The sequence below is a fragment of the Arachis stenosperma genome, chromosome 7 (assembly GCF_014773155.1).
Source record: "Arachis stenosperma cultivar V10309 chromosome 7, arast.V10309.gnm1.PFL2, whole genome shotgun sequence".
In the NCBI taxonomy this organism is placed as follows: Eukaryota; Viridiplantae; Streptophyta; class Magnoliopsida; order Fabales; family Fabaceae; genus Arachis; species Arachis stenosperma.
Window position 1 is genome coordinate 82,674,163 of NC_080383.1, and position 72,089 is coordinate 82,746,251.

A 72,089-nucleotide genomic window follows, 5' to 3' on the forward strand; every position below is an offset into this window, starting at 1 on the left:
CTCAAGCTTATTCTTATTCTAAGATATTCGCTGCACTTCAACCTGATGGATGTGATGATCCGTGACACTCATCATCATCCATCCTTATGAACGCGTGTTTGACAACCACTTCCGTTCTACCTCAGAACGAACGAATATCTCTTGAATTTCTTAATCAGAATCTTCGTGGTATAAGCTAGAACCCTTTGGCGGTCATTCTTGAGAATCCGAAAAGTCTAAACCTTGTCTGTGGTATTCCGAGCAGGATTCAGGGATTGAATGACTGTGACGAGCTTCAAACTCACGATTGTTGGGCATGGTGACAGACGCAAACGAATCAATGGATTCTATTCTGACATGATCGAGAACTGACAGATGATTAGCTGTGCTGTGACAAGAGCATTTGGACCATTTTCACTGAGAGGATGGGATGTAGCCATTGACAACAGTGATGCCCTACATACAGCTTGCCATGGAAAGGAGTATGAAGGATTGAAGGAAGACAGTAGGAAAGCAGAGATTCAACAGGGAGAAAGCATCTCCATACACTTATCTGAAATTCCCACCAATGATTTACATAAGTAACTCTATCTTTATTTTATGCTTTATTTATTATTATTTTCGAAAACCATTATAATCATTTGAATCAGCCTAACTGAGATTTACAAGATGACCATAGCTTGCTTCATACCAACAATCTCCGTGGGATCGACCCTTACTCACGTAAGGTTTATTACTTGGACGACCCAGTGCACTTGCTGGTTAGTTGTGCGAAGTTGTGAAAAATGTGAGTGAACCATAGTAGTGTGTACCAAGTTTTTGGAGCCATTGCTAAAAATTGTTCAAGTTATGAAAAGAGTAAATCACAATTTTGCCTATCAAAGGGTATGGATAGTCATATTATAGATGTTGTGAACGAGTTACTTATATAGGTGCGTCTAAGCCTTATCTCGTTTATAGTGCAAACGAGATAAGTATGTGAGTGTAAACGAGATAATCCATGTCTCATATTCCGTGTACAAATGTGATACGTGTATCCCATAACAAATTTATTACTGTGTAAACGAGATAAAATATGTTACATAAATTGGTAAAAACGATTAAAATAACGTAAATAAAATATTTATTTTATTTAGAAAAAAAAACCAGGGTTAAAGAGCAATGAGAGTGACACTTGAGACACTCTAAAATATAGGCGCGTCTAAGTCTTATCTTGTTTATAGTGTGCAAATATGATACATGAATTTTGTGATGTGTCTTTTCGTTTACACTGTAAACAAGATAAATAATGCTGTACAAATCGATAAAAATGCTCTAAATTATCTATATTCATAGATAAATATTTATTTTATTTATTAAAAAAAATTCTTTGAAGCGTTAGTCTAGACCAAAAAAAGTACAAGTACAAGGTGAGTTGTACGTACATTCCACCTTTTAATCGAAAGTCGCAAGGAGTGTCACACTGGCACGTGTCTCATACTCCAATACCTTTGGGTTTGAGGTTGATCCAAAATGATCGAATCCAAAGTATAACAAATGCAGAATCTTCTCCCCAAAGCCATGTTGTAGTTTTATTTGTGCTGTGAAACTATTTCTTCAGACCCGCTTGCTACATTTCAAATTTCAAAAGCCTCCAACGGTCCAATTTTCTCATTAAGGAAAATTTGCAATTCTAAAACGAAATCAAAGCCAGTTTCAGAAAGAATAACCTTCCACTTTTTAATTTTTAGTCATCATCATCACCATCACCACATTCTAAAGCATAACTTCTTTTCTCTTTTCCTATGCTTTGTTTATTATTGCTGAATTCAAAATACAAAGAGTTTCGTTATCCTCTTTATCTATGGAGAATAATCAATGGCGTCTCTATGAAGATGACCCACTTCTTCTCACCGACGTTTCCTTCCAACAAGAAACTGAAACCTATTCCACTCACTGCTCCAACTGTAATAACTCTCTCTCTCTCTCTCTCTCTCTCTCTCTCTCTGTGTGTGTGTGTGTGTGTGTGTGTGTGTGTGTTCCGCTTTGATGTCATGCCTAGTTCTTAAATGGGTGGTTTATTGAAGGACCATTTTGGTTTGTTATGTGAATTCTTGTGTTTTCTTTTTGGGTTTTGGTGTAGACGTTGATTCACACGCATCGCTGAGCTCTGGTTTTTCAGCTATGGCTGCAGATCCCGAATCTTGTGGTGGAAGCCCAAGCTATGGTTCGGATTACTTTAAAAGTTGAATCTTTTTATGCTTTTGATGAACCCCATTTTGTTATTTTGATTTTTCAGTACTAATAATAGGTTTTTGAGTTCTTGGTGTAGGATTCCAAGGGAACAGTGGACGCTTTGAAAGGAATAGTGTAGAATTTGATGATCCAGTTGTGAGAACTGTTCTTGATGGTAAGAGGGTTTGCCTTCCTTGCACAATTTTGAAATTTTTAAAATTTATTTTGTTTTCTCTAGTTTAATTTTAATTTTTGTTCTTGAGTACCTAATAGAATTATGGGATGAATTTTTTTTTTTCCAGGTAGATCAATGTTGGGGTATTCTCTGACTTCACCAGATTTGGTGATATGTGCTGGATCACCAGAAATTGCTCGAATCAGCTATGGTGATTCCCCAGAGGTATTTTGTAACAAGAACTGCAAGAATTTGGAGTCATCCATGGAGCTTTCCCTAGAGAACGGAATCAATGGCTCTGAAGTTGACAATGGCCACAAGACCCCTACTGTTAAATTCTCTAACTTTTGTCAAACTTTTACACATGATGATGTGATTGTGTCCCCTGATGCTTCCTTTGAGCTTCTTCCACCGCCTTTGACAGCAGACGAGTCACCCCTAAACTACCCTCCAAGTGAGTTCAATTCTTGATAATTTGTAAAGGGATTCTGAATTTTGAAATTTCAACATAGGTGTTGATGGTTATACTCCATAATTTAATTTATCAATAATGTTTTGCTTTTGAATTCAGGAGAAAATGAAATGCTAGAAGATATTTGTGTGTCTCAGGATGCTGAGTTGGAATCCTCAGAAGTAGGTTTCTATACAAACTGACAATAAATTTCGAAACGAAAGCGGAAAGTAGATTGTTATGTGCTCTCAACTTTATTTTGTAGGATACCGAAAATATTGGGGTGGAAGAGAAGTATGAGAAGCTGAAAAAAGTGCTGGCGGAAACAAGGAGGGAGTTGAAAATGATTAGAAGGGAGAATGAGCAGAAGAGCAAGGAATGCCAAGAAGCTTGGAACTCCCTGAAAGAGCTACAGAATGAGCTCATGCGCAAGTCGATGCACGTAGGATCATTGGGTATGCACCTGCCTTTTTGCCGTCTGTTTTGTTTCTGCTTTTGTAGAATTGCTTCTATATATAATTATTTGGAATAATTTCTGGCTTCAATCTTTTTAATTTATGGAAAGTGATTTATGTCTGTTAAGAAAAATTTACATCCCCCATAATTGATTTTGGAAGACTGTATTTGATTCTGACCTGAACTAAAATTTGAATCAAACAGTGGAAGCGAAAATCCAAAATCAATTATGAGGTGACACAATTAATTCTATGAAGCATTAATTTTGTCAAATTTGATGTAGATAGAGATGATTTTGAAATAAAGTGATTTATGTTTTGGTAGCTCCTCTAAAAATGATTGTGAATTTTCATTTCCCCCTTAATAAAATTCTCGAGGCCATAATTATTTTGCTCTCTATAAACCAAAAAAAACTCTCAAAATTGATCTTTGGGGGTGAGAATCATAACCACCTGAAACTCAAAATTGATCTTCGTTTATGGATCAAATGATCTTGTTTTCTCTGCAGCATTTGCCATAGAGGGGCAAGTGAAAGAGAAAAGCAAGTGGTTTTCATCATTAAGAGACTTGATGAGGAAATTAAAGGTACATATCCTACCACATTTGAATGGCAACCAAATTCAAAAAGTAAAACTTTGTTTAACTTGTTAATTAATTTTCTGAGTAGATCATGAAAATGGAGCACATCAAGCTCTTAGAGGAAGCAGAGGCATACAGGAAATGTCAAGCAGAAATCAGCGAAATGGGGTTAATGATAAATGGCAAACGTAAGTAGACATTGATAAAATCTTTCAATCTTATATAGGGTGATAATTTGTCCTGCTGTCTCTTTTTATAGTCAATGAACAACAAGAATCTCATGAAGATCTCAAGTTCAAATATATCGAGGGGGAAAAGGAACGAAAAGAACTTTACAACAAGGTTTTGGAATTGAGAGGTAAGATCTTCATTTGCTCTTGTTTTCTTAGATTTGTATGTGATATGATAACACATACACAATTGTTCAACAACTGTTCTTGTTATTTGTTGCAGGAAACATACGAGTCTTTTGCAGGTGTAGGCCCCTTAACGCTGAAGAGTTAGCAGCAGGAGCCACAATGGCCATAGATTTTGAATCTGCGAAAGATGGTGAGCTAACTGTAATGTCAAATGGTGCTCCTAGAAAGACTTTTAAGTTTGATGCTGTCTTTGGCCCGCAAGCTGAACAAGGTAGTTAGCATCGATGCGTTAATTTCTTAGGATAGTTCTGATATAAAGACACTTGCTCATTTTTTACTGATTTTTATTGGTTTACTTTGTAGCTGATATCTTCGAAGACACGGCACCATTTGCAACCTCAGTTCTAGATGGATACAATGTTTGCATTTTTGCATATGGGCAGACTGGAACCGGAAAGACTTTCACAATGGAGGGCACTGAGGAGGCTCGTGGAGTTAATTTCAGGACTCTTGAGAAAATGTTTGACATAATCAGGGAGAGACAGACACACTACAGTTACGATGTATCAGTAAGTGTTTTAGAAGTGTACAATGAACAAATCAGAGATTTGCTGTTTTCAGGAAATCAGCCAGGAGCAACTGCTAGAAGGTATATTATATTTAACCATTTGATAAATTTCATGCGATGATCAGCCCAGAAACTTATCCCGATTTTATGAACAATGACTTGATTGTTAATAAAAAAGTTTATCAAATCGTAGATTGGAAATAAGGCAAGCCGGTGAAGGAATGCATCATGTTCCTGGGTTAGTTGAGGCTCATGTGAACAATATGAGTGAAGTCTGGGAAGTCCTGCAAACTGGTAGCAATGCAAGGGCTGTAAGCTCAACCAATGCGAATGAACACAGCAGTAGATCCCACTGGTCAGGTTCATTTTTTATTTAGGCTAAATAAGTTTTGTAGTTTTTGGTTTTCTTCCAACCTTGCCATTAACTTGTTCTTTCTCTTTACAGCATTCATTGTGTTATGGTTAAAGGGGAGAACTTGTTGAATGGGGAATGCACAAGAAGCAAGTTATGGCTGGTGGACTTAGCAGGAAGCGAGCGAGTGGCCAAGACAGATGTCCAAGGCGATCGACTGAAGGAGGCACAAAACATTAATAGGTCTTTGTCAGCACTTGGAGATGTCATATCTGCCCTTGCAACAAAAAGTCCGCATATCCCTTTCAGGTTATGAAAATAAAGATATATTATTAGCCCTTGTTCAAACACTGACATCAACTACCTTACTGAAGCTTTTATTGTTGTTTTCATGGTTCAGGAACTCGAAACTTACGCATTTGCTTCAAGACTCATTAGGTACTTATTATACATGTTCCTTTAGACTTGGTTCCTTTGCATTTATGATTGACTTTTATCCCGTGTATGTATGCAAATTTATTCTAAATTTTGACGAACTAGCTTGTTTTTCCAGGAGGGGATTCAAAGGCACTCATGTTCGTGCAAATTAGTCCTAATGAAAATGATTTGGGTGAGACAGTTTGCTCTCTGAACTTTGCTAGTCGAGTAAGGGGAATAGAACTCGGCCCTGCCAAAAAGCAGTTGGACACTGTTGAACTTCTTAGACACAAGCAGATGGTATGCTTGTTTGTAACTTTTGCAATGCTGTTGTAAGATTTCGCCGTTTTACTGTGACATTCTATTAAGTTTACTCTCCTTTGTGTTAAGGCTGAGAAAACCAAACAAGAGGCAAAGCTGAAGGAGTTCCAACTCAAGAAGATGGAGGAAACAATCCATGTATTAGAGTCCAAGATGAAAGAAAGAGATAATAAAAACAAGAGCCTCCAAGACAAAGTATCTTATTAGAACAGATTTTTAAACTTTTTATTTACATTGGTAGAATATAGCCTCTTTCACATTTAAACTTTTTCTTCTGAATTTTCTCTTAGCTTTGTATTTGTTTCTTTCTGGAAGGTCAAGGAACTGGAAGCACAACTTCTTATCGAAAGAAAACTGGCGCGACAGCATGTGGATTCGAAAATAGCTGAGCAGCACCAAATGAAGCAACAAGAAGAACCAAACAGTGCACTTCCGAGGCCATCGCTTGTGAATCGACCACTAAGTATCAACAAGAATTTCAATGATCCGGTGAGTGGTGGATGGTGCAAGGACCAAGTAAATTCTGCTAAACCACTCACGGAAAACAACTTCTTAAAGCCTCTAATACCCTTTTCCACAATAGAGAACTCCATCAAGTGTATTGATCATGCCGAAAAGGAAAACAACCCTGAGATGGCCGAGAAACTCCTACTGCCAAAACGGTCTGGAAGAGCTTCTATCTGCACAATGACACCACGTGTCCCTTCCGCCATTGCTGCAAGGCGTAACTCTCTCATTCCACTCCCAAGCATACCAAGCTTAACTCAGTTCCAATCGCCACTGCTACCTATCACCGCGAACCAAGCCACAGATCATAAAGATGTAAATAGAGAATTAGACACAAAGTTTGTGCTGGCAGAACAGACACAATGTGAGAGTCCTAAGGAAGTAAGAAGTGGAGTTAAGAAGATAGGTAGCATACTAAGAAGAAGCCTTCATAAGAAGATACAAGTGAAGTCTCCACAAATGAGAAGGGTTGGTGTAAATGTAGGGATGGAGAAGGTTAGAGTTTCCATTGGAACTAGAGGGAGATTGGGACAAAGGGTGCAAGTTGGAAGTGCTAGAAGAGGTAAGGAGATCCAACAAAAGAATAGCCAAAAGGAAAAGGAAAGAGGTTGGATATGATAAAACTGAATTGATCTTAGATTTTATTTTTTATTTTTATATATTTTATTGTGTGTGGATAGATAGAAGTGATTTCTTGTTTGATGGTCATCCTTCCTAGGAACATGAAGAATGACATATGTTTCATGAGGAAAATGGTAATTAGTACAAAACTCATTTTGAATTTTTTTTAAATGAAATGGGTTGTGGAGCAAGGAGTGTGAAAATCAATCTTGATGTGTATAATCTCTATTTAAATTTAAGATTCTGGTCATTATAATTCATTAATTCTTGGTAATTGCTGTTAAATGCATGATTCATCATTTTGCTATATTTTAAGGTCCTTTCTGAAAAATTTAGCACAACACTATGCATTGAATATTGTGAAATTGAGGTTGTGATAGAAATATAAGAAATATATTATGTGGGCTCAACTGCTTGTTTCATTTTGATCTTTCAAAAACTCCTTTTTTAACAATTATGTTCAATTTTTGTATATTATTCTGAGAAAAGTTCAAGGCCTAGCAGAATTTATTTTTTTTATTAGTATTTTTAGTCATTAACTCAATTTTTTTTAATTTAGCAATCTAATACATATTTAATCTATATTTTTAAATATTACTTAGTAATTATTGACAAAAAATAATATATAGAAGCGACCGTTTAAAATTTTAACTTTAGACATTATTGACAAGCCAAAATGCTGTGTTTATTTTATAAAATTAGAATTACCGACGAGTTACGCTGCCAGTAAATATAATGTGCATGAGAAATTAAAACTCATTTTTTTATTTTATTGAGACAAACTATCGATAATATCCATACTCATTTAAAAGGTCGCGAGTTCGAGTCTCTCTATTTTTGGTATAAAAAAAACTGTCGATAATATACTTTTACTAATAATAAAAATATTAAAATTTAAATGTCGTTAGCTACTACTTATGTGTTGGTAAAATATTTTTAACTTTAAAAAATTATTTTTAATTAATTAATTTTATCAATGACTAAATTGTCAATAATAAATTCAATAAATATAGAATATAAATTTTTTACAAAACTTTGTTGGTATCGAAAATTTGCTGGTCTTGGTAATGACGTGATGGGACTTTTAGATGACGGGAGTGGTACCTGTAAAGACATTCTAATATAAGTCAGAATGGATTTGAGAGGTATAGGTGAAGGTTAAAAATATGTGACGTACTTGAGGGAGCCTAGCTCCTTTTATATAATTTGGAAAAGCTTTCAAGTATACCAGTACATCGGTGTTTCAATAAATTTTAACTGTTGATTTTAATTATATATTATATTATTATATATATTTTTTATAATTAAGATTAACGGTTAAAAATCATTGAAACACTAGTGTATCATTACACTTAAGATTTTTTTTATAGTTTATATTATTATCTTATCTTGTTTGCTAAGATAAAGAAAGTATTTGAATTTGAATATTAGTTAAAAATTTAAATTTCTTGACCTAATTGGGCCGTGGTGAGGGTCTGATCTCGAAACATCGAGTCGTGATTCAGCCATTTGGAGAACTCTTGGACCGGATTCCGAACAAATTCTATTATCGACGACTAAGTTATCACAAACATATTTTTTAAATTTAAAAAGAATTAATTGAAGTGTAGTGATATTTTTAATGTATTATAATTCGTTTTGTATTATTTGTCGCTAATTAAATTACATAATGTATTTATTGACGACTTGACTATCGGATATATTTGTCGATAATTATTTTTAATATAATATATATTTAAATTAAAGTTTGTAAAAAGAAGTTTGCATACACTTTTAATTAAAAATAAATTAGTATTAATTAATTTATATTTAACCATTTTTATATCAAGATAATAATAGTGCTAATTGTCACTTATCATTATCAGTGGTGGAACTTGAAATAAAATTTTGAGGGGGCTACATAGAAGATAATTGTCAAAATGCTTTTGATATGGACTCCATTTAAGATAAGCTCGTCTAATTTCATTTCTCTGGTTTTGGTGATATTGCCAAATTTAAAGCCGTTTTCAGGGTCTTGTTCCAAAAAATTAAGGTCAAACTTATCAGATGTAACTTTCTGAACTCTTAAAAGTTGTATCTCACTTTTTTCGCGATTCATTAAAGTAGAAAAACTATCTACATGTGTTGATATTATAAAAATTATATGTTCTCCTTCTTAAATATTAGTCTTCCTCTTAAAAAATGCATCAATTCTTGAATTTTTCATTATTATTTTATAATAAAATTTGAATATATATCCTGTAGAATATGTAAAGAAGAAGTTAGAAGAACAAATATTAAAATTTATAATATTTATTGAATTTTTTTATCAATTTATACAAATACAATAATATTAATACTTATTGAATATTCAATTATTTTTTATCATATAAAAAATTAAATTAAATAAATAGTAAAATATAAAATAATATTAAATTAAATAAATAAAAATATCTAATTTTTTATATTTAAACTTAAAGGTAGAAAGAGTGTTGCTTATTAAATTTATTAGGTACTTTAAGTCATAGTAAAGTATTTAAACCAATTGAATTATTTTTTATCTTTTGAAAAAGTACTACTAATTTTTTTATAAAAAACTTGGGGGGCCGTGGCCCCCTTGTCTGAACTAAGCTCCACCACACCACTAATCATTATCATCGTATGTAAATACGTTAAGTTACTTGAGAAATTGAGAATACGTGAGATATATTAAGATATTTTTTCTTGTTAGAAACACGTTAAAATACAACTACCAAAATTGCAAAATATTGTTTCTGTTTTAATAAATATTGTTTCTATATTTATAAAAAATATCTATTATTTTTCACAGCGTCACAATTACTGTTTCCCGTCTACATTAAGTTTTTTCTGATCTGACGCGTACATTAAATTTTAAACACACACTATTATGCTGAGCTGTCCAGAAAAAACTTGCGGCCCACTCAAGTCTCCACACTATATAATTGGCACAAACTCCATCGCTAGATTCTGCAACAAACGAAAGAGCACATATTATAACCCCTTCCGTTTTCCATTATTCTTGAAAAAGCTTCATCAGTTCTCTCGAGCGTACCTGGTCTCTCTCTCCTCCTACATAATATGTACGTTTTCTTGATTTATTTGTGCAATTTTTTCTACCTTTTAGATTGGATGGATGATTCTGGCTAAAATTTTTATATATAGATAATTTTAATATAAACTACGAAATATTTGATTATCTCAGTATTTTTATATTATTATGGTGATGACGTTTTTTAATATTTTTTTAATTGTAAAAAATTGATGTTTTGTAATAAAAAATATTATTTTAATTATTAAAACATAAAAGATAAGTGACGTTTTGTAAATATCTATAGTAATATATAATAAGAAAGTATAGGGAGTTAATGGAGTATCTGTATAATAAAAATTTTGGGATGTTCCATTTAGTAGGATATCAAATGTTTCTTATTTCTGGTACCCGAATGATTATTCTAGATAGTATGAATGTATTGTGTTTGAAAAATTAATAGTATTTTATTTTTAATGTTCATTTTTTAACTCATATTGAACTAAATAAGTAACTCATTATTCACATTGCACAGTCATTCTAGCGAGATTCATATATAATACATAATTTGGTTCATTGTTGGAGATTTCACACCTAATAATCCAATATAAGAAAAGAAAAAGTTCGATTATTGTTAGTAAATTTAGATTTTTTTTTTCAAAAAATGACAATCTAATTTTTAGTAATATTTCTAAATGACACTCTCTTGTCTTTATACATATAATTATAATGATTATGAAAGACTATTTTAGTGCAACAAATTAAAATATATGTTATTTAGTTATGAAAAAAAAGCATACAAATTTTAAGAATACAAGATTAATTTTAGAAAAAGAGAAAAAAAATTATTTAGACATTTTATAAGAAAGTGTCCGTTTTATTTTTAATATATAATTAAAAATATTAAAAAATTATCAAAATTTATTATATTTTTAATTATCAGTTTACTATTAATATTTAAAAATATGAAATAAAATATATTATTAAATTATTAAATTAAAAGAATTGGTCTAATTGACTTAATAACTAAATAATGATAAAAAAAATAATAAACTCTAATGACTCTTTAACATTTTTCTGTATTTAAAATAAAGCGATTTTATAATTTTTACTTCTTTAATTTGTATCTAAAATGGTAAAACTTGTAAGATCGTTTTACTTTGCAGTTTCTTATATATAAGGTCAGTGTTACCAATTATCTCTCGACAACCAAAATACATGATCGGTTTGGAAATCGAGATCCCAACCCACTTCGATCCATTCACTGAGGCCAAAGAATTGGGTGGCGTAGGGGCAAAGGAATATATCCATATCCGCATCCAGCAGAGGAATGGGAAGAAGAAACTGACCACAGTGCAAGGCTTGAAAGAATTTGGCTTAGAGAAGATACTCAAAGATCTCAAGAAAGAGTTATGTTGCAATGGCAATGTGGTTCAAGACAAGGAGCATGGCAAGATAATCCAGCTTCAAGGTGACCATCGCAAGAGCGTTTCCCAATTGTTGGTTCAGGCTGGTCTTGTTATGAAGGATCAGATCAAGATTCATGGCTTTTGAATAACTTCAAATTCAGTTACATTTGAATATTCGAATAAGTTAGTACCTTAACATATTCGGAGAAATAAAAAGGTGGCTTAACAAATACAATAGTATATGTTAAGCAGCCGTTATGTACTACTTTTAGAACTTTGTGCGTTTACAGTGTTTAAGTGTGTGTTTGGATTGTGGTTGGTTAAACTGGAGTTTGAATAAAAGATTGATTTTGGGTAGAAGTCAGTTTGTGTCAATATGATTTATATTTGACAATTCTATACTAAAATTGATTTTGATAAAATAAATATTGTTTGGATAATATTAGTTAAAATCACTTTTAGATAAATAATTACTAAAAATGACATAACATTAAATTATAATGTTATTTTTTATATATATTTAATTTTTTTATTTTTTTATATGTTTTTATATAATATATTTTTAGTATTTTTTAGTACGCTATAATTTTTTACTATTATTATTATTTATAGTTAATTTTTTTGTTTAATTTATTTTATCTAATGGGATCAATAAATTATATTATAAAAAGATAATAATAAATATAATGCACAAAAATTACCATTATAAAAATATATAATGTCAAATAAAAATTAGTAAAAGTTATAAATAATAAATAATAGAAGAAAGAGCTCATGTAAAGAGAAATAATAAGAATTCTATAAATAATACAATAATATGTATAGAGGATAAAGTTGGTAAAAAAAAATAAAGATTAAATGTCAATGACTAAAAGCTAGTTAGTGCAACGCAGAAACTAAAAATTCTTGCTTCTTATAATCGTAGTTTTGTAATCAAAATTGCTTATGCGTTTATAGATAGAAAAATTAGCCAAACTTAAAATGGAAGCGTTCAAAAAGCTGTAACATACTTTTCTTTTTTAACATATTTGGCTGTATATGAATGTGTCCTTGTTGAATCTGAATACATGCATGGTGTTCGTATTTATTTATATTATTTTTTAATAAATATGAAAATAAATATTATTAAACAGTTTTTTATGTCACATCATCATGGATAAGTTGAATAATATTAATAATTAATATACTTATATTTTTTAAAAAGTTTGCAGGGCATGTTTAGAACAAATAAATAAGAAAAAAAAACTCATTATTGAGTATATACAACATAAGTTATTTTATTTAAATAAATACATATTGTTCATACCCTGGCCCAATGATAAGGGCCCAGGACCAACCGAAAGGCCTAATCCAACAGGATAAGCTTTACAAAACACCGACTTTCACATAAGAAGTCGGTGTCAACCACGACTTGGTATGAAGAGGTCGGATGTGAGATCCGCTGGCAGATAAATACTCATTCAAATGAGTAACCGCCCCTAAAATCTCTCTAACCGCCTCATGAAGCCATATCTTAACCTCCCCAAGATAATGGGGACGGTTACCACCCTAAAGATACGGCACTACACCAACGGTGGTTATTGGCTCACCTCTATAAATACACTGACATCCCCTCAGGTATCCCTAAGTCCAATACTCTCTAAGACCTGCTTACACCCTTGCTAACTTAGGCATCGGAGTGTCTTTGCAGGTACCACCCCCCATTCACACGCGAGCACAAGTCGGGCGGAGCCTCCCGAGTTGCGGACCCACCTGGAGTCCTCCTCCATCACTCACTTGGGCCGCCAAACGCCATCCATTGGACTAATCTCCGGTTACCTACCGTAACATTGGCGCCGTTGCCGGGGACCCGCGAGATCATCCCTCGATGGCAGAAAGATCCCATGAAGAAGGCCATGTCGAAACGGATTCTGAGCAAGAGAATCTAGACATGGGCAATGACAATGAAGACACAGCCCAACATCAAGACAATGATCAACACAGAGAGGGTACCTCCGGAGTAAAGAATCCGAAGGTAAATTCCTCAGATGGGCGTGAATCAGAAAAAGGCGGACCAGCTCACGTAGCTGAACTAATGGGATTAGTCCATAGCCGCCTGGAGCAATTGGAACAAGAACGGGAGAGACAAAAGGAAACCGAAAGGCACCTTAAAGAAGAGATGGAGCGGCGAAAAGAGTTAGAAAGAAAACTCTTGCAGCTAGAATCCTCTCTCAAGAACTCCCGCGATGAAGGAGAAGATCAACTCCCGGGCGGAGAAGATCCCTTCAGCGAGGACATAATGAGGGCAAAAGTTCCAAGGAACTTCAAAAGCCCTGATATGGACCTCTATGATGGAACCACGGATCCAAAGCATCATCTTAGCAACTTCAAAAGTTGGATGTATCTAGCTGATGCCTCCGACGCTACGAGATGCAAGGCTTTTCCGACCACTTTATCAAAAGCAGCGATGAAGTGGTTCGATAGCCTTCCCCCAAGATCCATCACCAGTTTTGAAGACCTCTCAAGAAAATTCTTGATGAGGTTCTCAATCCAAAAAGACAAGGTAAAACATGCACCGAGCCTCCTGGGGATAAAGCAGGAGGTCGGAGAGTCCCTACGAGCCTATATGGAAAGGTTCAATAAAGCATGTTTAGAAATCCAAGACCTGCCCACGGAGGCAGTAATAATGGGGTTAGTCAATGGACTTAGAGAAGGTCCCTTCTCACAGTCCATATCTAAAAGACACCCCGTTTCTCTAAGTGATGTACAAGAAAGGGCCGAGAAGTACATCAACATGGAAGAGAATGCCAAATTAAGAGACCTAAGTTCACGACCTGGACCTACTTCCTCCTCTAGGGAAAGAGAAAGGGAAGTCAGGAAGAAGGAAGAACCCGGTCTCGAAAGGCCCAGAAAGTATCACTCTTATACTCCTCTAAAGACTTCTATAGTGGATGTATACAGAGAGATCTGCAACACTGAAAGGCTGCCACCCCCAAGACCTATTAAAAACAAAAAAGGGGGAAGTCGCAGCGAGTATTGTGAGTACCATAAAATATATGGTCACTCCACCAACGACTGTTACGACCTCAAAAATGTGATAGAAAAGCTGGCTAGAGAAGGCCGGCTTGACAGATATCTCATGGAGAGGTCGGACATCCACGGAAAGAGAAAGCGGGATGACATGGACAGGAGAGATCCGCCACCACAAACCCCGGAGAGACATATCCACATGATCTCAGGAGGATTTGCGGGGGGGGGGGGGATCACCAAATCTTCTCGCAAGAGACATCTCAAAAGAGTCTATCAGGTCGGGGATGAGACACCCGACCTCCCCACTATCTCATTCACGAAAGAAGATGGGCAAGGGATAATCCCCGGGCATGATGACCCCGTGGTGATAACCATGATCCTAGCCAACGCCCATCTCCACAGAACCCTAGTAGACCAAGGAAGCTCGGCGGACATCCTTTTCAAGCCCACCTTCGACAAACTAGGGTTAGATGAAAAAGAGTTGAGAGCTTACCCCGACACCCTATACGGGTTGGGGGATACGCCAATAAAACCACTGGAATTTTTGCCCCTTCACACAACTTTCGGAAAAGGGGAAAAATCGAGGACTTTGAACATAGATTTCATAGTCATCGATGAAGGGTCAGCCTACAATGCCCTAATTGGCAGGACTACCCTTAATCGACTCGGAGCAGTGGTATCAACTCCTCATCTCTGCATGAAATTCCCGACTCCAGGAGGAATAGCAACGGTGAGAGGAGATCAAAAATTGGCAAGGAAGTGCTATAACGAAAGCCTAAATCTGAGAGGAAAGGGCAAAGAAGTCCACACCATAGAGCTGGGCGGCACAAGGACAAGAGAAGAGCTACGACCCCAGCCGGGTGGAAAAACCGAGGAAATACAAGTCGGTAAAGAGGAAGGGAAAACGACTTACATAGGAGCCAATCTAGGGGAAACCCTGAAACAAAGGTTGGGTGAACTCCTAAAAGCTAATTCCGACCTCTTCGCCTGGAAGGCTTCCGACATGCCCGGGATTGACCCCGAGCTCATGTCTCACAGGCTCTCGGTGTACCCAGGGTCCCGACCTGTACAGCAAAGAAGACGCAAGCTCGGCTCAGAGAGGGCCTCCATAGTAGAAGAGCAAGTACAGGCGCTCCTGGAAGCCGGCTTTATCAGAGAGGTCAAATACCCAACATGGCTAGCCAATGTAGTGCTAGTCAAAAAGCAAAACGGTAAATGGAGGATGTGCGTCGACTATACCGACCTGAATAAGGCCTGTCCTAAGGACCCTTATCCCTTACCAAGTATTGATACCCTTGTAGACTCCAGCTCAGGGTACCAATACCTATCATTCATGGACGCCTACTCGGGATATAACCAAATCCCGATGCATGAACCCGATCAAGAGAAAACATCGTTCATCACACCAAAAGCCAACTACTGCTACGTGGTCATGCCATTCGGATTGAAGAATGCAGGAGCTACGTACCAAAGGCTGATGAACAAAGTGTTTTCCCCCCACCTAGGGAGCCTAATGGAGGTATACGTCGACGACATGTTAGTAAAAACCAAGCAAGAAGTCGACCTCTTAACCGACCTCTCACAAGTTTTCGACACTATAAGGTTGCATGGGATGAGATTAAATCCCGCAAAATGCGCCTTTGCAGTAGAAGCAGGGAAATTTCTAGGCTTCATGCTAACACAAAGAGGGATTGAGGCCAATCCCGACAAGTGCAGAGCCATCCTAGAAATGAAGAGCCCGACTTGTTTAAGAGAGGTTCAACAGCTCAATGGCCGACTCGCAGCCCTCTCCAGATTTATGGCAGGATCGGCACTAAAATCCCTTCCATTATTCTCCCTGTTAAGGAAGGGATGCCAGTTTGAATGGACTCCGGAATGTGAGGAGGCGTTCCAAGAGTTCAAAAATTTCTTAAGCCAACCTCCTATCTTGACCCGACCAATACCGGGAAAAGACCTCGTCCTATACCTATCCGTCGCAAACAGGGCTGTCTCATCAGCCCTGATCACAGAAGACGAGGTCGGTCAACACCCGGTCTACTTTACCAGTAAGGTTCTACAAGGCCCTGAGCTAAGGTACCACAAACTAGAGAAGTTTGCTTATTCCTTAGTGATAGCCTCACGAAGGCTACGACCTTACTTTCAGGCTCATACAATAAAAGTCCGTACAAACCAACCCATGAAGCAAATCCTCCAAAAGACGGATGTCGCAGGGAGAATGGTTCAATGGGCGATAGAACTCTCCGAGTTCGATTTGAGATACGAAACTCGGACTGCAATTAAAGCCCAATGCCTCGCCGACTTCATCGCGGAATACGCAGGTGAACAAGAGGAAAAACCGACCACATGGGAACTCTATGTAGACGGATCCTCCAACAAGACAGGGAGCGGCGCAGGCATAATATTGGTAGATGAAAAAGGGACCCAGATAGAGGTCTCCTTAAAATTTGAATTTCCGGCTTCAAACAATCAGGCAGAATATGAAGCCTTGATTGCCGGATTAAAGTTAGCAGAAGAAGTTGGCGCTACAAAGGTGATGATCTACAGCGACTCACAAGTGGTGACTTCCCAAATAAGTGGAGAGTATCAGGCAAAAGACCCCAATATGAAGAAATACTTGGAAAAAACCTTGGAACACCTCGGGCACTTTGCGGAAACCGAGGTCAAGCACATAACTCGGGATCTAAATAGCAGAGCTGACGCCCTATCCAAGTTAGCAAGTACCAAACCCGGAGGGAACAATAAAAGCCTGATCCAGGAAACCCTCCAAGAGCCCTCGGTATCAAAAACAGAAGATCAACAAAAGGTACTTGAGGTAGTCGGCCTAAATCTCGGATGGATGAATCCCCTAGTCGAATACCTAAAATTCGACATCCTCCCCAAAGAGGAGAAAGAGGCTAAAAAGATCCGAAGGGAAGCACAACATTATACATTGGTGAGAAATGTCCTTTACAAAAGAGGGATATCAACACCATTGCTGAAGTGTGTACCGACCTCAAGAACCACCGAGGTGTTGGAGGAAGTACATAGTGGAATCTGCGGAAATCACCTCGGAGCAAGGTCACTAGCCAGAAAAGTGATCCGAGCAGGATTCTATTGGCCGACCTTGCAGAAAGATGCAACCGACTTTGTGAAAAAATGCCAACCATGTCAGATGCATGCAAATTTCCACGTGGCTCCCCCAGAAGAACTTATCAGTATAACTTCCCCTTGGCCTTTCGCAAAATGGGGAATGGATTTGTTAGGTCCTTTTCCCCAAGCACCAGGGCAAGTCAAATACTTGATCGTGGGAATAGATTACTTCACAAAGTGGGTAGAAGCAGAACCACTAGCTACTATCACCGCTCAAAGAAGTCGCAGGTTCCTCTACAAAAACATTATCACAAGGTATGGAATACCTTATTCCATCACCACAGATAATGGGACCCAGTTCACCGACGCCTCCTTCAGAGGTTTTGTAGCCAGTATGAAAATCAAACATCAATTCACCTCGGTAGAACACCCACAAGCCAACGGGCAAGCCGAGGCAGCCAACAAAGTCATACTGGCAGGACTAAAGAAGAGATTACAGGAGGCAAAGGGAGCTTGGGCTGACGAGCTCCCCCAAGTGCTATGGGCTTATAGGACGACCCCCCAATCCGCCACAGGAGAAAAACCCTTCCGGCTAGTCTACGGCGTAGAAGCCATGATTCCTATAGAAATCAGTGAGCAAAGCCCAAGGGTAATTCTCCATGATGAGGTCGGAAATGTACAGGGGCACAAAGAGGAGCTCGACTTGCTCCCCGAAGTCCGAGAGAACGCCCAGATAAAAGAAGCGGCATTAAAGCAAAGGATGACTACCAGATACAACAAGAAAGTCATTCGAAGAACATTCGCCGTAGATGACCTGGTCCTAATTAGAAACGACATTGGGGTCAACAAATCAGGAGATGGAAAGCTCGCCGCAAATTGGAAAGGGCCATACAAAATCAAGGAAGTATTAGGGAAAGGTTATTATAAAGTAACCGACCTGGATGGCACTGAGTTACCAAGGTCGTGGCATGCTTGTAATATGAAAAGGTACTACAGTTAGAAGCGAACCCTACTCCCTGATGTACTCTTTTCCCAGCTTCATGATTTTTTCCCAAAAAGGGTTTTTTCTGGAGAGGGGTTTTTAACGAGGCATCATAGTAGAGGCTAAGGAAAAATATACTGTCAAGACCCTTAGTAGCAAAAAGGTACCTTCCCGATTAATAAAGATCTTTTTTCATTCATAATATCTCTTATAATATCCTCCTTTATTTTTCTAAGTCTTTCTACGAAACGCGCCGACTTAAGCTCGATAAAGCGTGAAAATCCCATGAACCGACCTAGATGGTCGTCAGGATAAAACGACGAGGTACAAGTCGGTGTAAAGAGGTTATACAAGTCGGTCGTAAAAGCTCGGGAACCAACCCGACTCATAAGTCGGAAAGAGATCCCGAGTAGGGAAACTTGGAAAACTTTGATCCACAGATCGGAGTATAACACCGAGTAGAAGAAAAACGCATCGCAAAAATAACCTAAGTCATAAAAAACTCACTAAAGCAAAGTCGAGTATAAAGGATAACAAAGGAGATATGACAACCTGAAAAGTTTAAAGCTTGCATACAAGCCTTTCCACGAAAAAGGCTCGAAAAAATAATGCAAGATAGCAGAAGGTTTTTCGAAAAGATCAAACATATTTCAAAATAGAAAAGCATGTGCACGCGCAAAGTAACTTAAACCCTTATCCAAAAAAGGGCACCTACTTCGATTAGAAAACCCTTATCCAAAAAGGGCATTTATTTTGTTTAAAACCCTTATCCAAAAAAGGGCAACAAACAGAATATTTTGTTTACGGCCTTGAAAGGCCAGAAGCAAATTGTTCACAACCACCAGCAAATAAATAGAAGTTTAAAAAAGGGGGGACCCACAGGCCGGGCCCCCATATAGCCACAAAAATAAAAAAATCACTTCTTGGACGGAATAGAGGAATCACCACCACCAGGAGGAACATCACCAGGACCGGGAGGAGGAGCCAAAGAGGAAGTCGGAGCAAAGGTTGAAGAACTCGGTGGATCTGCGGAATGAGGAGGAGACTCTATAATCCTCTGCCCCCGAGTCTTTAGGTCTGACTCGGAAAGGACCTCGGGAGCAGGAGGATCAACGATGGCGCCATCAATCACCACTTTGTCAGGATGTAATGGAGAAAGATCCAAGTCGGGGGCTATAACCCTGACCTGCTCCAGGAAAATTCTCCAAGACTCCTCGGCGGCATCGGCGATGGAGTCCTCCAAGTCAGCATAGGCATTCCGAGAGTTCAACAAATCCTTCTTCACCTCCACCATATCTTTAAATAGGCTTTGGTAACTCTCCTGGGCTGCCTTCCTTAGGTTTACCTCCATAGTGCATTGGGCTCGCAGCTGGCTCTCCTTCCCCCGGAGGTCATCTCTCTCCTTCCTCAACTTATCCATCTCCTCCTTCAACTCCTTTTGATGTTTTTCAAATAAAAGAAGCCTCTCCTCTAGCTCCTCAACCTTTGAGGAAGTCCCCAAGGAGTTGAGAGGAGTCTTCTCAAACATGTCCAAAAGTTTGCCGCAAACTCCCGCCGTTCTAAAACTTTCTTCGGCCAGAGTGGCAAGGTGTTTCCGAACAGAAACATCATCCATGTTTATGAGAGGATAGATGTTCTTTCGAACGAATGCAAAAGCATCCGCCTTAACCCCACCTTCCCAAGAAGGGCCAGACTCTGAAGTCTTGTGCTTCTTCTTCTCTGGCTCGGAAAGTAATGGGACAGAAGGGAGTAGTCGAGTCAAACTTGAGGAGGAAGAGATGATAAGAGGTTGAGGGGGAGTACCCACATTTCTAGGAGGAGGAGGAGGAGGAGAGACGACCGCCTTGGAGCCCCCGGACCTGGCCCGGGACTTTGCCTTGGCGTCCTGCACCCGCTGGTAGGACTCTTGAGCATTTTTCTTTGCCATGTCTACAAAAGAAACAACCAAGTCACAAGTCGGTAAAATACAAGTCGGTAAAATACAAGTCGGTAAAATGCAACTCGGAAACAAGAAATGCATGCACTACCTATGCAAGATTGAACAAATACCGACGTCCCCTGGAGGATTTTCCTCGTATCCAAGTATGGGGCCCTCCCCCATGCTTCTCGGAAAAACCCCACAATGGCCGCCTCCACCTCGTCTAGGTCATCTAGACCGATCTTTTCACAAGGGGTGGCCGGCAGCCAATAAAGGGGAAAGCGAGGGGAGGAATGCTCGTCCAGAAAAAAGGGGTGGTGACCCTCTACGGCTTGGACCTTGAAGAAGAAATTTTTGAAGTCGTGGAAAGACTCGTCGAAAAGGGTGAAAATCCTCCGACCTTGAATAGCTCGGAAGGATACCCATTGTTGTCTGTTGTTTAGCCCACTAAAGGGCTTAGTCATATGGAAAAGATAGAAGAAGATTCTCAAGGAAGTCGGAAAGTCCAGAGCATGGCTTATAAACTGGTAAATCTTCAAAAAACCCCATGAATTAGGGTGGAGTTGAGTAGGGGCAACCTTACAGTGGTGCAAAACAGATACCTCGAAATCAGAGAAAGGAAGAAAAACACCCAAACGGGTGATCATACATTCATACATGAAGAAAAAATGAGGGGCCGCCTCATTAGCTCTCCCAAAACAGACCCGGTCTTCAAGACCCGGGATTATCAGCTCATATTTGGGCTCGTCCTCGTCCGAAGTACAGAGCCTGTAATGAGTACGAAGGTGGGTGATGAACTCAGCGTCAACCAACGGTTCCTCCCCAAGGACCGTATCGTCAACCCACTGAGAAAGAATGTCTACAGAGACCATTTTTTATAAAAAAGAAAGTGGCAGAAAACCTACAAAAAGGAAAAAGAAAAAGAAAATCAAAAAATACGGCCACTAAAGAAGAGAGATTCGAAACCAGAATCTACGGGTCAACCTACCTACTCGCAAAACATGCAAATCGCAAAACATGCAAACATAAAGCATGGCATGAATAAATCAAAACTAACCTTTATCCGAAAATGGAGGTTGGAGAAGAACAGAAGTCTTCGAATGCAAGGATGCAGTACGAACAAGATAAGGAAAAGTTCGAAAGATTACAGAAACGGAAAATGGAAAGAGAGGGAAAGAATTTATAAAAAAGGATAAGGGGCATAATGGTAAAAAGCGAGGCAGTCATTAATGAGACTGCACCGTTACCAAAGCCCTCAATCCCTAAATGATCCCTCAACGGACACGACGCTTGAATTGACGTAACTGTCAGAAATCAAAGGTCGCGAAAATCACGTCGGTTTCCAAGATCCGTATTCTCTCAAACAAGTCGACTACGAGCCCGAGTTGAATACTTGAACCCAAACTTTAAAGAAAATTTGGGCTCAAGTAGGGGCACTGTTCATACCCTGGCCCAATGATAAGGGCCCAGGACCAACCGAAAGGCCTAATCCAACAGGATAAGCCTTACAAAACACCGACTTTCACATAAGAAGTCGGTGTCAACCACGACTTGGTATGAAGAGGTCGGATGTGAGATCCGCTGGCAGATAAATACTCATTCAAATGAGTAACCGCCCCTAAAATCTCTCTAACCGCCTCATGAAGCCATATCTTAACCTTCCCAAGATAATGGGGACGGTTACCACCCTAAAGATACGGCACTACACCAACGGTGGTTATTGGCTCACCTCTATAAATACACTGACATCCCCTCAGGTATCCCTAAGTCCAATACTCTCTAAGACCTTCTTACACCCTTGCTAACTTAGGCATCGGAGTGTCTTTGCAGGTACCACCCCCCATTCACACGCGAGCACAAGTCGGGCGGAGCCTCCCGAGTTGCGGACCCACCTGGAGTCCTCCTCCATCACTCACTTGGGCCGCCAAACGCCATCCATTGGACTAATCTCCGGTTACCTACCGTAACACATATATTTTGGGATATTTTTTTAAATAAATAATTTAAATATTTTATCCACGAATACAAGTAATTTGTAGTATATTTATTAATTTTTATTTTTTTATATATTTTATTTACCGTGTAAACGAATTAAAATTGTCTATAACTCGTTTACACACTGTTTTATAGATTTTTAACAAATTTAAGTGGTTCGATAACGATCTGAGAGTGAGATTTACTTCTCTTATAAGTACCAATTTTCGAAAATGCATCAAAGATTCTTTTAACTAGTTAAAATAACAAAGAAAAATGTGAAAAAAAAAGAAAATAACTTTTCTTCGATAAAATCAAAGGACTTTGAATTTAAAAACAATATGTAAACATAAAGGAAAACAAAGAAAGCAACAACTTAGGAAAGAAAGTAAATTTACAAGAACAAGTAAATTTAACGTTTTAATTTTAGACATTATTGACAAGCCAAAATGCTGTGTTTATTTTATAAAATTAGAATTACCGACGAGTTATGCTGTGAGTACATATAATGTGGATGAAAAATTAAAACTCATTTTTTTATTTTATTGACGACAAGCTATCGATAATATCCATACTTATTTAAAAGGTTACGAGTTCGAATCTCTCTATTTTTTATATAAAAAAAACTGTCAATAATATACTTTTACTAATAATAAAAATATTAAAATTTAAATGTCGTTAGCTACTACTTATGTGTTGGTAAAATATTTTTAACTTTAAAAATTATTTTTAATTAATTAATTTTATCAATGACTAAATTGTCGATAATAAATTTAATAAATATAGAATATAAATTCTTTACAAAACTGTTGGTATCGGAAATTTGCTGGTATTGGTAATGACGTGATGAGACGTTTAGATGGCGGGAGTGGCACCTGCAAAGATACTCTAATGTTTAAATCAGAATGGATTTGAGAGATATAGGTGAAGGTTAAAAGTGTGTGACGTACTTGAGGGAGCTTAGCTCCCTTTATATAATTTGGGAAAGCTTTTAAGTATACCATTACACCGGTGTTTTAATAAATTTTAACCGTTGATTTTAATTATATATTATATTTATATATATATATTTTTTATAATTAAGATTAACGGTTAAAAATCACTTAAACATCAATGTATCACTACACTTAAGAATTTTTCTATAGTTTATATTATTATCTTATCTTGTTTGCTAAGATAAAGGAAGTATTTGAATTTAAATATTAGTTAGAAATTTAAAATCTCTTAACCTAATTGGGCCGTGATGAGGGTCTGATCTCAAAAAATCGAGTCATGATTCAGCCATTTGAAGAACTCTTGGATCGAATTCTGAACAAATTCTATTATCGACGACCAAGTTATCACTAACATATTTTTTAAATTTAATATTTTTAATGTATTATAATTCGTTTTGTATTATTTGTCGCTAATAAAATTACATCATGTATTTATTGACGATTTGACTGTCGGATATATTTGTTGATAATTATTTTTAATATAATATATATTTAAATTGAAGTTTGTAAAAAGAAGTTTGCATACACTTTTAATTAAAAATAAATTAGTATTAATTAATTTATATTTACCATTTTTATATCAAGATCAAGATAATAATAATGCTAATTGTCACTTATTGTCATCGTATATAAATACCGTTAAGTTACTTGAGAAATTGAGAATACGTGAGATATATTAAGATATTTTTTCTTGTTAGAAACACGTTAAAATACAACTACCAAAATTGCAAAATATTGTTTCTGTTTTAATAAATATTGTTTCTATATTTATAAAAAAATATCTATTATTTTTCACACGCTATTATGCTGAGCTGTCCAGAAAAAACTTGCGGCCCACTCAAGTCTCCACACTATATAATGGCACAAACTCCATCCCTAGATTCTGCAACAAACGAAAGAGCACATATTATAACCCCTTCCGTTTTCCATTATTCTTGAAAAAGCTTCATCAGTTCTCTCGAGCGTACCTGGTCTCTCTCTCCTCCTACATAATATGTACGTTTTCTTGATTTATTTGTGCAATTTTTCTACCTTTTAGATTGGATGGATGATTCTGGCTAAAATTTTTATATATAGATAATTTTAATATAAACTACGAAATATTTGATTATCTTAGTATTTTATATTATTATGGTGATGACGTTTTTTAATATTTTTTTTAATGGTAAAAAATTGATGTTTTATAATAAAAAATATTATTTTAATTATTAAAACATAAAAGATAAGTGACGTTTTGTAAATATCTATAGTAATATATAAAGAGAAAGTATAGGGAATTAATAGAGTATCTGTACAATGTGTATAATAAAGATTTTGGGATGTTCGATTCAGTAGGATATCAAATGTTTATTATTCCTGGTATCCGAATGGTTATTTTAGATAGTATGAGTGTATTGTGTTTAAAAAGTTAGTAATATTTTATCTTTAATATTTATTTTTTAATTCATATTAAGCTAAATAAATAACTCATTATACTATACAAATATTCAATTGACATTCTAACGAGATTCATATATAATACATAATTTAGTTAATTGTTGGAGATTTCACGCCTAATAATCTAATATAAGAAAAGAAAAAGTTGGATTATTGTTAGTAAATTTAAATTTTTTTTCCAGAAAATGACAATCTATTTTTAGTAATATTTCTAAATGACACTCTCTTGTCTTTATAGATATAATTATAATGATTTTGAAAGAGTAATTTAGTGCAACAAATTAAAATATATGTTATTTAGTTCTGAAAAAAAGAGCATACAAATTTTAAGAATACAAGGTTAATTTAAGAAAAAAAGAAAAAAAATTATTTAGACATTTGATAAGAAAGTGTCCGTTTTATTTTTATTATATAATTAAAAAATATTAAAAAATCATCAGAATTTATTATATTTTTAATTATCAGTTTATTATTAATATTTAAAAGTATAAAATAAAATATATTATTAAATTATTTTATAATTTTTACTTCTTTAATTTATATCTAGAATGGTAAAACTTGTAAGATCCTTTTACTTTGCAGTTTCTTATATATAAAGTCAGTGTTACCAATTATCTCTCGACAACCAAAATACATGATCGGTTCGGAAATCGAGATCGCAACCCATTTCGATCCATTCACTGAGGCCAAAGAATTGGGTGGCGTAGGGGCAAAGGAATATATCCATATCCGCATCCAGCAGAGGAATGGGAAGAAGAAACTGACCACAGTGCAAGGCTTGAAAGAATTGGGCTTAGAGAAGATACTCAAAGATCTCAAGAAAGAGTTATGTTGCAATGGCAACGTGGTTCAAGACAAGGAGCATGGCAAGATAATCCAGCTTCAAGGTGACCATCGCAAGAACGTTTCCCAATTGCTGGTTCAGGCTGGTCTTGTTATGAAGGATCAGATCAAGATTCATGGCTTTTGAATAACTTCAAATTCAGTTACATTTGAATATTCGAATTTATATTAAATTAAGTTAGTACCTTAATATATTCGGAAAAATAAAAAGGTGGCTTAGCAAATACAATAGTATATGACTATATGTTAAGCAACCGTTATGTACTACTTTTAGAACTTTGTGCGTTTACAGTGTTAAGTTTGATAAGTGGGATTGAAATGGGAATGATTTTTTTTTTATTATTAAAAACATTTGAGAGTATAAAATTTAATTTCTAATTTTTTATTATTTTTTTATATTTATTTTTGGTTTTATTTATAAAATTAATGATAAAAAATTATATTTTATTTTTTTAATTATTAAAAAAAATTGAAAGATCTGAAATAACTCAAATAAATGTATTTGGCTGTATATAAATGTGCCCTTGTTGAATCTGAATACATGCATGGTGTTCGTATTTATTTATATTATTTTTTAATAAATATGAAAATAAATATTATTAAACAGTTTTTTATGTCACATCATTATGGATAAGTTGAATAATATTAATAATTAATATACTTATATTTTTTAAAAAGTATACATGGCATGTTTAGAAATAAGGAAGAAAAAAAGACTCATTATTGAGTATATACAACATAAGTTACTTTATTTAAATAAATACATATATTTTGAGATATTTTTTTAAATAAATAATTTAAATATTTTATCCACGAATACAAGTAATTTATAGTATATTTATTAATTTTTATTTTTTTATATATTTTATTTATCGTGTAAACAAATTAAAATTGTCTATAATTCATTTACACGCTGTTTTATAGACTTTTAACAAATCTAGATGGTTCGATAATGATTTGAGAGTGAGATTTATTTCTCTTATAAGTACCAGTTTTTAAAAATGTATCAAAGGTTCTTTTAATTAGTTAAAATAACAAAGAAAAATGTGAAAAGAAAAAGAAAATAACTTTCCTTCGATAAAATTGAAGGACTTTGAATTTAAAAACAATACGTAAACATAAAGGAAAATAAAGAAAGCAACAACTTAGCAAAGAAAGTAAATTTACAAGAACAAGTAAATTTGCAAAGAAAATAAAATTATAAGGAATTTAAAAGAATTTAAAAGATATGGAAAGAATTTAAAAGCTAGACTTGGGTTGGTTGTCTAACTACCTCTTTGCTTGATCTTTAACAGCAAAAGAAAAAAGCATCAATCTGTAGACATTCTGGTCTACTCCTTCAGTTTATACTGTGTCAGCTAATTGCAGGAATTCTGCAAGGAATTCTATGGGCTCTTCTTGTGGAAGTCCATAAAACTGGCAGTTTTACTGCACTAAAATTATTAACTGTGGGTTAAGCTTAAAGTTATCTACTCCAATAGGAGGTATGCTAATGCTACATTAATAGAAGTCAGGAGTGGGGGCTATATAAGACCCCAAAATTCTTCTGAACTGTTTATTCCCATTGAGGTTCATGGTGAACTCTTCCTGTTCCTGTACACTCAGTGAAGAAATAAGAAAATAGGAAGAAGTGTGTCTCTATATCAGAATATAAAGCACTTCCAGTAAGATGTCTTGAGAAGACAAGAAGAATGGAGGTAGAGGGAGAGAGATGAAATTCAAATTTTTGAAATTAAAAACAAAAGGAAATTAAAATATTTTTTGTTTTTATTTTATTTAATTGTTAATTTTGAAAAGAAGAAAGAAAAATAAAAGAAAATTTAAGATAACTAATTAATTAAAAAGATTTGACAATTTTAAAGGTGGTTTTTGAAAAATAAAAGAGAGAGAAAGAAGTAGATGATTTTCGAAAATAGAAAAGAGAGAGAAAGAGGTAAGAATATTTGAAAAAGAAGAGAGAGAAATTAGTTAAGAAGTTTTGAAAAAGAGGAAAGAGAAAGAAGAGTAGAAAAGAGAATAAGATAAGATAAGTAAATAACTTATCAACAAGATTTGAAGGTAAAGTAAAAGATTTGATTTTGAAAATTAAATTTTTGAAATTTGAAATTTGAATTTAAAAAAAGTCAAAGAAAGATTAAGATTTGAAAGAATAAGTCAACAAGATAAGATAAGATTTGAAAAATTTTTGAAAAAGATTTGATTTTGAAAATTTTTTATTTTGAATTTTTAAAAAAGAATTGATTTTGAAATTTGAAATTAATTCAAGATAAGATAAAGATTTGAAATATTTAAATTTTAAAATTTGAATTTAAAATATGATAAGATTTAAAATTTAAAGATTTTGAAAATCAAATTTGAAAAGATAAGATTTGAAATTTGAATTTTGAAAAAGATTTGAAGATAAGATAAGATTTGATTTTAAAAATTTAAAGTTGGAAAGAGGAAGTCAAATAAAGACAGATAAAATTTGAAAGATTTGAAAAGATTTTATTTTAAAATTTGAAAATTGAATTTGAATTAAGATAAGATAAGATTTTGAATTTAAAAAAAGATAAGATAAAGATTTGAAAAGATAACAAAAAATTTGAATTTTGAATTTTTGAAATTTGAAAAATTAAAAAGATAAACACTAAAACACACCAACTTAAATTTTTTTGGAATTTAAAGACAAAATTTTTGAGATTTTGACAAAAAAAAAACACTAAAAGATACCAAACTTAAAATTTTTAAGATGAAATTAAGAAAAATACGAAGAATAATTTGATCACAATGAAGAACACTCAAGAACACTTTTCGAAAATTTAAGAAAAGAATAACACAAAGAGATACCAAACTAAAAAAATTTGCAATCAAACAAGAGAAATAACAAGAATAGTTTGAACATCAAGAAAGAAAATAAGGAATAATTTTCGAAAAACTAAGGAAAGAAAAACAGAGAAATATCAAAAAGACACCAAACTTAAAGATTGACACAAGATTCAAACAAAGGAAAAAGATAACTAAAGAAAAGAAAAGGTTTTGAAGAGTTTTTGAAAAGTTTTCTAAAAAGAAATTAAGAAACATAATTAAACAAGCAATAAAAACTTAAAAAGTACCTAATCTAAGCAACAAGATAATTTGATAGTTTGTCAAATCTAAACAATTCCCAACAACGGCACCAAAAACTTGGTGCATGAAATTAGCTCCGCAAAATTCGCACAAATAGACCGGCAAGTATACCGGGTCATTCAAGTAATACTTCAGGTGAGTGAGGGTCGATCCCATGGAGATTGTTGCTTTGAGCAAGCAGTAGTTACCTTGCAGATCTTAGTTAAGCTGATAGAAATTATAGTTGTCACGAGAAAAAGCATAAAACATAATGAATAAATAAAACGTTACTAGATAGATGAGAAATCAATGGTGATTGAACGGTTGAGGCTTCGAAGATACTTTGTCTTTCCCGATTAACTTTTCTTACCGTCTTCCTCAATAACTTTCTGATTCCTTCAATGGCAGCCATAAGTGATTAACTCATGTCCTCTCATCAAGTTAACATCATCTACTGCAGCAAACCACCATGTTGAGATGACTCATATCTTCTCATCAAGCCACCTCTAGGTTTCTCACTGTAGCAAAAGATGAATCTCTAAGTAATCCACTCTCCTTCACGATCCTACTCAAGGTGTCACAGATAAGGCAGATCTTTCGGATCAGAAAGTGCTGCTTCTCCTACTCTAGCCTTAACGCCACAGAGACCTTATGCACCCATATTCAATGGGATTTCATGTCACGTATCCAAAGTTGCTCAGATGCTCTATTGGAATCCGTAATGCGATTTCTAGCTTTATTTCAATGCTATCCGGGTCATGACTCGCACGGAACCCATGTAGAACAAGGCTTATTGTCACAGGTCACCCTCAATTCATCAGATGAAGAACGAGATTGCATAAGAGAATAGAATCAGAGATATTGAGATAGAACAGTAATATTATTGATCCATGAAACTCACCAAAGCTCCTAACCTTAACCTTAGGAGGTTAGTGGTTCATACTAAACAAAAGTGATGAATTCGAATGAGGGAGGAAGAAGATCCTAAACAAGGGTGATCTTCTCCTTTAAATACTAATCTACTAACTAAGAATTATAGAAATATAATAGACTAGACTTAGGAGTGCGAAAATCCACTTCTGGGGCCCACTTAGTGAGTGTTTGGGCTGAGCTAAGAGTGTCTCCCACGAGCTTGCTCCCTTTTGGGCGTCCAACGCCAGCTTTGGACTCCCTTTTGGGCGTTGGACGCCAGCTGCTCCCTTATGGGCATTCAACGCTAGGAATAGGGTAGGTGACTGGCGTTGAATGCCAGTTTTAGGCCTTCATTTCTAAAGTAAAATATGGACTATTATATATTTCGGAAAAGCCCTGGATGTTAGCTTTCCATAGCCGTTGAGAGCACCCTATTTGGATTTCTATATCTCTAAAAAAACTCCTTCAAGTGCCCGGAGGTCAGATTCTGACAGCATCTGCAGTGCTTTCTCTGTCTCTAAATCAGACTTTTGCTCAAGGTCCTCAATTTCAGCCAGAACATACCTGAAATCACCATAAAACACACAAACTCAAAGTAGAATACAAAAATATGAATTTATCACTAAAACCTATGAAAGCATAATAAAAATTAAACAAAACATAATGAAAACTATATGAAAATGATGCCAAAAGGCGTATAAAATATCCGCTCATTAGTGAATTTCATCAAAAGAAAGGTATCCAACATCAATCTACATGCTCCAATACACCCCAATAAAATGGCATTAGTGAAAGGAAGAATAAATATCTTCTTGAAGTAGCACATGCTATTATGTTTGAGGGTAATGTTCCAAAGTATTTATAGGGAGATATTGTCTTAATAGCCGCCTATCTCATAAATTGAATGTCCACGCGTGTGTTAAATTACTGTACACCGTTGAATACTTTGAAAAAGAATTTTTCAGCATGTGGGTTGCATTTTGACTTACCTTTAAAAGTATTTGGTTGTCCTCTATTTTTGCATACACCTTCATATCGAAGTAAACTTGATCTAAGGACAGAAAAATGCATTTTTATTGTCTATTCTCCAAGACAAAAGAGTTATAAATATTTCAATTCATATACAAAGAAATTTTATGTAAACATGGATGTTACTTTTTTTGGAACATGAAACCTTTTTTCATAAAAATTCTCTTTAGGGAGAGAGTCTAAGAGAAGAAATGTTTTTGCATGAACCTTTACCCACTCCTATCTTACATATTGAGGATACAACTTTCACTGATCAAGAAAATTTTGAAACAATTACAAAAAAATGTGGAAACCAATTCTAAAATTGTGCCAAAATTAGTTGGAACCCAAACATGAAAAGAAATACCACAATCAGAAAAGGAGTTTTGATGTTATGTTCGAAAATATCCCAAGACAACTAGAGACCAACCCATCATCTCTGCACCAATCCAATCTAAAAACCCGGAAGACGGTCCAACTATAGTACTTCAGGAACTTTCAGGTAAATCTGAAATTGCCACTTCTAATAATAACTTGCCAATAAACCTTAGGAAAGAAACCAGAATCTGCACCAAAAAAGTACTCAAAATCAGCACCAACCATCCTATTTTCAATTATGTCTCTTATCAAAATCTCTCTCAAAATCATCGAGCATTTACTTCTAAAATTACAAATTTGTTTGAGTCTAGGAACATAAAAGAAGTACTAGATTATCCCAACTGAAAAGTAGTAATTTAGAAGAGTGGCATGCACTCAAGAAGAAAGAAACCTGGGAGATTGTAGACCTACCACAGGATAAAATATTGGTTGACTGCAAGTGAATTTTCACCATCAATTGCAAGGTTGATGGAAGCATAAATAGGTATAAGGTTAGGTTAGTAGTTAAGAAATTTACACAAACCTATGGAGTAAACTATCAAGAGAGCTTTGCTCTAGTTGCAAAACTCAACTCTGTTAGAATTTTCTTATCTCTTACTGCAAATTACAATTGGCATTTACATCAATTGGATGTAAAAAATGCTTTCATGAATGGAGAGCTAGAGGAAGAGGTATTTATGAAACTTTCACTTGGATTTGAGTAGGGAGGAATAAAGTGTGCAAATTAAAGAAGTCTCTTTATGGATTGAAACAATCTCCAAGAGTTTGGTTTGAACGACTTGGAATGGCGGTGAAAGGACTTGGTTATACTCAAAGTCAAGTTGACTATACAATTTTCTATAAACATTCAATAGCTAATAAAACTGCTATCTTAATTGTATATGTGGATGACATTATTCTGAGAGGTGATGATATCTTGGAGCTAAAAGATTTGAAGGAGAAGCTTGCCAAAGCATTTGAAATCAAAGAACTTGGCTCATTAAAATACTTTCTTGGAATTGAATTTGCATGGTCTAAGGAAGGCATTTTTATCAACCAACAAAAATACGTCCTAGATCTTTTAATTTAAAAGAGACAGGATTACTTATTGTAAAGTTGCTGAAACACCTATAGAGCCCAACTTAAAATTGAAGCCAGCTGAACCAGAAAATGTAATGGACAAAGGAAGATATCAGCGGTTAGTGGAGAGACTAATCTATTTATCCTATACACACCTGGATATAGCCTTTACTATGAGCATGGTAAGTAGAAGGGGTCGCTTGGGAAAGGGTTACTGTACAAAAACTATAGACATCCTTAAGTAGAAGTCTATACAAATACAAATTGGGCTGGAAACGTCATGGATAGAAGGTCAATATTTGAGTATTGTACTTTTGTTGGAAGAAACCTGGTTAGTTGGAGGAGTAAAAAACAAAGTGTTGTGGCACGAAGTAATGCAAAAGCTGAGTTTAGAGCAGTGGCTCATAGAATATGTGAAGCACTATGGGTAGAGAAAATCCTACAAGAACTAAAGGTTCTTATTTCTCCACCAATAAGATTGTATTGTGAGAACAAATCTGTAATTTCTATTGTCCAAAATCCACTTCTTCATGATAGAACTAAACATGTTAAAGTTGACAAGCATTTTATAAAAAAAAAAGATTGAGAGAAGACAAATTTGTATCTCATATGTTCCAACCACGGAACAATTAGCAGATGTTCTAACTAAAGAATTACCTAAGAAGACCTTTGCTAACATAATAAGCAAGCTGTCAATGAAAGATATCTTCAAGCGAAATTGAGGGAGAGTGTTGACTAAATCAAGTCAAAATCAAATTCTTAATTTCTTTCATGAATCTCTGTAAATAGAATTAATTATAATATTTTTTCTTTTTTAGTTTAGCTTAATTTTAGGAATTTTATGATTAGATTTTTTTAGACTAATATTTTTCTATTTTCTAAAAAAAATGATTTTTTGTATATTTGATAACATAATATTTAAACACTTTAAGTATTAATATAAGAATTAAATTTAAATATTAATTAATGTAAAAAATTATATTAAATTTTTTAATTTTAAAAAATAAATTAATTTTAAATTAAAATTTTTTTTTAAATACTTTTAAAAAAATCTTAATTTCAAAAATTATAAATACACTTTTTTAATTTAATAAATACAAAACAAAATATTTTGTGCTTTTTACTTCTTCAAAAATATTTTTTCAAACAAAGCCTTTAACTTTTGAAACCATAAAACAACAATAACTTGAAACATGCACCATTAACGAATCATTAACTGTACCAGATGATGTACCATTTTACTTTGAAAAAAAGAGCTAAAACGTCCAAATGAAATGTATATGGTAGACAACATTGACAGATGTAATGTTGCAGTTATCTTCTTTTCCTGCTTTAGGGTTTGATGTTTATATAAGCTAGGTTGCAATGATCAATTATTGCATACAATTATTGATTCTTCTCTAATATATTATTATAAAGGAGCGTTAGAAGTCAGCAATTTTTGTGTTTTGTAATTATTAATTAATTATTAATAATATTTTTAATGGTATAAAATTATATTTTCATAAAAGATCACTCACTTTTCTTTAATAATTAAGTAGTACTGGTCATAAAATACAAAAGTTTGCAGACTTTTTTTTTTTAAATAAGTTCAAAGTCAACCCATATGATAGTAAAAAATAATAACTTTCACACACAGTATATAATGGAGCACTAGAACACATCAGTGGCAAAAATTACAATAAAAGAAAACACTTAATATTACAATAAAAGAAAATACTAGTAGACCATACAAGGTACATTATTTCAATAGACATTCTAACATAAAATAATCACATCATTTTGAATAATACTAATTAATGAGACAGCATTTTAGTTCTTCTCAACCAAGTTTTCTTTGTAAGGAATGGGTTGAACAATTAATGATAGAACACGATTCTTCATTTGAGAATCTTGAATAGTGTGTCCATCTCCATGGTTATACATGCACATTGCCATTCTGGCCAGGTTCACAGCCATGCCAACAAAGATTTGAGGCAAAGAAGAATTATGAGCTTCCTTATTTAGTTTCTTCCATGATAAGGACAACATGGATTTTATATGTTCTTTGGCATTTTTTTCGGAAGCTCTGGTTTCATTCATGTAGCACTGAATTAACTTCAGAGTATCACCATTTTCACTTTCACGCTAAAAAATTAACAAAAGAAATAAATATTACAATAAAATAATAATAAAAATGAAACAAATATAAGAAAGTTTTGTAAAAAATTTTATTAAGTGTTTATAATTTTTTATAATTTAACTCAATTTTTAATTGAACCTCTACAGTTTTTTTTAACAAATTTTAGAAAGTTTTTAGTTAAGTACTAATTCATATGCACCATTACAAAATGTCACTATAAATATAATATTTTATTCTGGTTTGAAATTTCTTCATGATATTACAGGTGATGAATGAAAATAGAAATTTAAGTAAAATATTTTATCATTGGTAAGAGTTTTATTTAAAATTTTAAATTATATGAATCTATTTAAAAATTGAGTAAAATTATACTAAATAATATATAATATATTATGTGCACTCCCGAAATAATTAAGCCTTAGAATAAATAACAAGAATGAAGAGATTTTGGAAATTACTTCATATGTTCCAAGATCATTAACAAGGCGTGAAATGGTTGATGAAAACCGAATCATGTCACAATATTCTTGAATGCAAGGTAGTTCTTCTCTTTTGAATGAGTGTGGAACCAAAAAATAAGTATGTACAAGCATAACCGGCATGCCTATGGAGATCCATCCGTTCTCCACATACTTCTCAAACCCTGGATTATACGCACTATGGAACCACTTTGCTTCTATAAGATAGCTTTTACATATATCTGTCCACTGAAAATTTGACAAGCACAATAATAATCTCTTCAATAGGGAATAAAAGTAAAATTGTAAAATAATAAATAGTAAAGTTCTAAATAATTAAATCAAACAAACAAATACTTTCTTACCGATTTCTTTAGGTATGGAGCAATATAGAAACCGTTCATTTTTAGGAATTCAAAAGCCAAATCATTGACAAAGTTATAGAGCGAAAGAAAGCATAGCTGCATGTATTCTGGAAGAGTATCAATGATCTTTGGATCCCATCTAGAATCAAAGTAGCGTCATCAATATTGTGAACAAAAGGGGTTTTTAATTTATTAGTCTTTAATATTGGAAGTGATTTTTTTTATGTTACTAAACAACAGTCACTCAGTTTTTCAAATACAATATCAAATTAAATTTTATTGTTATACATTAATGTTTTTTTATATATATTATAGAAAACTTTAGTATCTTGTTCTTTATGATTATGATATAATAATATAATATAAGAAATGGCTTCTGTTTGTTTTTAAGGTTTCGAAACAACTATTGATTTGTAATATATTTTATATGAATATACATATGTCAATTATTGACAAATAAATATGTATTCAATTTAAAGTAATTATATAATTAAATAGATTATCTCTTAATATGTTATTCAAGTAATTTGATGGAAAAAACATATACACTAAAATGAATAATTTTTGTGTTATCACAGCTAACATCCATTTGTAACTTTTTTTTTTAATCTTTTCAAATCTTTGTTGCTTACAAATTTGTTCAATTAAGTTATTACAAGAATATACCCAAGTCTATTCTTTTATTTAACTTTTTTAACCTCAGAAATTTAATTACAAAAGTTGTTAAAGTACAAATACTTGTTTACAAGCTTTTGAAGCATAAGGACTTATTTACTAAATTTAGTGAAATTATAAAATCTTTTATATTTTTGAAACCTATTATCTAAAATTAATGTTTTAAAATTTAAAGAATTAATAAAAACACAATTATAATTTAAGGACCATATAATATTTTGTTAGAAGAAAAAAAAAATTACAATTAAGTAAATAGGAGTAAGTTTTAGTTACTGACCTATCAACTGCTTCCGTGAAAAGTTCTAGCTCTTCTAAAGTTCCGTACACATCATAGATGTCATCAATTGTGGTTATTAAGCAATTGACTTTTGTTAAATTCCTTCTGAAAAATTCAATATGTGGCTCTGAATTCATTGCCAAAGGCCAAAGGAAGTTCTCTACCAACCTATCTCTAGCAAAGTTCAACTTCTCTAGAAGGTCTTGTTTTTTCCACCAACTTAAAAGAAGGAGAAAGAAAAAGCAACAAAATCATTTAGCATTTGAACACAAAAAAAAAAAAAGGAACAAAACAATTGCATATGCTTTTGATTGCACTAATTAATGGAAAAACCCCTAGAGCATGCAGGGGTATGCTCTGCCTTTAATAATAGAACCGGCATAAAATGATATTCTTTAGGTAACTTTGGTTATATTGATTAAGTAGAAATGGATCCTCTTCATTTTTTATTCCATTAGAGAGAATAAAATGTGATTTCTCACTTTTAATTCTATAAGTGGAACCAGAAATTAATAAGAGAGAAAATAATGAATGGACACTATCCAATTTTTTTTCTATTAGAGAGGATCTACTCCCTGATTAAGTTTGACTTACAGTTTAGTAGTTTTCTTTTTAATATGCCCATAATTATTAGTAAAAAGATTTATTGCATCAAGAGAGTAAATTAGCATGGTTAATTTTTATTTTTGACAGTATTGATTGCTTTTTTAGTAGTTTGAGTGTTTTGATTTTGGACAGAAAAAAATAAAGTTAAAACAAGTTAAGAATCTATTTTGTTTGGTTAAAAAATTAGTTAGAAAATATAAATATTTATTTTTGACTTTATGAATTCTTAAAATAAAAAATATTAAAAAAATATAAATCACACATATGTTAGATGTAAAATTAAATAGACTAACATTGTTACTTCAACTTTTTCTCTTCATTTCCCTTCAAAACTTAATATATTCACTCTAAATGCAAGAGAGTTTAAATGAAAATCAAACACTTTTTAAAAAATAATAAAATAAAATATGACTATCTGTATATAAAATTAGTTTTAGAAGTTGGCAAAACATTTCTATAATTGAAAAGATAATTTTAAAAACTTAGATCGATTCACCATTATTATTACAACCTCGACGATGATCATCTTACTAGGTCTAATATAATTAATTAAGTCAACAAATAATCTTTCAAGCAAAATTACCTTGATGCATGCTTAATTTAGTGATTCTAAACATATATATAATAATATAAAAATGGCTGGCGTATCACCTTGACCCATGCTTGAGGTCTTCTTGATGGATGGTTTGAAGAATGTTGAAATCCAATTTAGCAAACTCAAGTAAAGAAGGGTTCATTGTATTCCTTGTTTCATAAGCATGAATGAACCATTGTGCCTCCCATCGTGGAGCCCTCCAATGCAATGGAATCTCCAAAGAATGATCAATTAGGAGTGATAAGTAGTTCCCTTCACTCTTATTTCTGAATGAATATTTTTCAAGAATTTTCGAAGTGAAATCTCTTGCTTCATCCAATATAGTTTCACCCTCCCATGAATAAAATGAGGCTTCATATAGTGATAATATTCCTTCAATATCAACTGACTGAGATATCTTAAAATTATCCCTTTCATCTAGAAAGTCAACAAAAACATCTACAACAAAAATAATATACAACACATCAATTGCTTAATGAGAATATATAGCTTTTATATACTGAGAGCATCAAATAATTTTCCACATATTGTTAATGACGAGAAATTAAAATAAATAAATAAATAAATAAATAATCTGGGTGAATTTTTATCATCTGATCTGATTATTTAGTATAAATAATTATTTAAAATATTTTTTAATTTTAATTGACTATATTAAATATAAAATTATTCATGTGCATTTATTTGTGTAGTTTATTTTTTTTGGATAAATAATTTTAAGATAGACTCACTAAATTAGAAACATAATTCTAGCTAGTTTACTTTTTTTTTTTTGTTTCAATCTCAACTAAATATTCCTAAGTAGTATATGAAGCATGTCATAAGAAGGTGAAAAACCTGTTGATATATCATAACCATTATCCCTTAAGATCCTGAATTCGAGTGCTGTGGCATGCAGAGTCTTCTTTTTTTGGGAGTAATCTATGTTATGGATACTGTCCAATATGTTCCTTATTTCACTCTTGAAAAGATAAGCCACTCCAAGCCTTTGCAACACATCAATAAGATCAAGCTGGTCAACATGATTTTCAACTTTGAAAAGCATCTTTCTTACTTCTTCCTTCAAAACATGGTGTTGCTTGAGGTATGTTTCCTCCTGCTCATTAGTTAAAGAGTTTTGTTATTTATATACCTAAGAGTAATTATGTGTGTCTAATAATCTGTTGAGACATGTTGTAATTTTTTGTTTGTTCTTGCTGATAATACCGAAAAAAGTGAGATCAGATAAGTTAAGGGTGTGGGGTTGGTGTTATATCCATTCATATGTCATATTTTTTCATGTGGTTTTGTGTTTCTTATATACACTTTTTTGCCTTTTATAGTCGATTAGTTATATATATATATATATATATATATATATATATATAGTATACAAGTGTTTCTTTCAATTCTCCATAAACAAAAGAGCAAACACAAAAACACAAAAGGAAATAAGGAACTGAATGTTAGAGTAAACGCTAAAACAAACAAAACTCAATAATAATAAAGCAGCAAGTTTCCAAAATATAAGCAGGGCACTAAATTGATAAAGATAAAGATTTAAACTTCAATCGAAATTTAACCTTGATTGAATTGAGTATAATAAAATAATATATTTATGTATAAAATATATAATTTTAAAATTAATTTTATAATTTATTATTTTAAATTGATTAACCGTGCAGTAAAAATTACATTCATTCGATTGGTTAACTTATATTTTGAATTTCAAACGATTTTCGGTTAATCTGCAATATAATCTCAGCTAGGATTTAAATTCAATGTACTTTTTAAACAAAGCATACATATATACCACTCAACCAAGTCTTGGAATGAAAATAAAATGTTTTTCTTAATTTAGTTATTATTTGCATTAGTCTTGTTGTGGCAACAATTTAAAATTTTGGACAATGAGAATTTGAATAATATGGTCCAAAAGTAAAGGTCCAACTCTCCGAGAGAGACAACATTTGGGATCGAGTTGGGGTTGACTGATCCGATAATTGACTTGACTTGGAGCACATGCACAAGGATATTAGACCGGTTTTAATTTTAGTTTGGTTCGGATGGTAAAAAAAATCGAATCAAATCGAACTGCAATTTTAATAAATGACCAGATCAAACCAAACCAAACTACACTGCAAATGCGAATGCGAATGCTCCTACTATGCATGTTTCAATCTCACTTCACATATTTTTAAGCAAGTGAACTCATAAAGTTTGCACTGTATGTATATGTAAAAGTTCAATCTCTGAACAAATTAACCTCCTCATCCTATATAAATACTTTCGAGTAAGTATGAGTAATTTTATAATTCATGCTCACCTACTTTATTTTTCACTTGAGCATTGAAGTCTTACCGACATAGCTATACCTAGTCGAACCTAAAGTATAATACTCTTTGAATTTTCCATTATCCAAAGTCTATGTTCACTAAAGTTTGCTAACAAGGATGCCTAAGAAATTTACGAAGAATGATCTACAATAATATGATGGAAGTATCGAAGCATACCTTATATTCACTATTGAGTGACTGGATATACTCATGAGGCCAAATAGAAGGTTCGTATTTAGCAACAATTTGACGATCTGTTGTTTGATTTTTACTACTCTTATTATTGTTATCATTAGAAACTAAATTCAATGCATTGCATTGAATTGAGCAGGGGGAATTTAAGGTCCTAATTATTGTTGCTGGAAATGATGAATTTTTCCCCAGAGGAAGGAGCACTTTGGTGAATGTTGATGATGTGATTATTGAAGCAAGTTTTGGCAGATCCATCTAGACTATGATGACAGAGGAAAAAGAGAAAAGAGGGAGCGGGTATTCCAAGGATTATGTTTTGTTCATTGGCAACATAATGATCTTACCCTTTATATAGGCGAGGAGCCATAGTTGTGTAAGTCAGATCAGACTGGCCGGTTAGACCAGAAATCTAACAAATTAATGGTCCGATAAGTTCGGATTAAAAACGATCTTCTGAAATTAAATAAAAAACATCAGGTGTGTGACTGTGACTTGGAACTTCTTTCAACTGGACACTGTACGCTTCCAATGAGCCAGCAATAATTTTTTCCCATCGGATGAGCACAAAGCCAATATTTTCTTTAGCATTTTTTTCTTTCAAAATATTTACTGCTTTTTTTTAAAAAAAAATCTTAATTCGGTATATATCTGTTACAGTTTAACGTAGTATTTGTTAAGTATTTCTTTTGCTTTGCTTTTTATATAAAGTTAAATATAATAAAATAATGAAACAATTGCACTATAACTGAATTATTTAATATGGATAATGAATATTTTTATTAATTTAGAGTTTTAATTAGTTTAAAGATAATAAAAGAACGACAACTATTATGAAGTAAAAAATGATTTCTTGGTTCGAACTAGCCGACTTCAAAGTGAAATTTTTCACGTGTTAATTTAATTATTTTTATTATTTTTCACATGTTTGATATAAAGTATATCAATATGAAAAAGTGGATCCTGTGTTTTAATTTGAGGAAGTAGTTGCTCATATTCTATCCCAAAATATAAAATCAGGTTTAATAAGTAAAAGGGTCCATTTAAAAAGGGTAGTTATTTTTTGTCTGTCTAATTTATTGAATGTGTGTTTGAATTATTGTTTTTAAACGAAAGTTTCTATATAATTGATTTTGTAAAATTGATTTTTATGAGAAGTAAATTTGTATTAATGTGATTTTTGTTTGACAAACTTTATATTAAACTTGATTATAGTAAAATAAATGTTATTTGAATTATACTATTCAAAATTATTTTTAGATGAAAAATTAATAAAAGAGACATCAATTTAAATATTTTTTTATATACATGCAAAATCAGAACACTAACAAAAATAATACAAAAAATATTTATCATATAGATAAAATAAATATAATAAAAAATAAAAATATCAAAGAGAGTACTATAAATTTTATAATGTCAAACAAAAAAAAATATTTTATAATTTTTTTAGTATTGTCAGTGCTCTTTAATTTAATATTATTTTGGACTATAAATTTTCATTATTTATGACTCTATTGTTATTTATAATTAGTTTTTTATTTATTTTGTCCTTTTTTACAGGATCATAATTTATAGGTTAAATTACACAGTTGGTCCCTATATTTTTAGTGAAATTACAAATTGGTCCCTACACTTTAAAAGTTTGTAATTGGGTCCCTAAAGAGAATTAAAATTTGCAATTTAGTCCCCGCCGTTCAAAAAAAGTTTGATTTAACAGAATATTCTCAGAATATTCTCTATTTTGAACATGTGAGCTGCACATGTTTGACAACAGGGACCAAATTGTAATTTTAGTGAAAGTATAGGGACCAACCGTGTAATTTACCATTTGAAGTTACCAAAAACTCCCTAGGCTATCTGAACCTACCTCGTCCCTCCTCAACTCTCTCACTCTCACTTTCTCACTTTATAAAATGACATCCCAACCCCATCGCTCTCTATCTCTCACCTCGGTTCACCGTCGCTATGCCGAATCCACCGCATTTGTGCTCACAAGTCAAGTATTGCCTCCTTCTTCCATCTCACCTCTCTCATACGACAACTTTTTCTTTTCTTCCAATCCTGATGACTTGCATCATCTACCCCTTTATCTTACCTAAAAGGACCATAAAAAGAACACAAATGTGACACGCCAATTCAAGTGCCACTTGAACACCAAGGCGTGCCATGCCAGTTCAAGTGCACAGGAAAGAGGAGTAAGAAGAGAAGGCCTGGGCGTGCCACTTGGGTTCGAAGGTGTGGCACGCCAGGCTAACCATTGTGTAAAGAAGACCCTGGGCGTGCCACTTGGATTCGAAGGCGTGGCACGCCAGGAATGTCAATACAAGGGGCGTGCCACTTAAGAAGCTGGGTGTTCCCCTTATTCTTATCTTCCACATTCTTTATAACTTTATTTACATTCTGCTATTTTCTATCCCCATTTATAATTCAGTCATTTATAATTCTGAGAATATTCTGTTAAATCAAACATTTTTTGAACGGCGGAGACTAAATTGCAAATTGTAATTCTCTTTAGCGACCCAATTACAAACTTTTAAAGTGTAGGGACCAATTTGTAATTTCACTAAAAGTATAGGGACCACCTGTGTAATTTAACCTAATTTATATTATACAAAATTTTGATAATAAACGTAGTATATAATAATTACAATTACAAATTTTATAAAATTAAAATAAAAAATAAAAAATTAATACAAAACAAAAATAGAGTACATCAAAGGATAGAAAAAAATCATACATATAAGAAATAATAAAAATTTCATAAAACCAATAACATATATTATATGAACAAAAGAAATTCAATAAAAGATAAATAAAATCAAATAAAAAATAAAAAAATTTCATACAGAACATAAATAAAATACAGTAAAGGATAGAAAATGAAGGGTAGGATCGGTAAAAAAAAATTCATCTAATTTTTCAAGTATAATCAGCCACCATAAACGTAAAACGCAGAAGTTACAAATTTTAGCTTCTCCTGAATATGCGTTAAGAGCTAGAATCATTTCTTTGTTCAGAGGGATAAAAGTTGCCAAACATAAAAGTGAAACTTAAAAGAGACTCAAACGTACTTCTCTCTTTCCCAACGCGTTTGTCAAATACATCCCTAAGAGGTTGGGCGTGACGAAAGAAGTTCAGCCCCACTTCTACAAATAAGTAACTACCTTTCTAAATATCTCCTACTATCTCTATTCTATCTAGAGAAAATATCCCAACAAACTCTCAAGATAAAGGGAACGGTTATCCATCAATAAAGGTGGAACTACTCAAAATCTACTTAAAACCCTTGCTAACTTAAGCATCATAGTCTTTTGCAAGTACCACACCTACCTCCTTACGAAGAACTCTGATGGCGGCACCTCGGCATCAGAACAAGTTGGACGCTGCCTCAAAAGGAGTTTGGACCTCACGTTCAGATCCAAATCACCATTTCAGGTAACTCCGAAACATTAGCACCGAAACAGAGGGTGGTCTTCTTCAGCTCCTTCAGTAAGGCCGCGCAGAGCCCGGCCATCCGAACTCCTCCGCGAGCCATAACCTGGAGGTGAGATTCAATAGCAACATCATCCTTGCTTATGAAACTATGAGAAATAATGTGCTTCTCACTCAAAGCCAAAGCATCAAAACCTTGTTTATAGATGGCCAAGCTCGATGTCTTGTGTTTTTTAGAGGTCGGGTCGGGATTTGAAGGAGGTGGATGGTTTGCTTGCTTTGGGGGACGATTTGCTTGTTGTTCTGAGGAGGAGGGAATTAACCGAAGGCCGAGGTCGAGTGTAATCTTCACAAAAACAGTAGCACCCGAGTCCGACTTAGAAGGCAAAGCCACCTCTCCAAACTCTTATAGCTGGAGATTGCGAGCAACGACACTCTTCTTCGCAGTTTGTAAATTTTTCATTGCGGCCATCTTGGGAGCCATTTTTTCTACATCACATCATGGAATCAAAAACAAAGTCAGGCATGAAATATATAATTAACAAAACCTCACAAAAATAGAAAGAAGACTACCTAAGTCAGATTGGAGTTGGCTGGGGTTCCTAAAAATCTTTTTAGTATTCAAATAAGGAGCACGACACCAACATTCCTAGAACAGGTCAACTACGCTCTTCTTGAGATCATCTAAATTGTTCACATTGTACTTAACTATTATCGGTTTTTCCTCCTAGTACAAAGAAAATCAAGATTTGTTGTTTTTATCAAAAAAGAAAGGTCAGGTATTATCAATAGCTTGGATTTTGAAGAAATAATTCTTAAAATCATGAAATGACTCATCAAAAATAGCAAACACCTTCCTCCTTCAAAGCTCCATAACTTTTGATCCGGAACTCCGATTGACGAGCCGTTTGCGGCCACGCGAAGCTCTTGACGAGCTCTTCCTTTCTGTCTAAGTTTTTCTGGTAAAAACTCGAAATTCCATCCCCAGTTTCTAGCCCTAGACTCCGCATATTTTTATGTTTGGTTTTTGAGTAGATTTTGTAGTTTTGGTTGTTTATGTGATCTCTAGTAGCGAGTAATTGTTAGATTTTACTCCTACTCACATTAGATAAGGTAAGGTTCTACTAAATCCTTTTGTTTAGTTATTTTGTGTATCTTAGGTTTTGATTTGGTATATATGTATTGTTAGTTTGAGTTTTGGTGTTTGTTGGAGTTGGTTGAGGCTTTGGAACAAGTTTGGTGGCTTTATTTTGGTGTTTGGTGCATTTAGGAATCGGCCAAGGTATGATTTCAGTTTTCTTTATGTAATATGTAATGTTTATTGACACTTAGGCTAGTTGACCCTACGATAGAATTGAATGTTGTTGGTGTATGAACAATTATATGTGAATTGATGTTAATTTTTGGTAGTATTGGATTATTGTGGTTGATGATGATTATTGGAAATTGTTGGTGTTATTGAGTATTGATGATTGGTGTTGTTGATGAGGATTGATAAATGAAGTGGTGGTGTTGTGTGGAATGAATCCAAATGCAAGTAATAATGATTATATGATTTGATGAGGTTGTTGGTATTTAATGATTGATGATGAATATTGATGTTGTTAGTATTTAATGATTATGAAGGTTGATGAGGAATGTGTGACTTATTGTTGTTGATGAGGAATTGATGATTATTGAGATTGATGAGGATTTGTAGTGATTGTTCATATTGTTGATGGTTGATATTGATTATGAGTTTTATGATGGTTGTTGATGTTGAGAAAATTGAGGATGAGTGTTGATGTTTGTTACGGATGTTGAGAGTTGTTGATATTGTTGACGATTATTGATGAGTTGGGTTGATTATGGAAAATGATGGTGTTGGTGTATGATGTGGAAATTGGGTAATGATAATTTTTTAGGATTGTTAATGGTTGATGGGGTTTGTTGATGTTAATAAGGTTAATGGAAAGTGGAAAATGTGAATTTGGTTGGATTTGAAATTATTAATTTGGTTTAGAAGGTTGTGTGATTGAGAAAATGGTTGAAGTAGTGTTTGGTATGAATTTTAGGTTATTTTGGTATGGTTGAAATGTGATTGATTTGGTATTGGATTGATGTTTGGTTTTAAATTGAGTTTTTGAGATTTTGGGTAAAAATGGATTTTTGGTGAACTTTGATGGATCATAACTTAAGCCTCAAAGCTTGAAATTACATTAAACTTGTTTTAATTTAAAGATGGCTTTGAGAGCTTTAAATTGATAAAAAGCTTGAAAATTTTGAATTTTTGTAGAGGAAATTATGATCATTCAAAGTTTGGTGTTGAAATCTGAAATTCTGCAGAGTTGCAGAGTTTTATGATTTCTGGTATGTGCGTACGCACAGCCTTGTGCACACGCACACACCAATGGAGTTTTACAACCTGTGCGTACACACAGCCTTGTGCGCACGCACAAGTCGGAAAGGGTCATCTGTTAGGGCGCACGCACAGCTTGTGCGAGTGAACAGGCTTGTAAACTTTAGTACCTATGTGTACGCACACCGCGGTGCACATGCACACTTTCAAAATCTTCTTGGGCATGCGCACGCACACCCCTGTGCGGATGCACATGCCCTGTTTCACAAATTTAAACTTTGTTTTCAACTATTTCACCTTTCCAACAAGGTGGTAAGCTTCTATAACACCATTATAAGGCTTTTGGGCTTAATTTTGAGTATGGGAATATGGGAAATAAGCTAAGGGTTTTAGTTGATGATTATTTTAAAAAGTTAGCAGAAGGAGGTCTAGGTTTCTGGTATAGGAAGGATGAGTGTGGTTGAGAGAGAAGGAAGAGTAGTGAACTTGGTGAGTATTGAAAATGAATTGAGAAACTGAGGAACTAATGAGTTCGAAATGGAATTAAGAACTGATGATGGTTATTATGAGCTTGATGTTTATTGAGGTAAAGCGTGCTAGGAACTATATCCTTGAAATGTTGAAAATGGATAATTGAAAGAGATGTGAGATGAGAAATGGTAATGATTGGTGATGATTTGGGGTTGTTGATGGATTTGTTGAATGTGGAAAGTGTGCCAAGCAATATATCCTTGGGATGATGATCTTGTTGAATGATGAGAGTATGCCAGGCACTATATCCTTGAGTTAAGTATGATGATGGGCAGGGTATTATGTCCCTGGAATTGATGTACGATTGATAATCTTTTCTGCTGCAAAAGTGTGTCAGGCGCTATATCCTTGGGTTACGCATGCAAGTGTGCCCGACACTATATCTGTGGGTGAATAGAGTGTGCCCGACACTATATTCGTGGGTGTGGCAGAAAAGCGACATCCGAAAGGATGTGTTGGGTTGGCATTTATGGACCAACAAGTGATATCACAAGCCAATAGGGCAGGAATTCATCATATGCATCTTTTATGTGCTTGTTTGCTTTGATTACGTGAGTTTGCCTATTTAATCATATGCATCTTTCCTCGTATATTTCTGTTTTACTTTTGTCGTAGTATTCTCTCACCTTTTGTATATTTGACTTTATAGCCTTAGAGGCTTATTTGAGAGATAAGTTCTATAAGTTGTATAGCCTTAAAGGCTTATTTGAGAGATTTTAAGAATGTGTCAATTAGACCTCTGAATCTGATGTTATGTTTGTTGGAATGCAAGGAGGTGAGGGTTGACAACAGCCGCTATCCTTTCTTCGTCTTTACACAAGACTCTGCCAAATTTGCCCAAAATTTGCCTAAAATCATAAAAATACCACAAAAACTCAAAGTAGCATCCAAAAGTAAATTTTGCACTAAAACATAGTAAAACTTAATAATTCTAACTAAAAATAATGTAAAAACAACTAGAAAAAGGGTATAAGATGCTCACGCATCAGAGTCTGAGGAGGAGACTTCACCCAGATCCCAGCATCATAGACAACTGAAAGATGTTGATAGTAATCTCAATGCTATCAAGATGCATGGTGCACGAAATTGTGATCAATACTTTTACACAAACAATCCCCGGTAATGGCTCCAAAGACTTGGTGCTCAATACCATGGCATAAACACAACTTCGCACAACTAACCAGCAAGTGCACTGGGTCTTCCAAGTAATAAACCTTACGTGAGTAAGGGTCGATCCCACGGAGATTGTTGCTATGAAGCAAGCTATGGTCACCTTGTAAATCTCAGTTAGGCAGACTCAAATGGGTATAGTGATAAACGAATAAAGCATAAAGATAAAGATAGAGGTACTTATGTATATCATTGGTAAGAGCTTCAGATAATCGTATGAAGATGCCTTCCCTTCCGTCTCTCTGCTTTCCTACAGTCTTCATCCAATCCTTCTTACTCCTTTCCATGGCAAGCTCATGTAGGGTTTCACCGTTGTCAGTGGCTACCTCCCATCCTCTCAGTGAAAATGTTCCCATGCTCTGTCACAGCATATGGCTAATCAGCTGTCGGTTCTCGGTCAGGCCGGAATAAAATCCATCGATTCTTTTGCGTCTGTCACTAACGCCCCGCCTGCTAGGAGTTTGAAGCACGTCACAGTCATTCAATCATTGAATCCTACTCAGAATACCACAGACAAGGTTAGACCTTCCGGATTCTCTTGAATGCCGCCATCAGTTCTCGCCTATACCACGAAGATTCTGATCTCACGGAATGGCTGGCTCGTTTGTCAGGCGAGCACTCGGTTGTCAGGCGATCAACCATGCATCGTGTTATCAGGAATCCAAGAGATAAACACTAGGGCCTTGATTGCTTGTAGAACAAGAGTGGTTGTCAGTCACTTTGTTCATGAGTGAGAATGATGATGAGTGTCACGGATCATCACCTTCATCAAGTTGAAGAACAAGTGATATCTTGGACAAAGAACAAGCGGAATTGAATAGAAGAACAATAGTAATTGCATTAATACTCGAGGTACAGCAGAGCTCCACACCTTAATCTATGGTGTGTAGAAACTCCACCGTTGAAAATACATAAGAACAGGGTCTAGGCATGGCCAAATGGCCAGCCTCCCAAATGATCTAAGATAGCATGAAACTCAAAGATAACCAAGATGTCAAATACAATAGTAAAAGGTCCTACTTATAGAAAACTAGTAGCCTAAGGTGTACAAAGATGAGTAAATGACATAAAAATCCACTTCCGGGCCCACTTGGTGTGTGCTTGGGCTGAGCAATGAAGCATTTTCGTGTAGAGACTCTCCTTGGAGTTAAACGCCAGCTTTTATGCTAGTTTGGGCGTTTAACTCCCATTTAGGTGCCAGTTCCGGCGTTTAACGCTGGAATTTCTTGAGGTGACTTTGAACGCCGGTTTGGGCCATCAAATCTTGGGCAAAGTATGGACTATCATATATTGCTGGAAAGCCCAGGATGTCTACTTTCCAACGCCGTTGAGAGCGCGCCAATTGGGCTTCTGTAGCTCCAGAAAATCCACTTCGAGTGCAGGGAGGTCAGAATCCAACAGCATCTGCAGTCCTTTTGAGTCTCTGGATCAGATTTTTGCTCAGATCCCTCAATTTCAGCCAGAAAATACCTGAAATCACAGAAAAACACACAAACTCATAGTAAAGTCCAGAAAAGTGAATTTTAATTAAAAACTAATAAAAATATACTAAAAACTATCTAGATCATACTAAAAACATACTAAAAACAATGCCAAAAAGCGTACAAATTATCCGCTCATCACAACACCAAACTTAAATTGTTGCTTGTCCCCAAGCAACTGAAGATCAAATAAGATAAAAAGAAGAGAATATGCAATGAACTCCAAAAACATCTATGAAGATCAGTATTAATTAGATGAGCGGGGCTTTTAGCTTTTTGCCTCTGAATAGTTTTGGCATCTCACTTTATCCTTTGGAACTCAGAATGATTGGCCTCTTTAGGAACTCAGAATCCAGATAGTGTTATTGATTCTCCTAGTTAAGTATGATGATTCTTGAACACAGCTACTTATTGAGTCTTGGCCGTGGCCCAAAGCACTCTGTCTTCCAGTATTACCACCGGATACATACATGCCACAGACACATAATTGGGTGAACCTTTTCAGATTGTGACTCAGCTTTGCTAAAGTCCCCAATTAGAGGTGTCCAGGGTTCTTAAGCACACTCTTATTGCCTTGGATCACAACTTTATTTTTTTTTCTTTTTCTCTTCTCTTTTTTTTTTTCGTTTGCTTCCTCTTTTTTTTTTGTATTCACTGCTTTTTCTTGCTTCAAGAATCATTTTTATGATTTTTCAGATCCTCAGTAACATGTCTCCTTTTTCATCATTCTTTCAAGAGCCAACATTCATGAACCACAAATTCAAAAGACATATGCACTGTTCAAGCATACATTCAGAGAACAAAATTGTTGCCACCACATCAAAATAATTAAACTGTTATAAAATTCAAAATTCATGCAATTCTTTTCTTTTTCAATTAAGAACAATTCTTAAGAAAGGTGATGGATTCATAGGACATTCATAACTTTAAGGCATAGACACTAAGACACTAATGATCACAAGACACAAACATAGATAACCATAAGCATAGAATTCGAAAAACAGAAATTTAAAGAACAAGGAGATTAAAGAACGGGTCCACCTTAGTGATGGCGGCTTGTTCTTCCTCTTGAAGGTCTTATGGAGTGCTTGAGCTCTTCAATGTCTCTTCCTTGTCTTTGTTGCTCCTCTCTCATGATTCTTTGATCTTCTCTAATTTCATGGAGGAGAATGGAGTGTTCTTGGTGCTCCACCCTTAGTTGTCCCATGTTGGAACTCAATTCTCCTAGGGAGGTGTTTACTTGCTCCCAATAGTCTTGTGGAGGAAAGTGCATCCCTTGAGGTATCTCAGGGATCTCATGATGAGAGGGGTCTCTTGTTTGCTCCATCCTTTTCTTGGTGATGGGCTTGTCCTCATCAATAAGGGCGTCTCCCTCTATGTCAACTCCCACTGAATAACAGAGGTGACAAATGAGGTGAGGAAAGGCTAGCCTTGCCAAGGTGGAAGACTTGTCCGCCACTTTATAGAGTTCTTGGGCTATAACCTCATGAACTTCCACTTCTTCTCCAATCATGATGCTATGAATCATGATGGCCCGGTCTAGAGTAACTTCGGACCGGTTGCTAGTGGGAATGATTGAGCGTTGGATAAACTCCAACCATCCTCTAGCCATGGGTTTGAGGTCATGCCTTCTCAATTGAACCGGCTTGCCTCTAGAATCTCTCTTCCATTGTGCGCCCTCTTCACATATGACTGTGAGGACTTGGTCCAACCTTTGATCAAAGTTGACCCTTCTAGTGTAAGGATGTTCATCTCCTTGCATCATGGGCAAGTTGAATGCTAACCTTACATTTTCCGGACTAAAATCCAAGTATTTCCCCCGAACCATAGTAAGATAATTCTTCGGATCCGGGTTCACACTTTGATCATGGTTCTTGGTGATCCATGCATTGGCATAGAACTCTTGAACCATCAAGATTCTGACTTGTTGAATGGGGTTGGTAAGCACTTCCCAACCTCTTCTTCGAATCTCATGGCGGATCTCCGGATATTCACCCTTTTTGAGTGAAAAGGGGACCTCGGGGATCACCTTCTTCAAGGCCACAACTTCATAGAAGTGGTCTTGATGCACCCTTGAGATGAATCTATCCATCTCCCATGACTCGGAAGTGGAAGCTTTTGCCTTCCCTTTCCTCTTTCTAGAGGTTTCTCCGGCCTTGGATGCCATAAATAGTTATGGAAAAACGAAAAAGCAACGCTTTTACCACACCAAACTTAAAAGGTTTGCTCGTCCTCGAGCAAAAGAAGAAAGAAGAGAGTAGAAGAAGAAGAAATGAGGAAGAAGGGATGGCTTTGTATTCGGCCAAAGAGGAGGAGAAGTGGTGTTTAGGTTGTGTGAAAATGAAGGGGTGAAGAAGGGTTTATATAGGAGAGGGGGGAGATGGGGTTCGGCCATTATGGGGGGGGTTTGGGAGGGAAAGTGGTTTGAATTTGAAGGGTGAGGTTGGTGGGATTTTATGAAGGATGGATGTGAGTGGTGAAGAGAAAGATGGGATTTGATAGGTGAAGGGTTTTTGGGGAAGAGGTATTGAGGTGATTGGTGAATGGGTGAAGAAAAGAGAGAGTGGTGGGGTTGGTGGGAATCCTGTGGGGTCCACAGATCCTGTGGTGTCAAGGAAAAGTCATCCCTGCACCAAATGGCATTCAAAATCACGTTTTGGGCCATTTCTGGCGTTAAACGCCGGGCTGGTGCCCATTCCTGGCGTTTAACGCCAGGTTCTTGCCCTTTTCTGGCGTTTAACGCCAGTCTGGTGCCCCTTTCTGGCGTTAAACGCCCAGAATGGTGCCAGACTGGGCGTTAAACGCCCAACTGCTAGCCTCACTGGCGTTTAAACACCAGTGAATTCTTCCTCCAGGGTGTGCTGTTTTTCTTCCTGTTTTTCATTCTGTTTTTGCTTTTTCAATGGATTTTGTGACTTCTTATGATCATCAACCTACAAAAAACATAAAATAACAAAGAGAAATATATAAAATATAATCATTGGGTTGCCTCCCAACAAGCGCTTCTTTAATGTCAGTAGCTTGACAGAGGGCTCTCATGGAGCCTCACAGATACTCAGAGCAATGTTGGAACCTCCCAACACCAAACTTAGAGTTTGAATGTGGGGGTTCAACACCAAACTTAGAGTTTGGTTGTGGCCTCCCAACACCAAACTTTGAGTTTGACTGTGGGGGCTCTGTTTGTCTCTGATTCGAGAGAAGCTCTTCATGCTTCTTCTCCATGGTGACAGAGGGATATCTTTGAGCTTTAAACACAAAGGATTCTTCATTCACTTGAATGATCAGTTCACCTCCATCAACATCAATCACAGCCTTTGCTGTGGCTAGGAAGGGTCTGCCAAGGATGATGGATTCATCCATGCACCTCCCAGTCTCTAGGACTATGAAATCAGTAGGGATGTAATGGTCTTTAATTTTTACCAAAACATTCTCTACAAGTCCATGAGCTTGTTTTCTTGAGTTGTCTGCCATCTCTAGTGAGATTCTTGCAGCTTGCACCTCAAAGATCCCTAGCTTCTCCATTACAGAGAGAGGCATGAGGTTTACACTTGACCCTAAGTCACACAGAGCCTTCTTGAAGGTCATGGTGCCTATGGTACAAGGTATTGAAAACTTCCCAGGATCTTGTTTCTTTTGAGGTAATTTCTGCCTAGACAAGTCATCAAGTTCTTTGGTGAGCAAAGGGGGTTCATCCTCCCAAGTCTCATTTCCAAATAACTTGTCATTTAGCTTCATGATTGCTCCAAGGTATTTAGCAACTTGCTCTTCAGTGACATACTCATCCTCTTCAGAGGAAGAATACTCATCAGAGCTCATGAAAGGCAGAAGTAAGTCCAATGGAATCTTTATGGTCTCATTTTGAGCCTCAGATTCCCATGGTTCCTCATTAGGGAACTCTGTGGAGGTCAGTGCACGCCCATTGAGGCCTTCCTCAGTGGCGTTCACTTCTTCTCTTTCCTCTCCAGATTCGGCCATGTTTATGGCTTTGCACTCTCCTTTTGGATTTTCTTCTGTATTGCTTGGAAGAGTACTTGGAGGGAGTTCAGTAACTTTCTTGCTCAGCTGTCCCACTTGTGCTTCCAAATTCCTAATGGAAGACCTTGTTTCAGGCATGAAACTTTGAGTGGTTTTGATTAGATCAGAGACCATGGTTGCTAAGTCAGAGGGGTTCTGCTTAGAATTCTCTGTCTGTTGCTGAGAAGATGATGGAAAAGGTTTGCTATTGCTAAACCTGTTTCTTCCACCATTGTTGTTGTTGAAACCTTGTTGAGGTCTCTCTTGATTCTTCCATGAGAAATTTGGGTGATTTCTCCATGAAGGATTATAGGTGTTTCCATAGGGTTCTCCTAGGTAATTCACCTCTTCCATTGAAGGGTTCTCAGGATCATAAGCTTCTTCTTCAGATGAAGCATCCTTAGTACTGCTTGGTGCATTTTGCATTCCAGCAGACTTTGAGAAATCAAATTGACTTGTTGAGTCAATATCTTGTTCTGAGCCAGTATGGCATTCAGAGTGTCAATCTCAAGAACTCCTTTCTTCTGACTAGTCCCATTGTTCACAGGATTTCTTTCAGAAGTGTACATGAATTGGTTATTTGCAACCATTTCAATTAGCTCTTGAGCTTCTGTAGGCATCTTCTTCAGATGAAGAGATCCTCCAGCAGAGCTATCCAAAGACATCTTGGACAGTTCAGAGAGACCATCATAGAAAATACCTATGATGCTCCATTCAGAAAGCATGTCAGATGGACATTTTCTGATTAATTGTTTGTATCTTTCCCAAGCTTCATAGAGGGATTCTCCATCCTTCTGTCTGAAGGTTTGGACTTCCACTCTAAGCTTACTCCATTTTTGAGGTGGAAAGAACTTTGCCAAGAAGGCATTGACTAGCTTTTTCCAAGAGTCCAGGCTATCTTTAGGTTGTGAGTCCAACCATATTCTAGCTCTGTCTCTTACAGCAAAAGGGAATAGCATCAGTCTGTAGACCTCAGGGTCAACCCCATTAGTCTTGACTGTGTCACAGATTTGCAAGAACTCAGCTAAAAACTGATGAGGATCTTCCATTGGAAATCCATGGAACTTGCAATTCTGTTGTATTAGAGAAACTAATTGAGGCTTAAGCTCAAAGTTGTTTGCTCCAATGGCAGGGATAGAGATGCTTCTCCCATAGAAGTCGGGAGTAGGTGCAGTAAAGTCACCCAGCACCTTCCTTGCATTGTTGGCATTGTTGTTGTTTTCGGCTGCCATGGGTTCTTCTTCTTTGAAGAATTCGGTCAGGTCCTCTACAGAGAGTTGTGCCTTAGCTTCTCTTAGCTTTCGCTTCAAGGTCCTTTCAGGTTCAGGGTCAGCTTCAACAAGAATGCCTTTGTCTCTGCTCCTGCTCATATGAAAGAGAAGAGAACAAGAAAATGTGGAATCCTCTATGTCACAGTTATAGAGATTCCTTGAGGTGTCAGAGGAAAAGAAAAATAGAAGAAGGAGGTAGAAGAATTCGAACTTGATTAGATAGAGTTCGAATTGTGCATTTAGAAGGAGTAGTACTCCATAAATAGAAGGATGTGGGAGGAAGAGAAGAGAATTTTCGAAAATTAATTAAAAAGATGTCAAAAACATTTTGAAAAATTGATTGATAATTTTCGAAAATTCAAAGTGGAAAAGAAATCAAGTGATTTTTGAAAAAGATTTTGAAATTAGAAGTTAAAAAGATTTGATTGAAAACTTATTTTGAAAAAGATGTGATTAAAAAGATATGATTGAAAAGATTTGATTTGAAAACAATTTTAAAAGATATGTTTTGAAAACAATTTTTAAAAGATTTGATTTTGAAAAAAATTAATGACTTGCCTAACAAGAAAAGATATGATTCAAACATTAAACCTTCCTCAACAGAAAAGGCAACATACTTGAGATGTTCAATCAAATCATTAATTGTTAGTAAGTATCTTTGAAAAAGGAAAGAAATTGATTTTGAAAACATTTGATTGAAAAGATATGATTTGAAAAAGATTTGATTTTGAAAAACTTTGAAAACTTGAAAAAAATTTGATTTGAAAAACAAAATCTTCCCCCTTGTGCCATCCTGGCGTTAAATGCCCAGAATGGTATCCATTCTGGCGTTTAACGCCCAAAATGCTACCTTTTTGGGCGTTAAACGCCCAACCAGGTACCCTGGCTGGCATTTAAACGCCAGTTTGTCCTTCTTCACTGGGCGTTTTGAACGCCCAGCTTTTTCTGTATAATTCCTCTGCAGTATGTTCTGAATCTTCAATTCTTTGTATTATTGACTTGAAAAGACACAAATTAAAAATATTTTTGGATTTTTTAATAATCAAAATGCAACAAGAATCAAATAACAATGCATGCAAGACACCAAACTTAGCAGTTTGTATACTACTGACACTATATGAGACACATAAACACTCAAGTCAAAAGAATTCAAAGATCAGAGTAAGAAATCATCAAGAATTACTTGAAGACCCTTAAGACACATGAATGAATGCATGCAATTGACACCAAACGTAAGATGAGACACTAGACTCAAGCAAGAAACATCAAATATTTTTTGTTTTTATGATTTTGTGAAATTTTTTTGTGCTTTTTTCGAAAATTATATGAAAATAGAAAATAAAGGTTTCAAAATTCTCAATTTGAATTTCCAGAAATCATTGCAATGCTAGTCTAAGACTCCGGTCCAGGAATTAGACATGACTTCACAGCCAGCCAAGCTTTCAAAGAAAGCTTCGGTCCAAAACACTAGACATGGCCAATGGCCAGCCAAGCCTTAGCAGATCACTGCTCCAAAAGCAAGATTGATAAAAAATCAACAAGCTTCTGTGATGATAAGTTGAAACCTCGGTCCAATAAGATTAGACATGGCTTCTCAGCCAGCCAGATTTCAACAAATCATCATGAAACTCTAGAATTCATCTTCAAGAATTTCGAAAAAAATAAATACCTAATCTAAGCAACAAGATGAACCGTCAGTTGTCCATACACAAACAATCCCCGGCAACGGCGCCAAAAACTTGGTGCACGAAATTGTGATCAATACTTTTACACAAACAATCCCCGGCAACGGCGCCAAAAACTTGGTGCACGAAATTGTGATCAATACTTTTACACAAACAATCCCCGGTAATAGCTCCAAAGACTTGGTGCTCAATACCATGGCATAAACACAACTTCGCACAACTAACCAGCAAGTGCACTGGGTCGTCCAAGTAATAAACCTTACGTGAGTAAGGGTCGATCCCACGGAGATTGTTGCTATGAAGCAAGCTATGGTCACCTTGTAAATCTCAGTCAGGCAGACTCAAATGGGTATAGTGATAAACGAATAAAGCATAAAGATAAAGATAGAGGTACTTATGTATATCATTGGTAAGAGCTTCAGATAAGCGTATGAAGATGCCTTCCCTTCCGTCTCTCTGCTTTCCTACAGTCTTCATCCAATCCTTCTTACTCCTTTCCATGGCAAGCTCATGTAGGGTTTCACCGTTGTCAGTGGCTACCTCCCATCCTCTCAGTGAAAATGTTCCCATGCTCTGTCACAGCATATGGCTAATCAGCTGTCGGTTCTCGGTCAGGCCGAAATAAAATCCATCGATTCTTTTGCGTCTGTCACTAACGCCCCGCCTGCTAGGAGTTTGAAGCACGTCACAGTCATTCAATCATTGAATCCTACTCAGAATACCACAGACAAGGTTAGACCTTCCGGATTCTCTTGAATGCCGCCATCAGTTCTCGCCTATACCACGAAGATTCTGATCTCACGGAATGGCTGGCTCGTTTGTCAGGCGAGCACTCGGTTGTCAGGCGATCAACCATGCATCGTGTTATCAGGAATCCAAGAGATAAACACTAGGGCCTTGATTGCTTGTAGAACAAGAGTGGTTGTCAGTCACTTTGTTCATGAGTGAGAATGATGATGAGTGTCACGGATCATCACCTTCATCAAGTTGAAGAACAAGTGATATCTTGGACAAAGAACAAGCGGAATTGAATAGAAGAACAATAGTAATTGCATTAATACTCGAGGTACAGCAGAGCTCCACACCTTAATCTATGGTGTGTAGAAACTCCACCGTTGAAAATACATAAGAACAGGGTCTAGGCATGGCCGAATGGCCAGCCTCCCAAATGATCTAAGATAGCATGAAACTCAAAGATAGCTACCAAGATGTCAAATACAATAGTAAAAGGTCCTACTTATAGAAAACTAGTAGCCTAAGGTGTACAAAGATGAGTAAATGACATAAAAATCCACTTCCGGGCCCACTTGGTGTGTGCTTGGACTGAGCAATGAAGCATTTTCGTGTAGAGACTCTCCTTGGAGTTAAACGCCAGCTTTTATGCCAGTTTGGGCGTTTAACTCCCATTTAGGTGCCAGTTCCGGCGTTTAACGCTGGAATTTCTTGAGGTGACTTTGAACGCCGGTTTGGGCCATCAAATCTTGGGCAAAGTATGGACTATCATATATTGCTGGAAAGCCCAGGATGTCTACTTTCCAACGCCGTTGAGAGCGCGCCAATTGGGCTTCTGTAGCTCCAGAAAATCCACTTCGAGTGCAAGGAGGTCAGAATCCAACAGCATCTGCAGTCCTTTTGAGTCTCTGGATCAGATTTTTGCTCAGATCCCTCAATTTCAGCCAGAAAATACCTGAAATCACAGAAAAACACACAAACTCATAGTAAAGTCCAGAAAAGTGAATTTTAATTAAAAACTAATAAAAATATACTAAAAACTATCTAGATCATACTAAAAACATACTAAAAACAATGCCAAAAAGCGTACAAATTATCCGCTCATCAATGCACATTCCAGAATTTAAAGGCAGAAGTGATCTTGAGGCTTACCTGGAATGGGAACAGAAGGTGAAATTCCTATTTCATTGTCACAACTACTCTGATGTGAAAAAGGTAAGACTAGCGGCCGTAGATTTCTTAGATTATGCCTTTGTCTGGTGGGCCGAGCTGGACAAAAAGAGAAGACATAATGGAAAACCACCAATTCAGTCTTGGAAAAAGATAAAGAAGGTCATGCGACAGCGTTTTGTCCCTTCTTACTACTATAAAGAGCTACATCAACGACTCCAACGGCTATACCAAGGTTTTAAGTCTGTAGATGAGTATCATAAGGAGTTGAAGATGCTGTTAATTCGGGAAATTATTAAGGAGGAGTCTGAGCCTACTATGGCACGTTTCTTGAGTGGGCTGAACCGAGACATTGCAAATATTGTTGAACGTCACCCATTCGTGGATATGGAAGACTTGGTGAACCTGGCTATCAAGGTGAAAAAACAGCAAAAGGCAAAGTGGCTGCGTAATTCTTCTAACCCTACTTCAAGGTGGGACTCTAGAGGTGCTAATTTCAGGGAGAAGACCAAATCCAACCCTACCGAATCGAAGGAGAAGCCTACAGACCAGCACAGGATGAAGCACATGCCTAATTCCACTTCTAAAAGGGCCATGGTCATTAAAGCAAATGATGTTTTCTCAGAATCTGATAACTCAGATAGGAATGAGGACATGCCACATGCAGATGATGCTACAGATGATGATGATATAGTTGAGTATGCTGTTAGTGGCAAGGCTCTTGTTTAGGGCTGTCAAACGGGCTAGCTCGTGGGTTAAATGCTGTACCGTTTAAGCCCGCTTCATTTGCGGACCATAATTTTTCAGCCCGAACCATTTATGGTCAGCTCGATGGGTTAAATGTGCCAGTCCGTTTATCCTTTATTTTACTTTTTGAAAAATATTTTAATAAAAAATATCACTTTTAGGTCAAAAACCTTTAAAAAATAATATTTTTTTACTTGATGGGTCGGATAGGAAAAAATATCAGCTAAAAGTGCTATTTTTATTTTGAAAAAATGTAAAACAAAAAAATAAATAGGCCACCCATTTAACCCGCGGGCTAGCCCGTTTAACCCGTCATCTTTTTCGGGTTAATCGAGCTCAGCCCGTTTAGTCCGAAATTTAAACGGGCTTAATTTTAGAGGCAAAACCTACCCATTTAAATAGGTAAACGGGGTGGCCCGATGGATTTGGCCCATTTTGACGGCCCTACTCTTGTTATTAGGTGGCTCTTAAATATCCAAGCCAAAGACGATTGTCTAGAACAGCGCATAAAAAAATCTTGTTGGGAGGCAAGGTTGGACTCATGATCATTGATGTTGGAAGTCATACAAATGTTTCTAGCTCTACCATGGTCACAAAATTGGGGTTGAAATGCACCAAACACCCTAACCCTTACAAACTGGAGTGACTAAGTGATGTTGGTGAACTGAAGGTTGTGAAGCAAACCCGCATACAGTTCTTTATTAGGAGATATAGTGATGAAGTATTTTGTGATGTGGTTCCCATGCAAGCTTGTCATCTACACCTAGGGCGTCCATGGCAGTATGATAGGAGCGTGATCCATGATGGTTTCACAAACCGATACTCCTTTACTTACCTTGGAAAGAAGATTACCCTAGCACCTTTATCCCTTAAAGAAGTATACTTGGAGTAATTGAGCATGTGTGAATCCACAAAAGAATATTTAGAATGTGAGAAAATTGAAAAATAAAAGGGTAAAAAGGGGGCTCTAAGAGAAGAAAAGAGTGAGAAAAAGAGTCAGGGTCTGAGTGAAAAAGAGAATTGTAAGAGAGAAAAATCTGTAGAGAGTGAGAGTGCTCACAAGATGTGTTTTTATGCAAAATAGAGGGATCAGAAGCATGCTAGTTTAGGAAAAAAAGTATTGGTGTTAGTAAGATTTAGAGAGTCTTTACTTTCTACTATTGAAACTAACTATGAACTGCCAAGTACTTTTATTTCACTTTTTCAAAAATTTAGAAATATCTTTTTAGAAGAGATGCCCTCAGGTTTACCTCCGTTACGAGGCATTAAGCATCAGATTGACTTTGTCCCCTGATCAAGCATTCCAAACCGGCTAGCTTACCAGACCAATCCTGAGAAGAAGTAAAAACTGCAATGGCAAGTCAAGGACCTTTTGGCTAAGAGTTTTGTGAGAGAAAGAATGAGGCCTTATGTTGTTTCGGTACTATTGATGCCCAAGAAGGATGGCTCATGGAAGATGTGTATTGACTGCAGAGCCGTAAACAAGATTACGGTAAAGTAACGCCATCCTATTCCTAGACTTGATGACATGCTTGATGAATTGCATGGTTCTGTTATTTTTACTAAAATAGATTTAAGGAGTGTTTATCATCAAATAAGAATGAAACTTGGTGATGAATGGAAAACAGCTTTCAAAACTAAATATGGTTTGTATGAGTGGTTAGTTATGTCATTTGGATTGACTAATGCACCTAGTACATTCATGAGATTAATGAATCATGTTTTGCAAGAATTTTTAGGCAAATTTGTAGTTGTTTATTTTGATGATATCCTTATCTACAGTAAATGTCTTGAAAATCATATTTTTCATGTTCAATCTGTTTTAGAGGTACTTAGAAAGGAAAAATTGTATACTAATGTCCCAAAGTGCTTGTTCTATCTGAGTAAAGTCGTGTTCCTAGATTTTGTGATAAGTTCTAAAGGGATTGAGGTAGATGACGAGAAGGTGAAAGCTACTAGAGAATGTCCCACACCTCAGAGTGTCTCTGATGCTAGAAATTTTCATGGTCTTGCGGGTTTTTATAGGAAGTTTGTTAATGATTTTTTCACTATTGCTGCACCTTTAACTGAAATCATCAAGAAACATGTCGAATTTAAATGGGATCAAGTACAAGAAATTGCCTTTAACACCTTGAAAGAATTATTGTGTTCTGCCCCCATTCTTATTTTACCAGATTTTTCTAAAACTTTTTGAAATAGAATGTGATGCTTCCGAGATTGGTAAAGGTGCTATTTTGATGCAGGAAAAACGAGCAATCACCTATTTTAGTGAGAAGTTGAATGCAGCCCGTCTCAACTACTCAACTTATCATAAGGAGCTTTATGCTTTGGTGAGACCTTTGGAAGTGTGGCAGCATTACTTGTTACCTAAGGAATTTGTGGTGCATACTGACCATGAATCCCTCAAACACTTGAATGGCCAAAGGAAGCAAAACAAGAGACATGCAAAATAGATAGAATTTCTTGAATGCTTTCCATACGTAATTGCCTATAAGCAAGATTTGAGGACGAATCTTTTTGAGAAAGGAGGAAATGATACATACTCGGAAAGACAACTAGAGCATTCTAAGGCAAAAGGGCAGAGTGAGAATTTCACACTTCTAGAGGGCCCGGCATAATTTATCATTAAATTTCGAATATTTAGGCCTTTGTTTTAGTTTTTTTGCGGTTAGAGTTTTTTATCAGATTTGTTTAGTTCTGATTTGCTTAGTAGTATTTTTAGAAATCTTAAATTTAAATTAAATCTGATCTAATCCATTAAGATCAAATTTGATTTAAATTTTAAAATCTTATCTTTTTGTTAGTTTGTTAGGGGCCTATTTAAATACCTTTGGTGAGACCATTTACACAATTTTTGATGAATAAATTTTCAGTTGCTTTAAGCATGTGTTTATTGCATGATTAACTGAGGTGAGTAATTTCCTTCGCTTGTTGCATGAAGAAGATTGAAGGATCCAATATAAGGTGATTCTGCGTGGTAGTTTCTTCAACTTCAGTCCTCTGATCTAGGGTGTCAATGACAAGTTCTTTGAAGGTCTAATAGAGAATCTGGTGCACGGAATTGTGATCATGCTTTTCACAACTCCCCACAACTAACCAACAAGTGCACTGGGTCATCCAAGTAATACTTTACGTGAGTAAGGGTCAATCCCACGGAGATTGTCAGCTTGAAGCACGCTATGGTTATCTTGTAAATCTTAGTCAGGAGATTAATGATAAAAGGGTTTTGTTTGCAAAAACTAAAAGAACATGAAATGAATGATACTTGTTATTCAGTAATGGAGAACATGTTGGGGTCTCGGAGATGCTCTGCTCTCTGATTTTCTGCTTTCCTATTGTCTTCTTCTCCCAAATACGCATGGCTCCTTCTATGGCAAGCTATGTGTTGGTGGATCACCGTTGTCAATGGCTACCATCCGTCCTCTCAGTGAAAATGGTCCAGCTACGGTTCCCGTAGGGCTAATTATCTGTCGGTTCTCACTTGTATCAGAATAGGATACATTTATCCTTTTGCACACTGTCATTGCGCCCAACATTCGCGAGTTTGAAGCTCGTCACAGTCATCCCTTCCCAAATCCTACTCAAAATACCACAGACTAGGTTTAGACTTTCCAAATCTCAGGAATGCTGTCAACTGTTTCTAGCCTTTTCCACGAAGGTTCTAATCTCATGGATTTGAAGACTCTATTGTCAGGAGAAGCAGTTGAACTCGTGGATCAGGAGCCCAAGAGATACGTACTCAAGCTGTCGCCCAATGACTACGTTGAGCTCAGATAGAATGGAAGTGGTTGTCAAGCACGCATTCATAAATTTGAGAATGATGATGAGTGTCACGAGTCATCACATTCATCACATTGAGGTACGAGTGAGTATCTTAGAACAGAAGCAAATGTATTTGGATGGAAAACAGTAGTAATTGTATTAATCCATTGAAACACAGCAGAGCTCCTCACCCCCACCTATGGGGTTTAGAGACTCATGTTGTAGAAGGTACAATATGAAAATGTAAAAATGTCATAAGTCCTAGATGAAAGTCTAAAAGTAGTTTTTATACTAAACTAGTAACCTAGATTTACAGAAAATGAGTAACTAAGTGCAGATAGTGCAGAAATCCACTTCCGGGGTTCACTTGGTGAGTGTTTGGGCTGAGCTTTGAAGCTTTCACGTGCATATGCCATTCTTGGAGTTAAACGCCAGCTTTGGTGCCAGTTTGGGCATTTAACTCCAGTTTTGGTGCCAGTTCTGGCGTTTTACGCCAAAAAAGGGTTTCTAGGTGGCGTTTAACGCCAATTTGGGCCATCAAATCTCCGGCAAAGTATGGACTATTATACATTGCTGAAAAGCCCAAGATGTCTACTTTCCAACGCAATTAAGAGCGCGCCAATTGGGATTCTGTAGCTCAAGAAAATCTATTTCGAGTGCAGGAGGGTCAGAATCCAACAGCATCTGCAGTCCTTTCTTAGCCTCTGAATCAGATTTTTACTCAGGTCCCTCAATTTCAGCCAGAAAATACTTGAAATTATAGAAAAACACACAAACTTATAGTGAAGTCCAGAAATGTGACTTTTGCTTAAAAATAAAAAAAATATAGCAAAAAGTGAATAAAACATGCTAAAAACTATATGAAAACACTACCAAAAAGCGTATAAAATATCCGCTCATCACAATGCCAAACTTAAACTGTTGCTTGTCCCCAAGCAACTAGACAAATAAAATAGGATAAAAAAGATTATGGTGAAATAAAATCTTAGAGTCTTTAATGAAGCTCAAATTCAAATTAGATGAGCGGGGCTTGTAGCTTTTTGCTTCTGAATAGTTTTGGCATCTCATTTTATCCCCTGAAACTCAAAATGATTGGCTTCTTTCAGAACTCATCATGCAGATAGTGTTATTGATTCTCCTAGTTTAGTATGTTGATTCTTGAACACAGCTACTTTATGAGTTTTGACCGTGACCCTAAGCATCTTGTTTTTCAGTATTACCACAAGATACATAAATGCCACAGACACATAACTAGGTGAACCTTTTCAGATTGTGACTCGGCTTTGCTAGAGTCTCCAGTTAGAGGTGCCCAGAGTTCTTAAGTACACTCTTTTGCTTTGGATCACAACTTTAACCACTCAGTCTCAAGTTTTTCACCTAGACTTTCATGACACAAGCACATGGTTAAGGACAGCTTGATTTAGCCGCTTAGGCCAGGATTTTATTCCTTTGGGTCCTCCTATCCGTTGATGCTCAAAGACTTGAATCCTGTTTACCCTTACCTTTTGGTTTAAAGGGCTATTGGATTTTTTTGCTTGCTTTTTTTTATAATTTTTTTCCGCAAGATTTGTGTTTTTCACTGCTTTTTCTTGCTTCAAGAAACAATTTTTTTTATTTTTCAGATTATCAATAACATTTCTCTATTCACCTCCTTCTTTCAAGAGCCAAACATTACTCAAATTTCAGTATAAAAAAAATATGCACTGTTTATGCATTCATTCAGAGGGCTAAAATAGTGCCACTACATATAAATAATTTGAATTTTTCTTATTATATACTCGAGATATTTGCACCCTTGCTCTTCTAAAATAATCTACTATTTTATTCATGTTTGATGATGATAAGAAAATTAAATTATACCCAAATTGACAAAAATAATACTAATGCTCATGCAATCCTAATACTAATGCTCATCCAACTCTTAATATAGGTCTCTAATAACAGAAGTTATCACAGAGTTAGGACTCAACGACCTTGATTTTGGGAGATAGGTGCTCCTTCTGTGGGACGCCTGGCGCTTCAAGGGATAGTGATAAACCTTGATTTGTGCTTAATTCGTGGTTTATTTTGTGCTTAATTTGGGGAGATTTTATCACCTTTTCCCACATTTATTCAATAAAATAGCATGGTTTTGTAATTCTCCTTTGAATTGTGCTCAAGTGTAAAAACATGCTTTTTAGGCCCTTAAATTGGTGATTTTAACTCACTTTAGTTCCATCCGATGCCTTAATATGTTTGTTGAGTGATTTCAGGTTCATAGGGCAAGTGTTGGATGGAAGAAATGAGAAGAAAAGCATACAAAATGGAGAATGCATAAAGAAACCAAGATTGGGAATGCATCGATGGGCGCGCACGCGTACAAGGCGCGTGCGCGCAAAAGTGAGTTCACCTAAGGACGCGCATGCGTACATGCCGCGTTCGTGCGGATGAAGAATTAGCCAATCGATGCACACGCGCACATGGCGCGTACGCGCCGATGCTCGCCTATGACTCACTTAAAGGCAAAACGTTGGGGGCGATTTCTGAGTAGCCCAGGCCCAATTCCAACCTGTTTCTGAGTGTATTTCATGCAGAATTGAAGCCCAAGCAAAGGGGGGAGCAATTGGTTGTAGCATTAGCATCATGTAGTTTAGTTTCTAGAGAGAGAAGCTCCCTCTTCTCTCTAGAATTAGGTTAGGTTAGGTTAATTTCATCTTAAATCTAGTTACAATTTCATGTTCTCACATTGTTTTCTCTACAATTTCATGTTTCTATTTTTTATTCCTCTTAGTTTTCATGTTAATTCCCCTTTTTGCTATCTTTTGTGGTGATGAACACTTGTTAGATTTATACCTTTCCTTTAATGCAATTTAATGTTTGATGTTCTTTTATTGTTGATTTGAGTTGTGATCTCATTTTTCTTGCAATTGGTAGTTGTTAGATTTCACTATTTCTTGTCATTTGTTATGTTTCCTGTTTGTACCCACCAAGTGTTTGACAAAATGTTTTGTTGGGCTTTAGAGTAGAATTTTATGCTCTTGGCTTGGGAAGGTAACTTAGAAACTCTTAAGTTGCTAATGTCCAAGTGATTGATGATTGGGAGTCATTGACCTTAGATATCACTAATTGAATTGGTGGAGAACTAGGACTTATGGACTTAGATTGACATAGCTCATTTGACTTTCCTTTATCATTTAGAGGATGACTTAATGGGGTTGATCCTTGCCAATTCTCATGTTGTGGTTAGTGATAAGGATAGAGATCATTGACCACCAACCCTTGTCAAGGCCCTTTTGTTATTTGAATTTCCGTATCATTTACTTTTCATGTCTCCTATTCCAAAAACCTCAAAACATACTTCATAGCCAATAAGCATACACTTCATTGCAATCCTCGTGAGATGACCCGGAGTCCAAATACTCCGGTTAAATCTTATTTGGGGTTTGTTCTTTGTGGCAACCAAATTTTTGCATGAAATGATTATTGTTGGTTTAGAAACTATACTTTGCAACGAGACTTCATTTGTGAAATTCTAGACCGTCAAGAATCACGTTTCATCAAATAGCTTCTGGTGCTTTAGCTCCTGAAGCTCACGCCCTTGCTGCTCTTGTTCTTTGAGCAGTTTGCAAAGCATACTGTTCTGATTCTGCTGCTCTTCTTTGAGTTAATCCATATGTTCTTGCATCTTGGTGACAGATGCTTCTAAGCGGGCCCAATAGTCAAATTGAGGAATTTCTGGAAGGAGTTCATGCGCCCTCCTTTTGCTGAGGTTGTCTTGAACTTGAGGTCTATCTATTACCTTTTTGGTGATTGGGGATTCAATTGGGATATACTCATCCACACCTATCTTCACTCCAGCATCTTTACATAACAGACTGATCAAGCTTGGGTAAGCCAACTTGGCTTCAGTGGATTCCTTGTGTGCAAATGTGTAAATTTCACAAGGAATTAGCTGATGAACCTCCACCTCTTTTCCCAGTATAATACAGTGAATCATCACTGCTCTCTTGACAGTGACTTCAGAGTGGTTACTGGTTGGAAGAATAGAGCGCTGATGCACCACTATTTTGTGGTACATCTTGTGCTTAATTGAGTGGATTTTATCCACTAATCTCACACTTATTCATAGAAATCGCATGTTTTACATTTTTCTTCCTGATTTTGTGCTATGATTGAAAATTGGTTTCTTTGGTCTTAATTTACCTAGTTTTAATCCTCTCTTATTACCATTTGATGCCGTAATCCGTGTGTTAAGTGTTTCAGGCTTTATAGGGCAGGAATGGCTTAGAGGATGGAGAGGAAGCTTGCAAAAAATGGAAGAAACACAAGAAACTAAGGAGATAACCAGCGAGCAGCGATGTGCACGCATGGCTCATGCGTGCGCGCGACATGGAGAAAATTGCAGCGACGCGTGCACGTGCCTGACGCGTACATGTGGATTGGAGCTTTGCAATATGACGCGAGCGCATGTTTGACGTGAACGCGTGACACGCCAAAACGACCAGCGACGCAAACGCGTGACTAACGCGTACGCATGACATACGCGATCTGCAAAATTAACAGAAAACGCTGAGGGCAATTTCGGGTCGTGTTTTCACCCAGTTTTCGGCCTAGAAAACTCATATTAGAGGCTATAAAGTGAGGGAATCAAGGAGACATTCAGACAACATTCATTATTCACAATTTAGTTTTAGATGTAGTTTCTAGAGAGAGAGGTTCTCTCCTCTCTCTAGGTTTTAGATTTAGGATTTCTCTTAGGTTTTAGGATTTAGGATTTCTATGAGTTTTAGGTTTATTTCTTCCCAATTCCAGGTTCAATGTTCCTTTTCTTTAGTTTCTCTTCTACTTTTATTTATTCTATTACTTTAATTTATGAACTCCATGTTAGAATTGTTTTCTCCATTTAATGTAATTTGAGGTATTTCAGATTTATGATTTTAATTTAGCTTTTTACACTCTTAGCTTTGGTTGAGTAATTGGAGATGCTTGAGTTGTCAAACTCCTTTGTAGATTGATAATTATTGTGTTTGCTAGTTGATTTGAATTCCAATAACTCTAGTATTTCCTTGGGAATTGACTAAGACCTGAGGAATCAAATTAATTTATCCACTTGACATACCTTCATAGTTAGAGGTTGACTAAATGGGAGCAATGAACAATTCTCATCACAATTGATAAGGATAACTAGGGTAGGAAGTCCAGTTCTTATACCTTACAAGGGTTTCCATGATAATTAGTTTACTTTCTTGTCATTTACATTCTTTGTTCAAATCTTTCAAAAATCCAAAAAGATACTTTTCTCATAACCAATAATAAACACACCTCACTGCAATTACTTGAGAGACGACCCAAGGTTTCAATACTTCGGTTATTATTTTTATTGGGTTTGCTTTAGTGACAAACAAGTTTTTGTACGAAAGGATTCTTGTTGGTTTAGAAGCTATACTTGCAACGAGAAATTATTTGTGATTTCTAGACCACACAAAAATCCGTTCGTCAAAATGGCGCCGTTGCCGGGGAATTGCAAACGTGTGCCTTATTATTGGTTATTGTAAATATTTATTTTTTCGTTTCTTTGTTAGTGTTTCTAGTTTTAGGAGTTTATTTTCCCTAATTTTTATTAGTTTTTATTTTCTTTAGCTACTATGAATTCTCACCCCTTTGGTTTCAAGTTTGGTTCCAATGTTGTTTTAAGGAATGGAAGCTATAATGAGAACAGGCATCGAGGTTGGAAGAGTCAAAGATAGGAGGAGCCACAAGGATTTGATCAACCCTCTTGGCAACAACCTCCTCCAATGCGACATCACCAACAACCATTCTACAATGCATGCCAAGACAATAGTTATGGTGGACCCTTTCGTGACAAACCACCTCCACCAAATTACTATGGTCAAGAGCCATTCTGAGGTGCGTACCAAGATGATAGATATGGTGGACCCCTTGTAGTTACCAACAAGCCCCAACCTATGCTTATGAACCACCTCCACAACATACCTTTGAACCACCAAACTCACAAGCCCCATACTACCAAACACCATCATATGATCCTAACCCTTATCCACCATATCAACCACCTTATGAGCCATATGAGTCATATATAGATCCACCCTAATTCCAACCTAATTGCTCCCAAGAACCACCACATTCTTATTATGTTGAACCACCCTCTTATCATGAACCTTTCCTCCCAAGTAATGAGCCCTCATATCCACCTCAACCTTCAATGCATGACACTCTTGGTGTTCTTCTTCAAGGGCAAAGAGAGATGGAACGAGGAGTACTAGAATTCGCGACTGCCTTAACCGAGGTAGTAAATCAATTAGCTTCCCAACATCTGAGCACTCAAAGTACTCACATGGCTACATGTGGAGAATCAAAAGAAAAGCATAGTATGAAGGAAACAATAGAAACTCCGGTGGACAATGAAGAACATGGCTTTGTATTGGAACAAATGGAAGAAGCTATAATAGTTGCAGAGGAAGAAGTGGTTGAAGATTTAGGAGATGCTGAACCTCCATGAAAATCTAGAATTGTAGAGTACTCCTCCAATAAGATTAAAATTGATGTTAAGAAGGCCAGTGCACAACCTCCATGGCATATTCCTTATGAAGACTTGGATGGGATAGATCAAGAAGTAAGTTTCCTTGATGATGAAGATCATGCATCAAGTCCTCCTAGTGATAAATCTACATCCGCAAATGAACTCCTTGAATATGAAGACTCTTCTCTGATCGAGTCTGAGAATGATGTGGAAGCAGAAATTCTTAGAAAAGGGCGGACGGGAGTTGAGTACGCTTTGTCAAGAACGTTGGAGACTTCTCCATCTAGGTTGCCATCTACTCCTTCATTTGAGTGGATAAGGCTTGTCTCTATTCGCCTTACCATTCCACCTGAATATGGTATTCTTGAAATGGATGGCTAACTTAGGAGACTTTGTAGCATTAAGCGTAAGAAAAGGATGTTTAGTGGTTGGAATTGCAAATCAAGACTCATCAAGATTGATACTTCAAGAGATAGATGTAAGGACTCAACTGGTGATAATTTAGTTAGATCTAAAAAAAAAGTTTAGTACTCCGTAGAGAATTCAGAGTGCTTACGAAATCATGATTGTGGAATGAGTTTTATATAGTAGGTCTTCTCAAGCTAAATCACCATAGGCTTTCAGCAGGTTTAGTAAGATAGTGTTTTTTCAAGCCTAATCGTGGTTGTGGAACGAGTTTAGTAAAATATGATCATCTCAAGCTAAATTTTCTATAATCTTTTAGATTTAAATAGGATAGTGTCTTTTCGAATTAAATCATGGTTGTGAAATGAGTTTAATAATTTTAGTGGAATATGGTCTTCTCAAACTAAATCACTATAAACTTTCAGGTTTGAGTAGGATAGGGTCGTCTTTATGCAAGCTAATTAAATTATTGCGGGGGATAATATATTATATACAAATTGTCAAATATGAATATTTTGTATTCTACCATGATTTACATTGATTAAAAGAAGACTAATATATAACAACTAGAGTTGTTCATTTTAGAATAATTTAGTTATTTTGCTTGTGAATTATTTTTTGAGTAAAAAACTTTCGTAACTTAATAACGTGACTGTTTATTGTTTTTTGTTGTGAAAAATGAAGAATAAATTTTATAAAGATGATAATAAATTGGTTTACTGATTGAAATAATTCTTTAAAAAATAAAATTTGTCTTACGGCAAATTAAGATAAAAACATATTTTCTATGTTCTAAGTTCTAACTAAGTTTATACGGGATTGATTGTGATGACAGCACATCAACATCACTGATTAGAACAGCATTTGTAATTGTGCCGCAACAACAATAATATGAACGTAATTATTGCAATCGTAGATCACAAAAGGTTAAATTTTTTCTAAATTTATTTTTTAATAGAGTTAACTTTTGAAACCCTAAACCAACAATTATGTGATGCATGATACGATTAATTAATCATTTTTGTATTATTGATTCTTCTCTAATATATATTTTTTAAATAATTTTAATTTTAAATGTACGTGGCAGCCAATATCCACAGATATTGCACTTGATGTCTTGATCTTCTTTTCCTGCTATAGGATTTGATCTTTATACAAGCTAGATTGTGATGATCAATCATTCCTGTTTCTAGAGAACGGATACATACAATTATATTTGTTTATTTAGGATTTTATATAAAAAAATATTAAAAAATTTATCAAAAATTATTATTTTTAGTTATTAATTAACTATTAATATTTAAAAGTATGAGATAAAATATATTGTTAAATTATTAGATTAAAAAACTTAAATTAAAAAAATTAAGTTAATAGTTAAATAATGACCAAAAATAATAAATTTTAATAGCCTCTATTGTTTTTCTTTTATATAATAACCATATATAACTTCATTTTATTTAGATGAATTTATATTTTTATTTAAATAATTATTAAAATTACTTAAATCTTTAAATTAAAAAAAAAAGAAAATTATATATTTGTCATTTTACGGATTGAGTCTATAAAAGTTAGTAGATAGGGCTGACACCAATATTCACATTAATTAGGGATGTTTAAAACCGATCTGGATTGAACTAAACCGACGAACCAAATCAAAATAACCAAAAATCGAATAAACCGAAAATCGAAAAAAATTTGTTTTGTTGTTTTTTTGCAGTTCAATTCGATTTTCGGTTCTGACCATGAAAATTCCAACCGAATCGAACCCAACCGGTGCACCTAAAAAAAACCAACCCCCTCTTCCCCCAAACGAATGCTACTGCTGCTATGCGTCCCTGACCCTAACCCCATTTGAAACCTAACCTAGCTCTCTCTTCTCCAAATCTTGCCCTCTGTGCACCCAGCCACGAAGCCAGTCACCCACGTCCTTGAGTCTCGAGGCCGGCGGCACCTAGGTTCCTCCCAGTCTCGCACCACCTCGAAGCCTTCCTCCGAAGTCCCAACGCCGAACACGAAATTCAAAGCAGAGATTTCAGAGCACTACGAAGTCCCAGAACAAAGATTTCCCACCGCTGGTGCACTACAAAGACAAAGCTGTCGCACAACAGGCCACCACCCACTGGCTCAACAGGACAGCACAGCACCACGCCAGTAAGACGCCACCACCCAGCAGCGTTTTTGGGTGACGACCGACTCTACCTGTTCAACTGCATTTTTAATATGCATAATGTCATGTTCATAAAAAAATATATTTATATATAACGTGAATAAATAGAAATTTATATTATTTTTTTTTTACAAAAGCTTAGTGTTACCGAGCTAATAATATATAAATAACATGAATTATAGAATGATTCACTATTATTTTTTACTGGATTTTTTTCTTTTTGCAGTGTTGAATCGAATATATAGGATCAAATTAGATCGAGAAGGATCAGATCGAGAAATTTACAGTGCAAATAGAGTTGAATTGATAAGAAAATTACACCTATAAACTGAATAATTAGGTCAAGACTTAAACCTTATTCTATCCTCTTTATTGTTATCCTAATAATGGAATTATTGTCGACACTTTACCTCGCCTGTTATGCCTCTAAAATATGCCAAACGACAATACTAGAAAAATAATATCTAAAATTAAATTATATAATATAATTCATAATTATATATATATATATATATATATATATATAACAATTGTAGCTATATATTTATTATATCTAAAATTTTATAATTATTTTAATAATAATTAATAAATATTAAATAAAATAATTTTAAATTATTTGAACTATTTTTTATTATCTCACGAATATTATTGTAGGTTAAATCAGTAAATTGGGGCATGCTGCCGGTAGGTCCCCTTTTCATCTTCGTTCTTCTTTGAATCATGTATGTTTTGGAATTAAAGTAATTGTAATGATTACTTAAAAGAAAAATCCGAAGAATTAGGGTATAATAAGCAGTAAATTGAATCCTCCTATACTTTCTATTGTTATATATATAGGACTTCAAGTACTGCTATGTTATGTATTGATGATGTGATTTTTTTTTTCAAAAAGTTAAAATATCGGTTTAAAATACAAGCAAGCATTAAATAAAAATTGTGAGCCTGCAAAAAT

At 35.4% G+C, this 72,089-nt stretch overlaps 4 protein-coding genes and 1 non-coding gene across 7 annotated transcripts; 4 read left to right on the forward strand and 1 right to left on the reverse strand.

Moving 5' to 3' along the window:
• The first annotated feature begins 1,580 nt into the window (after positions 1 to 1,580).
• On the forward strand, positions 1,581 to 7,253 carry LOC130941264 (kinesin-like protein KIN-14Q). Its single transcript, XM_057869698.1, has 17 exons — positions 1,581 to 1,925; positions 2,102 to 2,185; positions 2,291 to 2,368; positions 2,496 to 2,822; positions 2,940 to 3,001; positions 3,085 to 3,274; positions 3,784 to 3,860; positions 3,943 to 4,042; positions 4,114 to 4,212; positions 4,308 to 4,484; positions 4,577 to 4,862; positions 4,975 to 5,136; positions 5,227 to 5,442; positions 5,534 to 5,571; positions 5,687 to 5,850; positions 5,941 to 6,066; positions 6,187 to 7,253. The coding sequence occupies exons 1-17, from the start codon at positions 1,823 to 1,825 to the stop codon at positions 6,994 to 6,996; spliced, it is 3,099 nt and encodes a 1,032-aa protein (XP_057725681.1). The 5' UTR covers positions 1,581 to 1,822; the 3' UTR covers positions 6,997 to 7,253.
• Positions 7,254 to 9,905: 2,652 nt separating this feature from the next.
• LOC130941265 (protein translation factor SUI1 homolog 2-like) lies at positions 9,906 to 11,796 on the forward strand. 2 transcript variants are annotated; one of them, XM_057869699.1, is made up of 2 exons: positions 9,906 to 10,079; positions 11,194 to 11,796. In XM_057869699.1, the coding sequence occupies exon 2, from the start codon at positions 11,246 to 11,248 to the stop codon at positions 11,579 to 11,581; it is 336 nt and encodes a 111-aa protein (XP_057725682.1). In that variant the 5' UTR covers positions 9,906 to 10,079; positions 11,194 to 11,245; the 3' UTR covers positions 11,582 to 11,796. The 2 variants fall into 2 exon arrangements, with proteins under 2 accessions (XP_057725682.1, XP_057725683.1); XM_057869700.1 differs by having other exon boundaries at positions 9,981 to 10,079; positions 11,177 to 11,796.
• Positions 11,797 to 24,273: 12,477 nt separating this feature from the next.
• LOC130940465 (protein translation factor SUI1 homolog) lies at positions 24,274 to 26,051 on the forward strand. Its single transcript, XM_057868594.1, has 2 exons — positions 24,274 to 24,379; positions 25,403 to 26,051. The coding sequence occupies exon 2, from the start codon at positions 25,455 to 25,457 to the stop codon at positions 25,788 to 25,790; it is 336 nt and encodes a 111-aa protein (XP_057724577.1). The 5' UTR covers positions 24,274 to 24,379; positions 25,403 to 25,454; the 3' UTR covers positions 25,791 to 26,051.
• Positions 26,052 to 33,746: 7,695 nt separating this feature from the next.
• Positions 33,747 to 40,027, reverse strand: LOC130940482 (terpene synthase 10-like). 2 transcript variants are annotated; one of them, XM_057868615.1, is made up of 7 exons: positions 39,698 to 40,027; positions 38,043 to 38,301; positions 37,262 to 37,643; positions 36,005 to 36,109; positions 35,053 to 35,191; positions 34,688 to 34,936; positions 33,747 to 34,234 (listed from the first exon to the last, which is right to left on the reverse strand). In XM_057868615.1, the coding sequence occupies exons 1-7, from the start codon at positions 39,965 to 39,967 to the stop codon at positions 33,920 to 33,922; spliced, it is 1,719 nt and encodes a 572-aa protein (XP_057724598.1). In that variant the 5' UTR covers positions 39,968 to 40,027; the 3' UTR covers positions 33,747 to 33,919. The 2 variants fall into 2 exon arrangements, with proteins under 2 accessions (XP_057724598.1, XP_057724597.1); XM_057868614.1 differs by having other exon boundaries at positions 36,005 to 36,223.
• Positions 40,028 to 53,401: 13,374 nt separating this feature from the next.
• Positions 53,402 to 53,505, forward strand: LOC130943089 (small nucleolar RNA R71). Its single transcript, XR_009071624.1, has one exon. It is a non-coding gene; the product is annotated as a small nucleolar RNA R71 (small nucleolar RNA).
• Positions 53,506 to 72,089: the final 18,584 nt, after the last annotated feature.

What these genes read in the sequence shown, in the direction of transcription:
- LOC130940465 (XM_057868594.1), top strand. Translation starts at nt 25,455, where the DNA reads ATGATCGGTTCGGAAATCGAGATCGCAACCCATTTCGATCCATTCACT.
- LOC130941265 (XM_057869699.1), top strand. Translation starts at nt 11,246, where the DNA reads ATGATCGGTTTGGAAATCGAGATCCCAACCCACTTCGATCCATTCACT.
- LOC130941264 (XM_057869698.1), top strand. Translation starts at nt 1,823, where the DNA reads ATGGAGAATAATCAATGGCGTCTCTATGAAGATGACCCACTTCTTCTC. An exon ending in TTCCACTCACTGCTCCAACT is followed by an intron (nt 1,926 to 2,101) that starts GTAATAACTCTC and finishes GTTTTGGTGTAG; the next exon opens with ACGTTGATTCACACGCATCG. An exon ending in GATGCACGTAGGATCATTGG is followed by an intron (nt 3,275 to 3,783) that starts GTATGCACCTGC and finishes TTTTCTCTGCAG; the next exon opens with CATTTGCCATAGAGGGGCAA.
- LOC130940482 (XM_057868614.1), bottom strand. Translation starts at nt 39,967, where the DNA reads ATGGATCTGCCAAAACTTGCTTCAATAATCACATCATCAACATTCACC. An exon ending in CACTCAATAGTGAATATAAG is followed by an intron (nt 38,302 to 39,697) that starts GTATGCTTCGAT and finishes ACTAATGAGCAG; the next exon opens with GAGGAAACATACCTCAAGCA. An exon ending in GACCTCAAGCATGGGTCAAG is followed by an intron (nt 36,224 to 37,261) that starts GTGATACGCCAG and finishes CCTTCTTTTAAG; the next exon opens with TTGGTGGAAAAAACAAGACC.